The 60,948-nt window shown below is 45.4% G+C and overlaps 3 protein-coding genes and 1 long non-coding RNA gene across 13 annotated transcripts; 1 reads left to right on the top strand and 3 right to left on the bottom strand.

Annotated features, from left to right (window-relative positions):
• Positions 1-625: 625 nt before the first annotated feature.
• On the bottom strand, positions 626-8,141 carry LOC115335334. Of its 5 annotated transcripts, none has more exons than XM_030000822.2 (5): positions 8,011-8,141; positions 4,616-4,715; positions 3,751-3,854; positions 3,462-3,514; positions 626-2,824 (listed from the first exon to the last, which is right to left on the bottom strand). In XM_030000822.2, exons 1-5 carry the CDS (start codon positions 8,051-8,053, stop codon positions 2,489-2,491), a joined length of 636 nt encoding a protein of 211 aa, XP_029856682.1. In that variant the 5' UTR covers positions 8,054-8,141; the 3' UTR covers positions 626-2,488. The 5 variants fall into 5 exon arrangements, 2 of the variants coding, with proteins under 2 accessions (XP_029856682.1, XP_040975789.1); XM_041119855.1 differs by having other exon boundaries at positions 2,817-2,899; XR_005931345.1 differs by lacking the exons at positions 626-2,824; positions 3,462-3,514; positions 4,616-4,715 and adding an exon at positions 5,082-7,360 and having other exon boundaries at positions 3,618-3,854; positions 8,011-8,092.
• Positions 8,142-8,952: 811 nt separating this feature from the next.
• Positions 8,953-17,592, bottom strand: LOC115335333 (triggering receptor expressed on myeloid cells 2-like). The gene is made up of 5 exons (XM_030000821.2): positions 17,512-17,592; positions 14,303-14,576; positions 11,329-11,673; positions 10,898-10,952; positions 8,953-10,493 (listed from the first exon to the last, which is right to left on the bottom strand). Exons 2-5 carry the CDS (start codon positions 14,478-14,480, stop codon positions 10,277-10,279), a joined length of 795 nt encoding a protein of 264 aa, XP_029856681.1. The 5' UTR covers positions 14,481-14,576; positions 17,512-17,592; the 3' UTR covers positions 8,953-10,276.
• Positions 17,300-24,694, bottom strand: LOC115335331 (polymeric immunoglobulin receptor-like). 6 transcript variants are annotated; one of them, XM_030000820.2, is made up of 8 exons: positions 24,493-24,691; positions 23,116-23,466; positions 22,433-22,624; positions 21,407-21,736; positions 20,258-20,333; positions 18,728-18,843; positions 18,259-18,308; positions 17,300-17,791 (listed from the first exon to the last, which is right to left on the bottom strand). In XM_030000820.2, the coding sequence occupies exons 1-8, from the start codon at positions 24,683-24,685 to the stop codon at positions 17,585-17,587; spliced, it is 1,515 nt and encodes a 504-aa protein (XP_029856680.2). In that variant the 5' UTR covers positions 24,686-24,691; the 3' UTR covers positions 17,300-17,584. The 6 variants fall into 6 exon arrangements, with proteins under 6 accessions (XP_029856680.2, XP_029856679.2, XP_040975784.1 ...); XM_030000819.2 differs by having other exon boundaries at positions 22,433-22,750; positions 24,493-24,690; XM_041119850.1 differs by lacking the exon at positions 21,407-21,736 and having other exon boundaries at positions 22,433-22,750; positions 24,493-24,694.
• Positions 21,744-42,123, top strand: LOC115335335. The gene is made up of 3 exons (XR_003921412.2): positions 21,744-21,898; positions 34,469-34,585; positions 42,008-42,123. It is a non-coding gene; the product is annotated as an uncharacterized LOC115335335 (long non-coding RNA).
• Positions 42,124-60,948: the final 18,825 nt, after the last annotated feature.

Below are 60,948 nucleotides of genomic sequence, written 5' to 3'. Positions count from 1 at the left end.
GGGCACTTAGGGCAAGAGCTCTTTGCAGTGAACAGCAGGTAACAGATGAAGGTGCCCAGGCATTAGTCATATGGGTATTAGTTTACTCCCTATTAGAGATGAAAATGGTCCTCTTAGCATTCACTGCTTTTGAAGTGAGACAAAGAAGAAACAAATAACTATTTCAGCATAGGCTGCAGAGAATGTTTAGACTTGAAGTGAGTTTTAACTAGATGTCCTGTAGAAGGACAGAGGAGATGTACAGAGGAACTGGAATGGAAGGTATTGACTAATAGCCTCAGTCTTAGAAAAAACTCCTGTCCTTTTACATCCTGTCAGCTGTGCCCTGTCCATCTGATAAGCCCAGTTCCTAGAATGCTGCAACTTTATTTCCTGCTACCATCGAATGAAAGATAAGCTGGGAGGACATGTGAGACATTAGCCAGATACATGTCTACACCACTATTCAACAGCCAATATAAAACTGGGTCACTAACTAGGTGTCTCTGTCAGGCTTATCTGAAGACACGGCCAGGTTTGCAATGTCCCACATGTCCAGAGGCTGCTGTTACGCAAGTTAGACCGTTCCTGAATGTGGTTCCACAGCTGAGCATAACAGAAGTAGATTGGATGGGCTACTGATAATTCTTTCATAGTAGACAGTTCAGGTTACTAGCAAATCTCCATCATTTGCACACAAGGAAAATACCTGTAAGATGTTACAAATTTAGAAAGATTTGAGAATATTTCTTCTGTCTTTATTTTAAATCAGGCAGTTACATTTTTACATTTTGTGACAGAGGACTGATGCCATCCATAGAGATAAACTGTCCCTAGAAACATGCTCAAATTCATCATATCATATTATAGTAGATCTTCTTCAGCTTTGCAGGCAGAAAGAAATACATACCAGTAAGCCTGTCTATTTAGTTATTTAACTTCTATTACATAAGGATCTGAGGCCCTCAGAACTTTCACTCTGTATGGCATTGCGAGGAATTTAGGCATACAAAGTTTTAGGTGCTTTCAAAGACTCAGACTAAATAAGGAGTTGAATTTGTATATTGAAGCTTATTATGTTAACCATTTGTCTTTCCTGTTGTGTATCGTTTCAGACCTTAATGGTATGGTCCCCACACCAACACTTTTGACATCTCAGAAATGACCCAAAGCACAAGGGTGTCAGTCATTAATTCTTTCCAGAGTTGATCAATGCAGTGATGATAAAAAAAAAAAAAAAAAAAAGAAAAAGAAAAAAGGAAATAACAATATGCAAGAACAGAACATGGGAAGTTGGGACAGGAAGTGAAGAATGCAATCATCCAAGCCTGTTTAGGAAGCCAGAAATTGATTTCTTTAGCTATTATTATGGGTTTTTTCTAGCTTTATTTTCAGATAATTTGCAATAGAGAACCAAAATAATCTCAGATATAATGGCAAAAAGCCTGCTATCATGTAGCCACATCAGACCAATCAACAAAATTTTCTTATTCTCTCCCCGCCCCCTCTCTCCCCCACCCTTCAGGACTGTACAAGCACTCACAGGCAGAGTGGAGTTTATATGACTCATGGACATATTCTCTGCCTTTTCACATTCCTTTCCTCCCATGCCACCCAGTACCTAGGCTGGAGTCTTCATGCAATCTTAATACCAAAAAATTAAAACCATTTTTGTATCATATTCAGCATCCTCAGGCTCCAACTCCCAGAATTAAAATGAAAATCTCAGTCAGATGAATTTTGGGATTTATCCATAATCCCTAACGGATGTTTGCATGTATCACCATGATAACAGGATTCAGTAGTTTGATGAAAATATGTGTAATTTATAATAAAGTCAAGCTAGATTTATACTGGTAGCATGGGTGTGGCATTAATAGACAACAAGCACCAAAGGCAAGGAAATACAGTTATTTCTTTGTAAAAATAAATAAATAAATAACTTTGGGTGTAAATTCTACACCCATGTGTTCAAGCTGAAGACAGTTCATACTCTAATGTAGACAAATATTTTTTCAACAAGACCCTTGTTTACTAAAATATGTCGGGTGCATTACTTGTCTTTCTGAAGTCCATGAAACAACTCCTATGTTTAAAATAAAGCAGATTCTTTACCACTTTGCTGACTTGGATCTTATCAGAGTAGGCATTAATTAACATTTTATATATGAGTATCTAAGTGAGCTGCTGAAGAAAGTCCAAAAGGAAGCATCATGTTACCATATCTCACAGCCCTTTGTTGACTGTGGCACTGTATCAGCTGCTACCAGGGAGAACCAGTTTCCTGTCTTTGGGTTTGTAGTTGCCTGTCATTTAAAAATAGAGCAATTTGGAAAAAGCAAATATACCATAGCTTTCCACTAGATTTGGTTACCAATAGCTGAATTGTAATGCTGTGCTATTAGAAAAGTGTAGTTATTTTTTCAGGGAAGTTTTGTGCATCCATGTGCCTTATCCTTTCAGTTGCTTTCTGCCTCACACCCCATATGTATTCAGCTTCAGCAACTGGTTACAAATGGATTGTTTCTAAGTGCCGTTCAGCAAAATTCTGTGAATAAGCCCAAGGCTTTGTGCTGTTTTGTTTAGGTGGACCTGTTTTTCTCTTTTCAGTTCCAGAATGTGGATTTGTGGCTCTGAAGATAACAGTAGCATATTCCATAGGCCCTGAGGAAACTGAATTGCTTGGTGGTTCTTGAATGCAGAAGAAAACTTCTGGTGAAGGCTGTGTGTTGACATATATAACATCTTCAGGCTTTGGCTGAGGTTGGTGCCTTATGACAGCATATATTGTACGATCATTCGGTTCCCCTTCTGGCATTCTACTTGCTTTGTTTCTTCCATCCTTCTGAGAAACCACGAAGAATGAGAAGTTTAAAAGAAATTCAGAGGTTTTTGCTTCTGCATATTAGTCTTAGTTCATCTACAACCACAAATATTTTCTCCTTGTATCATGAAACTGGGGAGGAGCGGAGGGGATGCATGGGAAAAGGATATGTGCTCAGAGAAGTTTAGAAAACTTCTCTTGCACAACACTCCACTTCCTAAGATTTAAGGGACTGGGTAGAAGGGTGCAGCAATAGTTACCACACTAAATATTTAGGGTGATTACAACTAGCAAAATTTTCCTTTGATGAGAAACTTTGGTGGTGTTACTGAAGATTCAAGGCCAGCTAATTATCAAAATTATATATTTGTTATTACATTTCTTTTTCTGAGTACTATAAACAAAAATATGCAGAGGGGCTATGACTTAACTCAAATAACCAAGTTAGGTTGTGTCTGCTTTGCAACAAGATGTCAGACAATCAACAAATACAGACAGCTAGCTTTAGTCAGCGAGCTTGAGTGGATGCTACGCATCCATTGTAGGATGTGTGGTACTGCGTGCTTTATAATCCCCATGAATGGTGAACACAGAGCCAGTGCCTCTGCATGACAGAGATCAAAGCACCAGGAATGTGGGATTTCTGATGATGTCTTACCTGCAGTGCTGCTTGTCTGAAAGAAGGATGTCTGCCAAAGTCCATCCATTTTCCTGATGTGAAGGACAGAATCTCCTTTGAGTGTAAAACTACACCTTACCTTTTCATTTTAAAAATTATTACCCCCACTATCCCTTCCCTGCGATTTAACTCACATCTTGCATTTCCCTCTCAGCTCAGTCTCATTGCCTCCCTGGACAATCATTGCTATGAACCTTCCTTACATTCAGGGTGGTGGGACAACAAGCTGTAGGGGCAGGAAAACTAGACAAGAGGATTAGAGCTTTACCTGCCCTTTTCCTTCTGATGTAAGTGATGAGGAGGAGTAAAACAGTAGCAATCAGAGCAGTTGTAGGCAGGAAGGAACTCAGCACCATGAGAGCATAGAGAGTCCTGCAGGGAAAAGCATGGTATCTCCATTACTATTTACAGCACCAGAGGTAACTAGGTTAATTTGGGAGTGGATTTTGTGTGTTTGAAAATGGATTATCGTTCCAGGATAAAAATTCAGCATGCAAATATTACCCCTGCTGTCTCAAAACAAGCGTGGTTCCGTGAGGTCAGTACTGATCTCAGCCACAGAGGATCCATCCCAGCTGTATTTTCTTTGGCACTTGGCAAGCCTGGGGAATACTCAGGAGCTTGAATTCTCTTCCTGCAGTCATTTGCAGTGCTACCAGAGTTCAAAGGCATCCCTCATCAGGATGCAGTAGCCCCTCTCATGGTCTGTCTTTGATCAGGATCATTAATAGGGTCACCTTTGGTCAGGCCTGGTAATAACTCTCCTGACATGCTACATTGTTTAGCTGGGATTGGTCTTAGGCTGGTCTCCTTGTACAAAAGGCAGAGTCATGTAGCATTGCATGGCCCATGTAGTTGTCCCTTTTTTAACCAGGTAGAAAGTAAGAACACAGTCAAATCGAGCATCTTCAGTAGAAGTCTCATCTAGTGCTCCTGAAACTGATAGGAACCTTCTACAGCTTTTCATGGGACTTGGGGAGGTTGGACGAAACTCTATAGGGGAGAAGGGAGAAGCCTCCTTGTATGTGTATGTGTGTGTGTGCACATGCTTCAGTTGTTTGTCACACCACTCTTCAAATCCTGCAGTGTATCCAGAATGCTCTACTTAGAGTTTGGGAGTCTTTGTTTTTTACCTGTGATCCTTACAGCTGTCATCTGTGGAGTTGGCAACGTCCCGCTCCTTAGTGGGAAATGAAATGGTGTCCAAATCTGCATCCCAATTCCAATTTTCCCCTTGGAAAAAAAAAAACAAGAGCAGGTGATTTTCCCACATCAGTCCGTCCCTGGTGACTTTTTCTTGTGCTAAAAAATCCTGCTTTGCAGGTTTGTAGAATGGTCCAGAGTTACTGCTTGCTTGTTCGCTATGAAATTGTGAAGTTACACAAGAAAATTAATCCTGTGCTCTCTACCAGTAAAAGAAGGTTAGTTAATGCAGCTGAATCACAGGAATGGGATCAATCAGTTCCTCAGGTAAGAGCTGGAAGTTTTGTTTGGGTTGTTGGATAGTACCTGTTATCAGTGTATCTAAATGAAAATATCAAGTGTAAGCCCAGCCAGAGAGCTAATAGTAAGTAGCTAGTAGGGCAAGAACAGACATACTGTGATTGCAGCTTTCTTCCCTTTGGGTTGTGGTCCTCTGGTGTTTTTTTCATTCTTGCAAAATCTTTGATACTTGATTGCATGATGCCTTGGAAAACCTACTTATTCAATGATTATATCATGTGCAGAGGGACAAATGAGATTTGGTTTCTGCTTTCCTTACAAGTTTGGGTCCTGTGACAGATCAAACAGAAAGGACAGTTCCTGCAGGAGACAAGTTTTGTAGAAGGTATAGGTCAGCCATGCAAATTCATACCGTTTTAGAGAATGATATGAAAACTGAATTGCTTATTTGGGCATTTGAATGCTGTTAGAGAGGAAGCATCTTAGAAAAGCAATGCGCCGTGTGATTCCCGTACACATTTTTCAGTCATGTCAGAAAAATCAAAGAATAGCTTCCACTAAGCAGCTTCTGTTTTTCTGCTTCCCATGCTGGCTAAAAGCAGAAAAGGAAGTCAAATATTAAAACAAATACAGAAGTGTACTAATGAGCAGTGGCAAAGAATGAACTCAGGTAGAAATTCAGGCAAAGATTCAGATTGCTTGGAGTCTGTTTCATCTGCTGGTGTAAATGTAAAATTGCATTAGTCAATGAAGCCAAGCTAGACTCCCCCCACCAGTTGGCTGCAATTTGTTTATACCATTAGTATGTATCAAAAATCTGTTTAAAAAGAAGAAATTCAGGAATTATCTGTGTCTCAGGAAATTTCCAGACTCAGAAGAGAGTTCTTTAACATTGACCTGTAATCTTTCTTGTCAAGTGGTAAGAAATTGCTGACTTTTAGAAGATCATTAATTCTTTGATTAACTCACCCAAAACTTCCAGCATGAGCCTATTTCAGTAGTTTGTTTCTCCCCTGGAAATGGCTCTCAAGATGATATTCTCCTGAGTCATTAAGTTGGAGCTTTTTCAGCCACACTCTAATCATTTTCCATGAGAAGTCATTCATCATTTCAGTCCTTCCTACTTTAACAATACTTTGATCAGAGTTACCTCTGATAATAGGTTGACATCTAATTCAGGACACCATTTTGCACCAAATAAAATGTTGAAGTTTCCTGATGTTGGCTATCACAGAATAGGAGCAATGGAGGGACAGGGAGTTCCCTTTTTTTGCAAACAGCCTTACAAGTGCTAAAGAAAATAGGATGGTGATTCATTAGAGGGAGAAGACAGGAAAAATCAGTCCCCATTGTGGTGTACATCTCACCCAACAAAGGAGCAGAGCTAATATCAGCACAAAGAGAACTTGCAGAAGACAAGGAAATAACCAGCCCCGGTCTGAGGAGGGTGATCACTGGAGATGAAGTTGGGGTGGCAAATGGGAAATTTGGATTACTTCTGCCCTTCCTGAACATGAGCTGTATCAGGTTCCAGGACTGTTATTGCTGTCACATTCCCCAGGTGCAGGGACATGGAGCCACCTCAGCATATTTCTTATGCCTCATACATATGTTCAAGTTTAAGATGGTGTTGCTCCATCTCATGAGTCTTCTACATGCATTATCAAAGCTTTTCTGTGTGAAAGGTTTCTGTGGCTGTAAAACACTTTTAACAGAATGGAAAATTTTGTGCAAAAGCAAGTATTGTGTTTTAGTTTCCATCAACTTACTTGAAATATTTCTGTCCCAAACCCATTTGGTTTTGATTAATACAATCCTACAAAATCATATTCATTGGTTTTGATGGTAATCCATAAAATATTGATTATTTTCTTTTTTTTTTCCTTTGAAACTTTTTTATTTCATACGGCAAAAATAATTTCCTGGCCACTTCTGCCTCTAGATACATACAGGTACATATTGTGGTTCTATGTTGAACTATATTATATAGTTTTAGCCTGTCCTTGATAACCTCTAGTGCGATCTCGATGTCTAGATACGCCATCTTTTGCTGTGAAACAAAAAGGGAAATGACACATCATTCTTGATTTATTTTGGCTGTCTCCCACCTGGCACACTGTTGACCTCATAGCTCACCTTCAAGTGAAACCACCATCTGTATTCTTTGCAGCAGAATATTCTCCAGATCCCACCCCCACCCCCCACCGATATGTGCCAGAATTCCCTCTTCGAAGTGCTGTCATGACCAAAGTCTATCAGGTCAACTGAATGATGCAGTGCACGGTTAAGGTTAATCCTTTCTTTTAAAGGGGAACTCACAGCTCCTTGCACCAAAATTTCTTTTCACGTGAATTCTTGTGCATGTCATATGAGCAGTTAGGACTCTCCCTCTGTATGCAGAAACACTTGTGTGTTTTCTCCTGCCATGCATGATTCTTCCAAAGAAAGAAAAAAATGATGCTACAACTAGGCACAGCTTAGTATGCCATTTTTTCTTACATTATACCACTGGGACTCTCATGCTGGGCCTCTGAGAAGAGTAATTCAACTCTGCAGGTTTGCCTAAATAAACATCTATGCTTAGCCTTAGTGCCACTACCCTTTTCCCTTTTTCCATTTTTATTCCTATTGTTCCTCTCTGTGGACTCAGTATTTATTTGCAGTAAGAAAGCAAACAGCAGCTAGCCTGTCTATGACAATACCTGATCCATAATGTATCAAGAGAGAGCAATAAACCTAGATTTTCCTCCCCATATGCTAGGTGATTTCAGTCAGAACTTTGCAATAATGGGAGAGAAGTCTCAGAAGGGCAAAGATTGCCAGATGTCCCACCATGAAGTTCAGTTTCTGGACAAAATACAGAACTACTGTAAACAAAAATGAGAACCCAAAAGCTTGTATAATTGAAATAAGGAAATTTCAGGCTGAACATTTCCTCCCCTCATTGACTTCTGGGAATCTCATTCTGCGCCTGACTATAGATGGCCTGAATAAAAAGTGCTCAAGCCAGTAACAGTGTGCAATGCATGCAACAGCACAGAGAGCACTCTGTTCCTAGGGGAAATGAAGAGTCTCTGAGTCTTACCTGGTAGTGCCAGCAAGAGCAGCAGGGCTGGAAAACCCCCCATCCTGAAGTAGAAAGTGTTTTAGGGCACAGCGGAAAAAAATGTATCCCAGAGCTGCTTTATCACTGAGAAATTCTCTGTTGCAGAGGAAGCTAACTTGCTCTGTCACTTGCAGTCGTCCGCTGCCTAGAGCAATGATGACAGTCTGGAATTGCGGAGAATATCTTTTAACCGCAATCTTAATATTGCTTCTTGGGTGGGAAGGCTGCACAATGTTTACTGGTTGCTTCTTCACTTTAAATATATTGTTGTCTAGATAGCCGTATTTAGCAATCAGGCTGTGCAGCTGGAAAAGAAATAGGCATTTTTGGTCTCTAGTGCTACCTTGATATATTACAGAGCAGCTTTCAGTTGGATGTGTTCATCCTTACTGCTGCTTTGCACTTACGTGCAAGTTTGATATCCCTATTTCCCAAAGCCTTTGTATAGTGGTGGAGAACCATCACTGTGCCATCACAGAGGCAGTGGATGGTGTGCCTGAGGTCTGTCAATAGGTTGCAGCTGGAACTAGGACCCAGATCTACTGGTTAGAGCTGCAGTTCCCTTGTTTTGTAGCTGATCTAGCTGGACATCACAGTACTGTCCGGGAATACTGAAGCTAGGTTTGTGTTAGTACAGCTGCAGTGGTGTGCGACTGCATATGGGCTAATTTACCCTCTGGAAATAGAGGAAATTAGTTTAGACAGAGCACAACCATGCATAGGCTGATCTGGTTTTGGGATCTGAGCTGCTGTTTCTGCATGGTGCTAAATGGAGCTGGTTGGATGTGCCAACCTGCCCAGCTGGCTCAGAGCATTTATGTACATTATAAACACACCAGCATGTTTGAAGTGTTACCTCTTCTTTGGGTGATGTATTGTGATCTGGTGTACTGCAGCTCTTTATCATGAATCCACACCAAGTCAGATAATCAGTTTGATTTTATTTAGCTTTGCAGGCAGTTCAGGGAAAAGAAGTGTGAATGCCCTTGGTTTGGGGATCTTCCTGGGAGAGCTAAATGCAGCTTCACTTTGGGGAGTGATGAACAATGATCACATGTTGGTAACATCCCCATGAGAGGGTAGAAAAAATACAGGGAGAAATACAGAGAGACAGTTCATTCTTTGTTCACAAGGCATTTGAGAAATGAGGAAGCACGCTCAGAGCTGCATGTAGACTTCACATCCCTTTCTGTTATGTTCTGCAGTTCCTTATGTTTCCACAGTGACTATGCACCAAGGATCCACGCTGTCCGAGGCAGTTTTTGGGAGCTAGTCTCCATCACCTTGGAAAGACAGAATCTCTCACCTGGCAGTGCTCTGGGATGACATGAAGTTGATCGGTCTCAGTGCAGACCTTTGTGGAATGATACTAGGGATGAGTATCTGGAATAACTGCCTGGAGGTGTGGTGCAGCTACTGGCAGTGACTGGAGATGATAGCAGAGCATGGCATTGCCAAAAGCGTGTCAAAAGCTTCAGTCTTTAGTGAGTAGAATCTCAGTTAAAAAAGCTGATTTTTAGACAAACTGTATTAGCTTTCAGTACAAACCATCTAGTTCTGGTTATATTTCATGCTTCAGGGGAAGCGTTTGAGTGTTTTGTAGAGACATGTAGGACACCTTGAAAAAAGCTATTAGTTCTTTAATGCTGATCTTCAATGAATCAGGAGAAGTTTCTTTGAGATTTGAGACAGAACCATGTCTTTCCATTTTTACATTATGTGGATGTGTGTGTGAGTTGCTCAACACATGATCATTGAGATGTGGTACCTGAACTTCTATTTATGTTTGCGGGTGTATCTGTAGTTTTACTTATAACAAAGCATTTGCCAGTAGCTGTATAGAGCAGCAAAGTTTTTTCTGGCCTAGCAATAAGCTGGGGGAAAATGGAGCAGACCTCTCTCACCTTTACCATGGCTGGGGAGGCATCTCTGCAGATAGAGATAAATAAGTCTGTGCTGGATCTCTTGACAGAAAGACTTCATATTCCTCCTTTCCCTCTGGCCTTCGATCCCATCCTCTTCCATTAAGTTCAGGTGTTAATGGCAGCATCTTTTCAGTTCAGTTGTGTTGGAAAAAGTTGGTCAGCGCCAATGACGAGGTGGTAGATGGTGACATTCCCTCTCTAGAGCGATAGGTTCATCAATACCTATGGTTAGTAGGCGATCCTTTTCTTACCGCAGGTGGCAAAACTTTGCCTTCAAAGGCTTGATGTTCATTTCTCTGTGGATTCCTTTTGGTTTGGCTCTAAGCAGTGCTGTCCCAGGAGGGGCTGATTCCATCATGTGCAACGTCACCAGTGGAAGGGAGGACCTGCTGCTCATTCAAGCTTGGATTCTTCTGCTCTGTTGCTCTGTTCTTCCTACTGTTGCCAGCGATTAAGATCAGCACAGCCACCACAAACTTAATAACCAGGAATCCAGCAATGATATAGGAGACAGTGAAATCAGCTTCAGGAGGGATGCTATGAGGAACCATAAATACAACAATGAAAGGGATGGTTCAACCTTTAAAGAAACTCTTGTAGTACACAATGTGAAGATGGTAACATCTCCTGCAACAGGCAGTCCCTGCCTGTGCACAACAGCCTGGGAGGTTAGAGCAACTATAATAGGTTATCTCACATACACATAATTTATGATCTGCAGGAGTTGTTTTGCTTGGCACTGAAGCACTGCATTTTCTGGATTAGGATAAAGCTGCTGTTTAGAAACCACACAGCAGCTCTAGGAATTGTCACAGATTAGGGAGAGGTAGAGAATATGCCTATGGTGGTATTCCTCTCAGCTTCAAACGGGGTTGCCGATGCTGATCTGCCTTAGTCCTAGGAAGACTATAGATCACAGCATGAGTAGTTTTATGGCTTACCTGGAGATGCTCTGCACAGCACTAGGCTCCTCTGGCATTTGGGTCTCCAGGACAGCTGATGATGGAAACAGAACAGTTTAGTCTGCAGATGTTTCTGGGTGATATTCATTGGTGTCACCAACACCAATGTCCCAGCTAGGCATAGATAACCAAGGTGAGACTGGGCAATGGGCTGTGTGCTAGAAGATTAATCTGGGTAGCAATAATGGGATGACATGTGTTAGATGTTCTGTAACAGTGGGGTCATGTTGCTGTAAATCAGAACTAAAAAGAGGCAGTGAAACACGGTACCTCCTTAAGTAAGACAAAAGTAGATGTTTACTAAAGTGAGGCTTTGGCATCTGCAGACACATACGAAATTTAAGTAGGAACTCAAGAGCTGCCTTCCATTCTGTTCGCCACAGTGACATTCTCTGCAGCAGAGGACATACCTGTCAGCACTTCCACTTGCACCTTCCTTAAGCTGTTTGTTTCCCCCAGGTAGTCAGTTTTGCATTGGTACAACCCAGCATCCTGCTTCTTGAGTTGCTTCATGGTCACTGTGAGGACCCCATCACGGACATTGTCACTGATGGAGGTGGTGCCATTCCTGTTCTTTAAGAATGGCAGCCAGAAGCGTCGGGCACTCACCACATGTTGGCACTTGGTCTCATCGATCTGCTTGCACCAGCTCTTTTCTCTCCACCTCTGCTGCCAGGGATTATAGGTGCAGTTGACAGAAATGGTGCCCCCCTCCATTCCGTACACCACAGTGACATTCTCTGCAGCACAGGATGCTAGGAGAGATAGAAGAAGTGGTGAGCCAAGTCTCTTTCATATCTATCCCTTACCACTATGTTTATGCTAAATGTCATTTGCATCTTTTACAACTCTAGTGATGGCTGCTGTCAACTTTAGGGCTGTCACCTGTCTGCTTCCCCCCTAAAAGATACAGTGTGCTCAGATTCAGTCTTGGTTCAGACTTTCTTGAAATATGTCTGTAGTGATCCCGCTGACTGGTGTGTTCTTTGGCTCTTGCCAGGCAGCTATTCTTGCAGGGGGGGACTGAGGAAAGGAGGAGGTATCAGCTTCATTAGTATTTGCAGATTTTCTGAAGCTCAGGAAATTTTGGTCCCTTCCTTCCCTTCTGGCCCTGTGGTGGCTGCTCTGGATTGCAGTCTGGAGCTCAACCACATCACACTTTCTGTAATCATTTGGCTCCTGCTCAGTAAGGGGAAGCAGTTTGTCAGCACGATTAGGGGATTAAATACAAACTTGCATTTTCCTCTGGTCCTGAGGAGCGTGAAGCTGGGCACTCAGGTAGATTGAGTTGGCATCAGACAAGCTGTCTTGATTTTTAAAAGCTCTTTTTACAAGGCAGCTCATAAAAACATAGCTTGTCCCAGTAATGACAAATTGTTTCTGTGTAACTCTCCGTAGGCTAGTCTTGCTGTTAACACCCCTGCTTTGCAAAGTCCAGCCTGCTTACTTGCATACAGCTGCAGCAAGGCAGCTTGCTTCAGGTTTTGGCCTTGAGGTCAGCCCTTCCACGTATGTTCATAGATGCAGATTTGGCTCTGGAGTACCCACTGCTGCGGAAAAGGTCCTTTGCAGTAAATACCCATGAAGTTTATCCCCATTTTAAGGCTCTTTACACAGCCAGAGAGAAGGAACACAACCCTGAAAAATACTAGAATCACAGTGACACTTACAAACCAGTGTCCAGCTAGCTGTTTAGGAGGTTACTTCTTAATCCCACTCCTAATTTCTAAGTCCAGGGTCTTAGCAATTTTTTTCACCCTATCTTTTAATATCCTACTAATTTTAATCATGTTGACCACTGGTCTTTGGCTGCTTGGCTTTTTTTTTTTTTTGCCTTAGTTCCTTATTTCTAATTTCCATTCCTCTTCATGGTAGGCAAAGGCAGAAGGGACAGTCTGAGCTATTAATACTTCCAGAGAGAAGTGCAGTGTGGTGTTTGTGGAAATCTCTGTATTTCTAGTGAAAAAATTCAGAGGCTAGTGCCTTTTATGAAACCATAAGTAATGGTAAAACAGAAGTAAATTAAAAAATAGGCTCTTGTGAGGACTTTGTGGTGGCTGAGCCTTTTAATAACGCTTCATAAAATAATTTCAATCATTCTAAGGGAATTGTAAACTAAAAAAACTGAAGATATTTCAGGCTTGACTAGAAGGCGGCATAAAACCAGATCTGTGTTCTCCAAGTATCCAACACATACAACTCTTCATCCTGATATGTTGCTCCGCTCAGATGTTCCAGTCGAGGCTTACTGCACTGCATGTCCAGTCCAGTCCTGTGCAATCCCTCTAAACATTTTAACTCCCTCTCCTATTTCTCTTGTGGATCCCTCCTTGCCTCCAGTTCTGCCCCTTCGGTTCCTGCAACGGCCCAGGGAGTTTGATTTTTGGTTTTGTTTTAAATGGAGACAGCATTGCAAAAAATCTCTTGATGAGAATCATGGCATTTAAAGATTTGCTGATGCCCCTGTGGAAAACTTTCTGTCATTATCTTTTCCACCAGTTCTGCTGACAGATCATTTACTATTTGCGTTCCTCCTCCCTTGTTGTGTCCTATTGAAAAAAGTATAGTGGACTTTCTTCCAAACTCATTCAGATTTTTGAGATGGGTTTCTACGCTCCCGAAGCCTGAATCTGTTGCTTTTCTGTGCGCTGCTGCAAGTATCTGGGATCTCCAAAATGTGGCTGGAGAGAGAAGGCTGCCAGGTGAGAGTACCAGCTGGGTCCTGTCCCTTGTTTCTCGTTTCAGATGAACATTGCTTTCCAAGCTGAAAATAGTCAAGTGCCCAAGATTTCAGAGATGTCCCCTTCATTGAGTTTTATTTTCCTCCTCTTGAACCCTAGCTGCTGCAACTTACATTAAAAGCCCTACAAATGCAAACAAATAGGATTTTGCAATTTCATGTTTCACTCTGAGCAGGCACACAAGACTTCTGTCAACAGTGTTTCCTGTTCTGATTCAAAAGCATCCCTATGAGAAAAGCTGAGCACTTGGATCACCGCTGGCTCTTTGTTAAATTAAGGGAAAAGAGCAAATTCTGAGGAAGGAGTCTGCCACCCCTGCAGTATAACTGGGGAGGAAGAGTAGAGTGCAGAACACACTGCAGTGCTCCAGGTTCCCTCTGCTTGCATTGCTTTGGACTTTGCAGTGTACAGACAGGCAGTAAGACTCTTAATCCATAGTAAGTGTTTGTATTGATCTTCCAAAGAACCGCATGCTACAATGAAGATGCCTTTGCATCTGGAAAAATCTAGTGTGTTTCAAGACCTGTGCAGTCTTTCCCCATAGCTTTATCAGTAATCTCATATGAGGTGCAGGTAGAGACTAAGTTTTGCACCAGTCCTTTACCCTATCTGTTAACTGAAACCCAAGGCCATGTATGCTTACCTGACAAGAAGACCAAGAATATGAGGTGCATGAGCTTCTCCATGTCAGTCGAGCAGCAAAGGGGACAAGAGAGGAATCTGGAGAAAAGTGAAAAGGGCTCTTGCCCAAGAGCAGCTTGCTTTTCCCCCTCCTTGCTCTGCCGGAAGGAATGAGCACAAGAACTTGGCATCTTTTTCATCCTGCATATTGAGCAATTCACGAGGCATTTCTTTCGTGGGCTGAAAATTCAGGCATCAGCATTGCCCGCTCACAGCCACGATTTAGTCTAGACAGCCTGAAAGAGAGCATCATGTGATGGCCTGAAACTATGGTACTGGGAGTCCCTCTGAGCTCAGCAATGGTGCTTTACTTGCAAGCTTTGCATGGGGTGAATTTCTGGAAAGCCGAAAGGGAAAGGGTGGCTCTCATCGAGACTCTGCAGGTAGCTCAGTCAGCATCACGAGGGTGAAAGGAGGGCAAGGACATGATCTCGTGGGTTATTTACAGGAGAAAGAAAATTTAGAAGAGCCTGCTCATGAAGCATTCCTATTTGACATATAACCGAAGACAGGAAGGCAAGAACACTGTTGGGTGAAGCTGTGAGGTGCTTTAGATGAGCAAAACAGACATCTTTATTTTGTACCTAGCAGAAAGGACGTAAGATCAAGGGGGCATTGATTCAGAGCCCATCAGTGCCATACTGATGCAGTAGTTCAGGGCTGCAGTTAAGGGAGCCTCCTTAGGTGTTAGCAAACTGCTATGCTGTGGAAGGGTTACTGTTTTTTCTTTTTTGAATTTATTTACTTGGAGATCTTCCATGCAAGTACCAATAGACCCTGGCTTCTTAACTTGTGTGCTTATCTCCTTCTTAACAGGCAGATAAACCTGCAGGTCTGTCCATTCATAAATGTGCCTTCTTTTTCTTTCCTCTGATTAGTGTTTAAGAAAATGGTACCTTACAGTATCCAAAAATTCTTTGTGAGGCTTACTGATTGCAGTTTTTGCTCATTCTTGCTCCAGTGAGCACAAATGTGGATTCTCTTTGATCAGAAGCAACTGCCTCCCTGAAAATGTCTCTTTTCCACTCGATTGTTTTCTACTATTACTCTTCCACTGTTTGACCCAGTGTAACTGACTGCATGAATAGCAAATAGGCGAATTTTGGGCTGAATGAACCATTTCCAGAACTATTTTCTTTTTCTTTCTGTCATTTCAAGTTAAACGTGTCAACTCTGAAAATCTCAAAAAGTAGATCAGCTTCCCTGCTGCAGCCATAACAAGAAAAGCCTATTGGATGTGACTGGCTTGTGAATTAGGGAGCGGTTCAGGCCCTTTTAATTTGCCACCTGTCAGCAGAGCTTGGTGCAGCCAAATAAAGTGCAAGGGTTTCTGGTCTTTTGCAGAAATTGAGCTGAGCCCCAGCAAACTCATTTCATATTGCTCACCACATGACTGCTAAATAAAGGCAGCAAATGTGTCATTTGGAGTATTTCCAGCAGAGAGAGGGAAGTAACAGTATCGCTTTCCAAGGCCCTGGTGAGCTCTCCCATGAAACTGCACATGCATTTCTGGTCTCCTGTGACTTTAGAAGAAGCTGCAAAAGATTGCTTTCTATGGTGTAGCCAGAAAAATAGAAAGTGCTGGAAGTACTGGTTTGTATTGGTCTTCCAAACAACCAGCTGCACTGGTGAATAGGCCTGGAAGAGCTGTTTAAAGTATAGCACAATGCTGCAAAAGAACAGAGCTACATCTGAGACTGGCTGGATAGTGATTGCTGCAGAGATGTGAAGATGCCTCATAACAATGAAGGCGAGAGACCAAGTGCATTGCAAAAACATGTTTGATAGTTTATGGTGTGATTATTCAGGATAGCAGGGTTTGATGAAGTCCCAGCCAATCCAGTGTTCCTGTGGCAGCTCTTGGAAATTGCCAGCATGCATCAGAGCTGCACTGGAGATCTATAAATATATTGTGTATCTGACTTACTTGGACATTTACATCTGTAAATAATCCACTCTTAATTACCATTGTGTCCCTTCTGTTACATCATCTGATGTTGACACCAGCCCTCTTATGCCCATACTTCTGCTGTTGTCTGTGTCATACTTCCTGCAATTTCTTTGCACAGCCCACCAGTTTCTTGCTCTGTGCTACTGTCTGTACAGACCTTCCTCATGTCTGTCTCAGGGCTCATGCTTGCAGTTAGCACAGCAAGGCAAATTCTGTTCAAAAACATCCCAGTGCCCTGTCCTCCTGTCTAGTCTAATACCACATGTTGTTCTCTTCTTTCCTTTCTCCAGAAATACTCATTTTTGGTTCTCCCTGCTTGTCTTGATTCCACACTTGGTTTAAGCAGCCAGTTTGTGTGTTCTTGGGGAGCAGAGGGTGTAAGACAGCAGGCCAGCCACAAGTTGTTGAACAAAGTAAGGGCCTTTGATTAGGAGGTGGTGAAAGGGTGGGGCAGTCTGCACAAGGGAAACTCCACTGTGCACACTCTATTTCTTGATCTAAAGCTAAACATTTAGCTTTAGTTTGAAAGCCTCTTACCATCTTACTTCTTACCTAAGTAGACTGATAAATTTAGGTTATAGGGGAATTTGCATTAAGTCTCAAAAAGTGTATGTATTACTTATATGCACCATTGTTGTTTTGTAGCTACAAGACCTTCTGGTGCTCAGATTCATATAGCACAATCCTCAGTGTGCAAAGTTTGCAATGCAGCATATCATCATGTTGCAATACACTCTCAAGCTATTTGCCTTCAGGTAGATGCCGGTTCTGCTTATTCTTATAATCCAGTGCTCATATCCCCCACGCATTACATGGCAAATGAACCTGGTCACAGCAAGGTTAGAGTTTTATCCCTACAGAACTGTAATGAGTTTGCTTGGCCATAGTAGCTGAACCCTTAGGAGTGGGATAGAGTTTCTACCAGGGAACACAGTTGAAATACTAAACCCATCCATATCCAGATGAATATTGCTCTTTTTCAAAAGGTCAGTCTTCCACACCTGCCTCTCCAAAAGAGTCTGCATTTTAATGGAATTGAAGAAAGCAGATGTGCAAGGGATCCTGAGAATTACTCGGCACTTCTGTCTGACCCAAGAGAATCTGCACACTTGCGGCAAAATTCTCTACTGGCCTCTGATAGGAGGGAGGTCTTAAAATGCACAGGCAACATACGCATGGCAGCAAAAACTTATATCTTTCCCCAGTGTCCATCTACACACCTTCTGCTTCCCATTCCCACTTTGTATTCCAGTTCTTTTCCCCCATTTCTGGATTGTTTGGGGATTCTGTGCTTCATCCTTTGTCATTTGTTGGTAACTGCTTGAGTGCAATGGTAGCATACTCCACATTTTCATCTTTGGATTTCCTGTGAGCCTGGCTTGGTTCAACATTACAGTAGAGAGGATCCTCAGGGCTGAGTCGGGATTTAAAGTTCAGGGTAATGTATTTTACATCTTTGCTGTCATCCTTGGGACTTTCCATTCTTTCAGTGCTGTCAAGCTATGAAAAGAAAGGGAAAACACTTGTTAGCATGATTCAGTGACAGGTCACAGCTGTTATCAGAAGAATAAGATTTTCCCAGGAGGAAGGGAGAAGCCATGTAAGAACTTACCTTCAGTCATGACAGAGGTGAAAGAACAGAAAACTTTCTTTCGTAACCTCTCCTTGATACAGGTTATAATCTCATCATCTAACCTCGGTTTCTAGTCTTTGAGTCATTTCTCAGAGATTACTAGATTTTGCTCCACTGTGTTTTTTTCCTACTGGAGTTTCCTTACGCTAATTACCCCCCCCCCGTCTCTCTCCAGCTAGGAACATTCCTCTCTCTGATGACATTAAATACTGTCTCCCCTCCTGCTCACAACCGAAAATGAGCACCAAGGCCCTCATCAGATGGGTCAGCCAGCTCCTCACAGACTATTGGTAAGGGATTCGGTACCATATGGGAAATCTATCATTTTTCTTACCTGTGCTATGTCCTCTGGTTTGTCATAGATGTCCTCTGCTTGTCTATTACCTTTGGAATGAGCCAAAATCAGAGGTTTTAGAAGTAGAGAAGTCCATCAAATGCCTGGGCATTGCCTATGCTTCAGGGAGTTTTGGGGAAGGCTGTGGGATTGGCCAGTGATAGAAGCAATGGGTGTGCCAGTGGGACCCATCTACCCTAAATCTGGTGAAGACATTGCTCTCCCTTCACTTGTCCTCTAACATGTTAGGAGGTGTCCTGTGCAGAGTCTGGAGGAACATGGGTTTGACTTATTGTGAGAGGAGATCACAGCAAGGAGCCTGCCTTAAGGCTTCGCAGGCTTCAACTGCCTTATCTTTTCCAGGGCACTGTAAGTTGGGAATAAGCTCGCCTGGAGTGAAAAAGTGATGGCCAGAGAAAGCCCTGTTTAGTACAGACTAGAACATGAGGCATCACCAGTCTCCACATACCTCTTCTCTTCAGCTGCTTGCGCCGCTTGACGCATAGTGTTATCAAGCTGGTGAGTGCCAGGATGAACAGAATGCTCAGGACCCCAGAGAGGAGGATGAAGGTATTTACATTTGAGCTGAAACCAGGAGGGCAAAGGAGTTACCAGTGTTAGATGGCAGCACAGCATGATGCTGGTGCAGCCCATTACCAAACAGTGACCAAAAAAAGGGACAGGAATAGCTTTTATGCACTAGCTTTTATGCATTTGGTAGGAGGGTCTGGTTCTCCTGTAGCAATGCTATCTTGATTTTTCTATTTGGCTGTGCCTTCTGACCTTTTCCTAAACTACTCTCCAGGCTTTAAAAACAAGCCACTGTTCAAACAATTCCAGGCTCTGTGGAGCAGGTATTGCCTTTTCCTCCTGTGTTTTGCTGCACCTGGCACACTGGAGCTGATGTGTGATTGTACTCTTAGGTGCTGCTGTAGTGTTGATGACAGCAGATGTCCAAAGGGGAAGAAAATCCTTTACATTTAACAGCCTGGTAAATAGAGGGATAAAATAGCAGCCAAGGACTATTTCATTGTTAAATATTTGTGGACAGGAGTGAGCAAAGTCAAGACAGAAAGGCTTAGGGGCAGAATCCGGGGATTTCTGTTGCTCCAAAGAGCACAGCCCAAAGAGATAAGGATAAAAATGTAGATAGGCATCTACATTCCAGGGAACTGTGACTTGATTTTACCAATCTGCTTCTTCCTTTGTAATTACACTCTGGGCAGGAGCTGGAAGAGGAGAGGTGTGCTGGTTTCGGCTGGGATAGAGTTCATTTTCTTCACAGTAGCTTGTATGGGGCTATGTTTTAGATTCGTGCTGAAAACAGTGTTGATAATGCAGAGGTGTTTTCGTTACTGCTGAGCAGTGCTTACACAGAGTCAAGGCCTTTTCTGCTTCTTACACCACCCTGCCAGGGAGTAGGCTGGGGGTGCATAAGAAGTTGGGAGGCACGCAGCTGGGACAGCTGACCCCAGCTGACCAAAGGGATATTCCAGACAATATCATGTCGTGCTCAGCATATAAAGCTGGGGGAAGAAGGAAGGGGAGGACATTCAGAGTGATGGCGTTTGTCTTCCCAAGTAACCATTACGTGTGATGGAGCCCTGCTTTCCTGGAGATGGCTGAATACCTGCTTGCCGATAGGAAGTAGTGAATGAATTCCTTATTTTGCTTTGCTTGTGTACGCGGCTTTTGCTTTAGTTATTAAACTGTCTTTATCTCAACCCATGAGTTTTCTCACTTTTACCCTTCCAATTCTCTCCCCTATCCCACTGGGGGGGAGTAAGCGAGCAGCTGTGTGGGGCTTAGTTGCTGGCTGCAGTTAAACCACGACAAGAGGCCATCTTTGGTAAGGGTGCCTGTCATATCTAATTCCTCTCTAAGCAGGAGTCTTCAGAATGCCCAGAACCTGCTTACCCCAGGAAGACAGGCATATTGTGGACAAGACATTAGTAACTCTTGTCTGTGTTCAAGCTCAGAGACTTCCTTTAGACCTTACCTTGGTGCTGGGGTGTTGCTAGAAGGGGTTGCTTGACTGGTGCTTGCAGTACCTGACAAAGTTGTTCCAGCCAATACTGCAATCACAAACACGAAGAGAAGAATAATCACTACTTGGCTGCTTTGTATTTACCAGCTAAATTTCCCTGCCATTGCTACATGGATATAAATCCACTCCCGCTGTGACACCCAACACAGACAAGCTGCCCAGGCTGTAACCTGTGTCATCAAGACTTGCTGGCAGCAGGCAAAGCAATGTAAGGATCAAAATGTGGGAGTGAGGGGCAAGGAGCTCAGCAGGAGCCCCACTCTGTGTGCATGGCAGAAGGAAGTGCTGTAAGTGCAAGCAGATATGTTTTATGGCAAAGATCTTCCGGTAGCAATGAAGTACTTAATGACTCTGTGCTTAAGCAGACAGAAGCTTGCGAAAACTAAGCAAAGAGCATTGCCTGTGAAAGACTCGGCTGTAAGAATTGCTTCCAGGACTCTGTCTGTGCCCAGGGGAGGTTGTGTGTGCAGGAGCCTGCTTGCTTAGAGACTGCATTCAGTCCTACATGTTAGGATTTTCACCTAGAGAATTATGCCGTCCCCTCTCATCTTCTGGATTGCCGTATCCCTTCAGTGCTGGTCTGCCACATTCCTGAAAGACAGGCTGCAGCATGGTGCTGGTCTGCCACAATCAGGTGCCTAAATGTTATCCCTTACTGTTATCCCTTATCATGCCAAAAGAAAACCTAGGAGTCACAGATCTTTAAAATATGGGTCTAAAGGTTGTCCCCTTGGCAACCAAAAGTGAAGGTCTTAATAGTTTTTGAAAGCCAAGGGATGAGTTGCTATAAAGGGGCAGAACTGCTATCCTGAGAAACACCTCTGTGAAGACGACTGAAGCTGCTCTCAGGTACCTGCTCTCAGGTAAAGGAGAAGCAGCACAGCACATGCGTGTGGTTCAGTTCTGATCCCTGCTGCTATTCCATACCATCGAATACCATAGTGTGAGAAGGTACAATGATGTAGGGTTTGGGAGTGAAACGCATCCAGATGTAATGCGGAAGATGGTGTAAGCTGGGCCGTGCAGAGACTAGAGGGAGAGAGTAGGAAAGTGAGTCTGGAATCTACAACCAACTACGCTTCCCTACAGGTCAGTACTCACCCTCAGAAACAGTGAGCGTAACCTCTACCATTCGGAGAAGCTGACCGTGTTCATAAAGTGCACACCAGTACACGCCAGAGTCCTGCACCTGCAGCTTCTCCATGGTGACAGTGACCATCCCCTGCTGGGTGTCGTCCTGGATCGTGAATCTGCCTTGCTGAATTTTCTTCCGGTACCCTGACGGCTTCAAATCCGTGGTGACTAGTATGGTACATGCTTCCCTAGCTCCCTCTTTGCACCAGGCTTTGCTCACAGCCCCATAGTATGAGGCGCTGTACGGACACTGGACAGAGACATCGTCTGACTCCTTGGGTGTGTATTGTTGGGTCCCTGGAAAACACCCGGCATGTTTGGTGAGATCCCAAAGCAGGCACAAAGGCACCCCTTCCCCATCACTGGAATACATGCTGTGGGCTGAATGCTCCCTGGATCTCCGTCTATCACCAGGCATGAGGAGCAGAAGGGGGCTGGACCCAGATTACTCATGCAGAGGTGATTCACAAATTGGGTGGGTGTCCTGTCCCCTTCCTTTGATTCCCCCAGGGACCGCATGCTGACAGGCACTCAGCCTGTAGGTTCTGGAAGGCAAGGACCGGGGAGGGCTGGCAGCTGTGGGGCCAGAGCAAGAGCAATCCCTGGCAGTGGTGGGAGGTCCCCAGCAGTGCCCAGCATGGGCAACCCAAGTGCTGAGCTGGGGAAGCTGCTCCTGGAGCCAATGGATCGGCCCTGTGGGAAGCAGTTGTGAAGAGTGGCCCCGTTTGTGGGAGCTCATGGGGACCTCCCCTGAGTCTCTGCCAGGAGCAGACAGAGCATGAAAGGCCAGGCCTAAGCTTTGGCTCCACAGGCCCAAGGGGCAGCCACCAGTGTGTCCGCTAGAGACAGGAAGGCAGAGAGACATGGGTGTCAGCTGTGCGGTGGCAGCGCTGGGCTCCTCAGTGGTGTGGTGCAGGACAGGAGGGAGAGCAAGCAGGGAAGGTGGGGCTGAAATCTGCCTAAATCCACACTTGGCTGCCAGTAGGTACTCACTCTTGGACACAGAGAGCCTGATCTCCGTTTTCTGGGTGGGAGAAGAGCCTCTGTAGAGCACACACCAGTACACGCCGGCATCCTGGGCCTGCAGCTTCTTCATGGTGATGGTGACAGTCCTTTTCTGGGCATCATCCTGGATCAAGGTTTTGTCTTCCAGGTCTTTGCTCTTAGTCCATGTTGAAAGGTTATCTGTCATCAACCAGATTTCACACCCAGTCCGACCTCTCCGACACCAGGCTTTTCTATCTGTGCTGTGCACCGAGGCACTGTATTTGCACTGCACAGAGAGACTGTCCAACTCCCACTTGTGCAGCTCTGCAAAATAGCAAATGTGGTCACTGACCCGTAAGCGGTGGGCACACGGGCATCCGCCTCCCAGCCTGAGCTGGGCACCTGGGCCAAACTCTGCCCTGGGGCAACTCCCTCATGGACAGCCCATCAGTCGGGGCAGGGGTGAGGTAGGGCAGGACAAGAGAGCCAAGAGCCTGCAGGGCCAGCCAGGTCTGTGGGACTCCTTCACAACATGCCTATGTGAGCGGGGAAGGCAGCAAGCGAGGCTGGGGGGCCGTGGGAGTTGGGGGAAGCTGCTCAGCTATGTGGGAGAGCGGGGACAGAGCGGGGGAAGGAACGATGTTGCTTTCTGACAAGACTTGGGTTTGTGTGGGGAAAAAGATACTCACCCTTGAAAACATTCAGTGAGATTATCTTGAGTGGAAGATACTTGTAATGGTGGGAACGGTAAGCACAGAAGTATGTGCCCGAGTCCTCTACCTGGAGGTTAGTCATAGTGATGGACACGGTCTCATACATGGGGTTGTCCTCTATTGTAACTTTCCCATTTGTGACCCGGTTTGTGCGTGGGTATTGTGTTGGGTAGATCGTCTCCACTAAGGGCTCACATTGTCCACCTCTCCTGTGGCACCAGGCTTTCTGCTGGTGGTAGTCAGCCTGTGCTGTGTAAGGACACTGGATGGAGAGAGAGCTTCCTTCCGATAGTCCTTCCTCAGCATGAGGTGTTTGGGCTTGGAGAGCTGTAAATATCAGATGTGGTGAGGGAGAGGGGAGCTGATGGAGGGCTGCCCACAGCCTCCCAATGAACACAGGCAAACCATCTCCAGCCTTCCCCCATGGGCACTTGTGGCTGGAGGAACTCCGAAAACCAAGATCTGTTCCCCCTGCTAAATTCACCTGCTTGGAAATGGGAAGGTTGATTTCTGGTGGGCAGTGTTGAGCTTTGAGCTGGGACTGTGATTTAAAATCCAGTATCTTTGATTTAAAACCCACAGACATGTGGGTGCTAGAGGTCTTGGACCTTCAAGCCTAAATGGAGCTATGTGTGGCGCAGTGTTTGGAGCTGCACCAGCAGCCCAGCCCTGTTGTTACTGCTCCTTGCCGCAGGCAAAATGGAGACCACCCTCTCCCCACATAGCACACCTCAGGAGCCGGGTGGCCATCTGTACGGAATGGTGGGATGGGGCAAAGGGAAGGAGCCGGGGCACTGTGTGCGCTGGGGATGAAATGCTTGACCCGTGGCGGGGCCTGAGCTTGCCCCCAGCAGCCTGCAGCTCCTCCCTGCTGCATCCTCAGAGGATGCCCAGTGACTCATGGTTGTGAGGCTGTGCTAGGTGCAGGGCTCCCTTGATTCCCCAACCTACTACATGCTGAAAGCTTTGTGCTTTCTGCTGGGATGGCAGAGGAGGCAGGCGGGTGCTCCTGGACAGCTCTGTCCTGACCCAGGACTGCAATCGGAGGAGCCAAGTGGGGCCAGGCAGTGTGATGGGAAATGCCAACTGGGGGAGGCACTGGGGCTGCTTTGGAGGCCACAGCTCTCTGCTCCCAGGATGGTTTGTCATGGGAGCCTGGAGGAGCCAGATGTGTGATGGTGGGAACTGGGACTGCCCCTTCCCTCCCCACCCCTGAAGTTGCTCAGCTCAGAGTCCTGCTGGTGTTGGATTCCCCCCCACTCTGGAGCTCCCCAGGCAGCAGGAGATGGGGAAGGGTGTCCCACTCCCCCTGGGTGTGTGGGAAGCCTGAGGCATGCCCAACCCTTCTCTTACCTGGGAAGCAGAGCAGCAGCAGGAGGAGGGCTCTCAGCTCCATGGCCGTCCTCAGGCCCAGGGAAGGGGCATTGCTGGGGGATGCCCAATGTGTCCTGTTCAAAAGTGTCTGCCTTGTGAGCCCTCCTGCATCACAGTGACACTGCTGGAGGAAGTGCCTGAGGTCTTGCCTCAGGCGGAAATCCTTCACCATGTTTTGTTACAAGACTGATATTAAGATCATTTTGGAGTGCATTTGGGGAAGTGGCTGAGAGCAGAGCTCGGCCCATCGTGATGGCAAAGGCCCTTTGCTGCTCTCGCCTGGCCATTGTCACACTCTGCCCTCATTCCAGTGGCAGTGGGGCACTCCTTTGCCTGTCCCAAGCTATGGGAGATGGAGCAGGTCCTTTGCCCTGGCCTAGCCCCTCTCTCTGGCGTCCCAAGATGTCCTCTGCCCAGGCCCTTGCTGCAAAGTCAAAGTCAGGGTGGCAGTGAGTCCAGGGCTGTGTCTGCATGGACCCTCCCATGGGCCGAGCCATTTGGGATCCCCAATCTCTGCCACGCCAGCCAGTCCCCTTGTGCCCCGTGCTCTGCCGTGCACAGAGCCCTTGGGGTGCCTACCCCCAGAGTGCCCAGCTGCGGAAACCAAACCAGAACCATTTTGCTTTTGCACATTACACAGTAATGTCTCCACAGGCACAACTGAAGTGGTTTTAAGTACAGGGAAAACAATGCAAATATTGAAATAATCCACTTAAAGCAGCTCCTGACACAATTCACTCTTGGCTCACTGTGAAAATGGACAGCTAAACACAGCTTCCTGGCTCTGCATGTCCTTTTGGTTCCCCCATATGATTCAGGAACTGGAGATGACAGGGTGAGGGAACAGGAGCAGCCCAGTAGGTAAAATGAACTGCGGAGTACAGAGAGCAGAGAACGGGTGGAGCAGGTGGGGCAGCAAGCCTGGGAAGTGAATTCTTCTGCAAGGAAAATAAGGAGGGAGTCTCTCCAATTTAAAAAAAAGAGACACTTACTTATGAAAACAGCCAGCTTAATTTCCTTTATTCAGAAGAGACAAGAGTCATCATAAAGAGCACATCAGTACTCCCCAGTGTCTTGTACTGTAAGCTTCTCCGTGGTGAGGCTGAGAACTCCCCTCTGGGTGTCTTCATTTATGGTGTATCTTCCTTTTGAGTGTTATACTGACTGCTCGTCTTTTCTGTACTGACCAAGACAGCACACTCTTTCCCGATTGTCTTTTTGCACCAGGCTTTCCACACAGCCTTGTAATCTTGTATGTTGTATGGGCACTCAGCAGAGAGACTGCATCTCCCTAGCTACTTGGGTTTCTGGAAAAGGTCAAACTGGTTAGTAAGGTCCAGACAAAATGTCCAGTTACATCAGTTTCCCACAATTAGAATAAGCACAATATTGTAATCCAATTCACAGACATTTTAGCTACAGGAGGGTCAAATTGAACTGGGATGCTAAGTAAAATAATATCCAAAATATTCTGTCCTCTTGAAGCAACTTTAGAATAATACAATCATATCCCCAAACAAAGCAAAGCTTGTTGTAACAGAAACATCAGGAGTCTTTGCTCTGAATTCGTCAGCTGAGTTGGTGATCAGAGAAAAACAGCCAAGACAGAGAAAGATCTGAGGCACCTTATGTAAAAGAAATTACTAAAACAACTTTTTGCCTGGAAAGGAAATGACAGGGGTGATATTACAAAAGGGGTGATATCTATAAAATCAGGAATAGCAGGGATAGAGAGAATGGGAGCAATAATTCAGTGCCTGTTATAAGAAGGAAGTCACTAGTTAGGAGAAAAGGAAATTCTCCATGCATGCATTGAGTGTGGAGTTCACTGCCAGAGGATGTTTATATACCAAAAGTTCTTATGTGTCAGCAGAATGAGTAGATGAATTAAAGAGAAAAAAAGAATTTAGCCATTGCTATTATAACAAAAATATCCTCTCCAGAAAATCACTGGAGGCTGGGAGGGTTTTCTGGAGAGCTGTTTCTATGAGCTTCTCTGTTTTTAGACTCCTTCCTAATTATCTGCTTCAGCCAGTGTTGGAGACCTTTGGTCTGACTTACTATGGCTATTCCTTAGTAACCTGGGAGAAGGTGATACAAAACACTGAAAAGGTAAGCAGAGAAAGTGAGGCAGAAATCTACAAAATATCCACATTTTCCTTAAAAAGAAATACTCACTCTTGGAAACGGACAGCTTAATCTCAATTGGGAAAAATGAGGACATGTATAGTGTGCACACCAGTACACTCCTAAGTCTTCAACTTGCAGCTTCTGTGTTGTGACAGTGATCGTCCCCTTCTGGGTGTCATTAAGTATAGTGCTTCTCTCAGAATGAGCTTTGTTTTGATATGCTGATAGGTGGTGATCGGTGCTGACCAAGATATCACATCTATCTTTATCTTTCCTTCAGCAACAGGCTTTCCTTGTAGCGTTGTAGTTCTGGACTTTATAGGGACATACAGCAGAGAGACTCTTCAGCTCCGTAGCAGAGTGGTTTCAGGCCATAGAACAGAACATAAGAACCACAGTATAAATCCCAGCTAAGAGTCATGATGACACATCTTCCATGAATGACATATCCACTATGGGATAAAGTCTTTGCAGGTGAAATCCAGATCCTGGCTTCAGCTGGGACCTCAGTCCTATGGACCTCACAAACCACCTGCTCTCTCTGCCTCTCCCATAACAACTTATTTCCCCACAGTATCCCAAGCTCTGACAGGAAAAAGCTGCTGGATTTAGGTGTAGTAGCAATTTTAAGATACAAGTGCTCTATCTCTCCTTTCCTGTTACCACCATCACTGCACAGCTGGGAGAAACCAGCAGTGTTCACAGCTGAGCAGCCTCAGCCCATTATCAAATGAGTTAGTATAAAACCTCAGGTAGAGGAAGTTATTGCCTTTTTCAGACTTTGTGGGAGAATCTAGCAAGCTAGGAGTTGCTGAGTAAATTCTTAGACTGCTTACCTCAGGTTGTGGTTTTGGGGGGGCGGGGGGAAGCCTCTTGTAAAAATATTTTAAAGAACATGAAGTTGAAGTAAGCCTTAAAATAACTTGTTCTTTTTTCACAGAAACTGAGAAGAAGGAGACTAATGTAACAAATTTTAATAGCATTTGGTTTGAATTCTTGGTCCAAGGAGTGTGTGATCTAGCAATAAGGTAACAAAAGTTTAGGGAGAAGGGGAGTCTGGGAAACATTCAGACGTTTCCCCCAGGTTTCATGGTTGTCATATGCATAGTTTTTATAGCCATTATTTTTGTGCTGTCTGCCTGTTTATCAGTACAAACCTTGCAGTAAATAAGACAGAACAAGGGTAGGGAAAAGGACTGCAAGAGCACGGGCAGCAGAGCATTTGCAGAAGCCAGTTCTGCAGTGTTTCTCGTGGTGTGGGTCTGTCCATGCCCCATGCAGTGTTACGAGTTGTGCAAGAGGATAAAGTGCCAGGCTGGCAGAGGGAATGCTGTTGTTTCAGTGCCAGCTTATGAACATTGCCCTGTTCAGGAGGCTGTGATGTGCCATATGGGTAGGACAGACTTCTAGCCATATTTTCAAAATTTCCAGAATTTAGCTCTCTCCACTGAAAGAGAAGAGAAGGAATGATGTATCTCAGCATCCCTCTGCATTGCTAATAGGAAAATGGGGTCTTTTCCTTATTCCAAATTCATTTTATACTGTATTGTAAAGGATAACATGAATTTAAGTAAAAAATTTGACCTTTCACAGAAAGTGAATATATTTTGGGGTTAAAAATCACAAATTTGCACTAAAGTATAGTTTTCCTCAACCAAAGATCACTGACTGTCTGTGAAGATCTGGTGTAGAAACTGCTCTTTGTGTTGTAGTGTTGGGGAATTCCTTGGTTTTAGTCTGTCCTGCTTGAGCATGAGTCAGAAACAGTTCCTTAAAAAATGAAGAAATTGTGCTGTGTGGCTCGGTGGCAGCTCCACTGTAGTTCTGCACAAGTTCTTGTGATGGCTGGTGGGTTCAGTGTGTGTACTCAAGAGAAAGGGAGGGATCAGGCAGGAAACTGTGGTTGTCAAAAGATGAGGAGATTCTCCAGCTTTGGTTACAGCTTAGTACTGTGCTCAGGGACAGATCTTTTCATACCTATTCAAGCTTTGTGTCTAGAGATACAGTGAGCACAAATATATATGGAATTATATTCCCTCTATGGAATAGTTAACAGGCCTGAGCTGGCTCTGCGGAGGCTTCAAAAGACTGAGGATATAAAAGGTTTGGTGTGGAAACAGAAGACTCTGTCAGTTGTGTGTGATGGTAAATCTGTGCTAGTCATTTCTGGGGGCTGCTGAAATAGTATTACACTGCTGTCATTTGGATGATCCCAGTTCCAAAATTATTAGCAAGTCTTTTATGTACATTTGCTTCTTTGCTGCCTCCCAAAGACTCTCCTTTTCCTTGACAGAGGCTTTCAGAGGGATCCTTCCCTTCAGAGTTGCTTTTTGTGCTGCATCAAAGGTACATTGCTCTGTGCACTTAGTCTGGTATGCCTCAGTACCTGGGATTCTGCATCTTAATAATCAGCTCCTAAGAGGCGTTTAACAGCCATGAAACAAATGCTTTAAGGCCTTCCTATCTTGATTCACACAGATTTAGCCTGTCCTTAAGTAGCTGTGATTTCTATTAAATATTGCACATGCAGAGAAGGAACTGCTGCCAGGACAGCTGTCCCTTGAGCCAGTGACCACATGGTCCTTTCAGGGAGTGGTGGAGCTGGGCCAGGCAGTGCCAGGGGATGTGTTTGCATGACACACTTATACCTGTTTTTGAAGAGGAAACTGTGCCCAGAGTGACTTGGCTTATGGTCCTGGAGAAGCCAGCATCTCCAAGTAATAGGAACCGGAGCTGGCCCATCTTCTTTCGTAGCAGTGCAGAGAATTTCTCTATCTGAAAAGAAACTGGCTTTGGTGGTAGAAACTTTAAGAAAATTCCTTTCCTAATGCTGGAATGGCCTGCATTGTACAGGACCTTAGGCAAATGCAAGAGAAACACTGTACCTGAGCTCCCCTTGCCTCTTGTACTGCCTCACCCATTCTCTTACCTAAAAAACAGAAGAGCAGAAGCAGGAGGAATCTTGGCTCCATGCCTGTCTTGGAGCCAAGAGAAAGGCCAATGGTGAAGGCAGATCAGAGGATTAGTAGATGTCTGCTCTCTGTACCCTCCTATCCCACACTGGTACTTCTGGAGGAAGTGGCTGAGCTTAGTGGCTTACCACTTGGCTTGGCACAGAAATCCTTCACTGCTGTTTTACAATAAAATTCATGCTTAAATAATTGAATTGTCCATATCAACAGAGCTTGGCCAGTTCAGAAGACACAGATGCATTAGGCAGAGTTCAAGGTGAAGCTGTTTTCTTCTCCCCATTGCATCAACAGAAGCCACACTTTACCATCTTGCTACGCTTTCAGTGTTGCCCCTGAAAGACCCCTTGACACTCCCACTAGCAACATCATTAAAATCAGCCAGCCCTTGGCCTCAGAAAAATGGAGAAACGTTTCAGTTTTTGAGGCACATAAACTTCCATGTGGCTGATTCTGAACCTGAGTGCTTTGCATGCCCGGGTTCAACCATAGTGGAGGTGAGGGAAGGAGGACATGGGCTGGTGCAATGCCACATCCCTGTATCTGTGCACCCGCTGGGCAGGGTTAACGGAGGGGATGCTCTACAGAAGCTTTTCCCCTCCTTTCCCTTGGCCTCCCTGAGAAACTCTGCCTCCTGGAAATCTGGACAAAGCCACCTGTGGAAACCTCCAGTTCCGTCATCAAGCCACATCATAGCCACAGCCAAAGTCTCCCTTTAGCGATGGCTGTCACAGCTCTGGGGTGGACTCACTCATGGATCTTCCACAGCTGGCTCTAACTCAAATAGCTGCTTTGGGAAGCACAAGCAGTGGCAGGTTTTATTTGTCTTGACTCTGTGCTTTCTTGGCCTTACTCTCATTCTAGCTGTTGTAAGGATACTGGAGAATGCCTGTCCTTCCACTCTGCTCCCCAGACACCTTGTGCTTGCCATACTGGGAAACATGCCCCTAGTCACTGGGGCTTGGCAGATTCCCTTCTGCCTCCCCTTGAAATCCCTGTGCCCTTCTCTGCCCTTCAAGGCAGTGACAGTAAAGAAGTATAATGGCAGTAAATTCCTCTGCCTCCCCACTGCCAGCACATGTGCTCACAGTGGTCTCCCCTGGGCCAGTACCTACCTGCCTCGCTCCATCAGAGCAGTGCAGAAAGACTGTACTGACACCCTGGCTGCAAATAATTTCCAATTATATGAATAAGCAGCTTATTAACAATACATTCTGGCTAATCATTTTGTGCTAGATATCTTTGCATTGTCTTGTCCCCAAATCCCTCTCTCATCAGGCACTTGATGCTCAGTAACAAGAAGGGGGAACGCACTCGTTCTCTTATGAACAAATCCCAAGAGTCTGCAATTAGTTCAGTTTCTGCAACTGGTTGCCTGCAAACTGAGCCAAGAAGTGTGCTGCATTGCAATGCCTCATCCTTCCCCATAGCATCTGCATTTGGCATGTCCATTGGAGGTCCTGTCTTTGAGGAGAGCAGCTCTTTGGGGCAGGACAGGTCATGAAGAGATGTCTGTCCAGGACCCATCAAGTTTGTCACTAAGGAGTAGCAAGGAAGGAATGAAGTTGGTCCTTTTGCTGCATCTCTGACAGAGGTTTGTTATGGCTTTTAATGATAGTATCACAGAAAAAAAGATGAATGTTATCTCAGGAGGTCACTTAATCTAGCCCAGTGACACACAATAGGATCAGCTCTTTCAATGCAATTTCTAAAGATCTCTGTTTAACTAGTTTATGTTGCAGCATTCTCCCGGTGACCTATTCCAGTGCTGCACCATCCTTATTTGAAAGCTTCTCTTAACATCTGACTCTCCCTGCTATTTAAACACCTCGTTCCCTTTTGTATCCACTGTGAACTTGAAGAACAGATTATTCCCTTTCTCTTGTTTTGTATGCAGTGATGCCTGCCATGCCTCCCCTCAGTCTTTCCACTCCAGACTAACCATCCCCAAGTCTTTTAATTTTCCTTCCTAGGTTGTGTTTCTGACAGCTTGGATCTTTTTTTTTTTCCCTTCTCTGAACTCTCTCATCAATCCACCTCTTCTCTGCCTATCTACTTGGAGTCCTCAAAGCCCCCTGAAGTTTCTTTTGAGCTTTTCATCCAATCAAGGATGAAACCATACGCCTTTCCATTGCCTTCCATAGAAATTCTTGCTTCCCGTTGATTTACTCCCGTTGCCGCAGAAACCTCTGTGGATTAGACACTTCTTAAAATGTCAGTGGCCTTACAGAGACTTCCCTGCTTTAGGCTTACCTGCCCCATGCGTTGGCCCTTGCTGAGCTCTATAAGAAGACCTGGCAGAGGGGTCCCTGTCGCAGCAGCGTTGGGGCTGCTCCATAGGGTCGCAGAGCCCAGGCAGAAGCCGGGTGCTGCCGCGGAGCTGTGTGCGAAGGGGAGGGCTGGTTTTGGGGTGCGAGACCGCTAGAGGGCAGAGGAAGATCAGGAATGGGGTGCCGGGCTAGGGGACGGGGGCTGCAGGAGGGGGCTTCGCAGGCAGCAGGGGGTCTTCGGTAGCCAAGTCCCGTCTCTGTCCGCAAGCAGCCGGTTAGCTGCCTGGAGGTGGGCACCAAGGTGAAATGCTGGCCTTCATAGTACCTTCGCCATATTCCCCATGTTTTTGCAACAAAAACGAAATGCTCCGCTCAGCTAGCGGACTGCGCAGTGACCGAAGCCCAGGGTGTCACGCTGCTGGCTGCAGGCAGGTGCCTGGGCATGGCAGTTTTTCTGTCGCTCCTCTGTTTCCCCTGGCTCTGGGAGGCAGGTGCCCATGTGAGCCTATCTTGTGCATGCTGCAAAGTTTTTAGAGAAACTGTATTATCGTTGCCTCACCCTGCGGTATGCCTTAAGAGAGATCTTGAACAGAGAGCCAAAGACCCTTCTTCCCAAAACTGTAGGCAGGCTAAAGTCTTAAGACCTTATCCGTCAGATGATGGAGCCTGCCGAGCCCCTCCTGGGGGCATCAGCACCAGTTGCTTCTTCAGCAGAGCAACACAAACCAGTCCTTTACCCTCATCCAGGCCTGATGCTCTGCAGGGATGCGAGGCAGTGGGGAATTGATGCTAAATAATCCTGAGAAAGGGGGATGCTGGGATAAGGGAGAAGGTGGGGGCTTGTCTTAGAATAAGGTGGTAGAAGATGGCTCAGGGAAATGGTAGCTTTAGTGAGCAGTGAGAGCAGGAGCATGGCTGGGGGGAGGCAGGCAGACCTGGGGCCGGAGGCACTGGCTGTGTGTGTGCAGGGGCTGCTGGGCACACAGGACAGGCATTCTGTAAGCAGGACATGGGCCATGGGCTCGGCTCGGCTCTAAAGGAGAAGAGGCCCCACAGCAGCAGCTTAGCGAGAGGCCTGGTGTTTGGTCTGTTCCACATCAATGGGGCGTCCAGCTGTGGCTGAGGATGAAAGCAAGTGAGAGAGAGAGGATTAAAGGCTCCCAGGGTCTCCTCTAACCCGCCTAAGACTCGCCGAGAGGGCAGTGTGCGGCTTCAGGAAGGCTTCTTCATATGGAAAATATTATGTGAGGGAGAGAAAGAGAAGGGGGAAGGGAAGAGGGAGAGAGGGAGACTTCTGTCCAGAGAGCGCTGGGGGAAGACTGATTGCAAAAAGCGTTTTGGAGGCTCAGACTAAGCCCATGCAGAAAGTGCTGAGCTCTGCCATACCCGAGAGTGCGGTGGGGCACAGGTGTGATGAGTTTGGGAGGCCTGCAGACAGGGGAGAGAGCGCGAGGTCCAAATGTGCTAAGAGCACATAGCAGCAGAAAAATAAAGGGATGAAAGAAGAGGGGAAGTGGAGAAGGGGAATGAGGAGGCTGGCAAAAGGGAGGAGAAAGGAGAGAAATGGAGGGGGAGGTGGTGAAAGGCAGAATGAGGGACATAGAGGAAAGCGAGAGGTGGTGAAAGGCTGGCTGTCTGCTCCATTGTGTTATTAACCAGGTCGCCAGGTGGAATCGCCCTGCACGCAGCCCTCCTGGCCTGTTTCCTACCCCCACCAAACTTCTCCCAGGAATGCCTGTGATGGGGAACAAATTGCTAACAGAAGTGAGACATTTTGCACTGAATGCAAGCAAGTTTCCAGTGAAAGGTTTCCTGTCAGCGGGTTGGGACTGGAGGGTGTGGAGCCTTTCTGCCTGCTCTGGCAGAATAATCCTGTGAGTTAACACGAAGCATTGGTTATAGCACAGGATAAAGGACCTGAGGCTGGGCTTTCCTGCCTTCTGTTTTGGCTGCCACCGTTTTGCTGCTTTCATTCACTGTTATTTTCTGCTTCACCCGCGTGTGGCATTCTCGGTCTCATTAGGCCTTCCTCCGCTCCCCCGGCCACCCCCCACTGGTGAGATCTCCCGAGTATTCACAGGCTTCCACTCTACTTTCCTCCTTGATTTATACTGTTGAACTGAATGACCTTCCTTGACCTCATTTTCATGACAGTGTGAGCACACACATCGGCACTTGGCGAATGGCAAAGATAGTCCCTCCCTTGCAGTCCTGCCCTCTGAGCTGCAAGGATGCTAACTATCCCATTCACACGTGGGGTAGGTTTGGTGTGTGCTCGCATGCTGCAGATGGGTGCCTCATTACCTGGATCTGCAGTACTCCCTTGCACACCAGAGTCCAGAGACTTTGAAGATGCTGGCTGAAAAATGCTGATCTATGTATCTTTGTACATATGGACAGTGTTTAGCTGAGCTGGTGTGCATGCACAACCAGTATGCAGGAATATACTCCTGTGTATTTCACTCTATGTATAGATGTGCAGAACCTTTCCCCTCTCCATCACCTATGCTTCGAGGCAGTCCACAGATTTACGTGGTCTGTCCCCGTGAGAAATATACACCAATACTTTCTCTCCTTTCTGTCTAGGTTGCTGTGTTCTTGGTCATCGCTGTAGTAGCTGAAAACTTGCTAGATGGGCTAGACAAGCCACAACACAGAGCTGGGAGATGTGCATTGACTCCCTGATATGGACAGACTTGCAAGGTGAGGGAATTTCTATAACCGCAAACGTCCTGGTGCCCTGTGACTCCTGATGGAGTAAGTGGATTTTAACAGGAGAGAGATCACTTCTCCCTCCTCCCCAGAAAACACGTAGCCGAGTCTCTGCTCCTGGTTCTGAAGAATTTCAGACAAAAGTCTGAAGTTCTTAAGTGTAAGAGGAGCAGCCAACCCAAAGGTACTGCTGGGTTTTGGAACACCAATTCAGCTATGATCCTGTTTGCCATACTTCCAGCTGCACTCACCTAGGCTCCACTCTGACATCCCAAAGCTGAGTGTCTTCCACACTCTTTCTAAATAGTTGGCAAAGCAGCTTTGCCCCCTTCCCTAGCCCAGTGGTACATAAATCCCTTTGTCCCCTAGTCTGGAAATCTGCCTTCCTGTCCCTCCCTTCCCTGCCTTCCTGGGAAGTCCGTGTGGCTATGGTGCTGCCGGCTTGCCTGTCTGAGCTGCTTAGTTAAGAATAATAAACAAACTCCTAAATGGAAGGATATTCTTTAAACCTGCCTTGTGCTGCCTGCCAGGGAATGCAGGCAGCAAAGCCCACCTCCTGTCCCCCTCCAGCCCTAGCTCCAGGCTCTCCTGAAACCTGATCTCCTTTGCTGTGGAGCTGCACCATGGCCTCTGTGTGCACCTTCCCCCCTGACCCTGTCTGGATTCTCCTGTCCTTTTCCTGACACACACCCAACAAGCACGTGCTCCTCGCTCAGACACACACATACTACAGAGGGGCACACAGTGACGTTGCCACATCTGGAAGCAGAGGCAGAGGTGTGCTATGCCCACCGCACGGGTGGGCACGTAGTGGATTTACACACACGTCCATGCCCATCCCTTCACACAGGTATACACAAACATGCTGTGAAAAGTCATGCCAATGCCCACCGTGCCGACAACTAGAGGCTGCTCACCCCTTTGGGAAACCCACCTAGGCAGTGTATGCAGGTCAGAGGCAGAAACGCTCCAAGAAGTTCACAGACACAAGGAAGTAGTGCCCACACAGCCCCAGATATGAAAAGCGGTGTGGCACCAGCTCTGCAAAGAAGTGGCAACCTCATATCACAGCATGACAACAGAGCATACCCAATAGCAGGCTCACTGATAAACCCAGCCAGCACGTGTCCTGATTTCTCTCACACTCACCTCCTTTTGCGGAGGTGTCCATCCATATCTCTCTTGCTATTTTTCTCGCTTTCTTCTCATATTTATGCACTCTCCCTTCACTCTCAGACATCCCAGCTTTCCTATGTATACCTGCTGGTCCATTCTCCCATTCCCTGGAGGTTTACTTCTCATGCAGGGATATGCTACACATACCACCCATACTCATGCTTGAAATGCAGACCTTCCTATACGCATCTGTTTTGCTTTCATACATTCTCTGCTCTTTGCAGCTTGTCTGACACAGGTGTGTCTTTCCCTGTCTCTCCATGTTGCTCATGCAGCTTTTATTTAGGCACACTGGCATCTTCTCCCACCGTGTCCTGCTTGTTTTCCACCTTCTCGCTCTCACAGCTTCCCAGCTTTCCTTCTCTGTGGCCCATTTTCCTCATGCCAGCATTCACAGCTAGCAGGAAGAGGATGTCAGTTAGAGGCTAAGCAGTCCCTGGGACCCTCTGGCCCTGCCACACTTTTCAACCCACTTCTCATTTTTCTTCTCATTTTGTAATTTATTGTTTTCAGCTCCCCCTCTCCTCAGTGCCTGCTAAAGGGAACTCAGCTCCTTGCCTCCTCTTCTGTTTTCATCTTAAGAGAAAGGGAAAAACCCATTTTGCTCTTTCCCCAGCTCCAATTCCCCTTCCACCCCCACACCCTCCCACCCCCCTTCCCAGCCCTGAAACCTTTTCCTGATAGTGTTGCTGTAACTGTTCAATTAAACGAGCAATTACAAAATCAATCAAACCGAAACGTGTGCTGTGCGCTGTGGGGGGACCGACTGCAGAGTGGGGACGTCGCCTGAGCCTGTCCCAGCCTGAAGGCAGCTCAGCTCACAGCTCAGCTGAAATTGTCTCGTTTGATGGTGAGACATTGCTCTGAGGACAGGTACTGTGGTTCTGTAGGGTCGCACTCTGCTGTGTAAAGCCAGCATCATTAGCTTCACGCAACCTGCAAATTTCCCCTATCTGAGAAGATCCTGGTAAAGCTGTTAATGTTAACCATGACCTTTGGTTTGAATTGGCCAGTAAGAGGGTGCCAGTTGGAAAAAGGCATTGAGGGTGCTCAGGTGAGGGTGGTTTCTGTGGCAACAGGGTGGAAGGAAAGTGATGAGGTGAAAATGGTAAACTGAAGCAGGGGTCTTGTTGTGTGATTTCACGGGGTTACACCTGCTGACTTCTTCTCCCCTTTCATGTGTATATTTCTGCTCCTGCTACACACTTAACATGTAAAATCAGTGTGTGCCATGGCTCTTTGCCACTCTCTACTGTTTTCTCACCAGGTGACACGCACACTGTCTTAATCCCCACTATCTGTGTCTCCTTAGAACTACATCCATGATTTTCACTGCAGGAATTCCCTTTTGACACCTGCAGCCCTCTTGGTGCTGTCATAAGGAAGCAGCTAGACCGTCCCTGACACAAAGCCACAAATCTTTCCAAACTCATCACAAACAAGAAAAGATGAGCTGGAGAACAGGTTGGGTTAGGAGGAAAATGAGCAAAGCAGATGAGTTTTGGTTCATATGTGGGCAGAATCATGGCAGCTTTCCAGTAGCATGAGGAAGCCAGCTTTAGCATACAATATTTACCAAGGAGACCCAGATCCTGCTCTTGGTTACACCAGAGAAACCCCATCACTATCTCATCCCTTGAAAGGCTGAGGCAAACTGACAAGAATTTGGGACCAGAGAGCTTAATGGAAAGGATGGGGAAGGCTTTCTTGTCTTCTTATGAGCAACATACATGAAAGGAACACCTTCTAAAAAGCCCTTTGCCCTAGTATAATCCATTTGGGCTGTCAGGAGCATACCTTCATCTTGCTGGTGGGTTCTGGTTCTGCTCTTCAAGGAAGACTTCCCTCCAGATTTAATGGAAGTGGGATTGGAGCTATTTAATGAGGAGCTCTTATCCCAGACTTGACCCTGATTTTGCACAGTCAGAAAAGCAGCATCCCAAAGGCTTATCATTCCTTTAAGAGCAGAAATCTGGCGAGTTTCCTAGGGCAGGAGTCCAGTTTGGCTTTAACTTTTAGTGAGTAATACTTAAAGCCTGGTCACCCTGCAGGTCCTATGGAAACACAGGACTGTGTTGACACACTTCCTAATGCAGCAGGAGGTACGCAAATCAATTTGCAAGGATGCTTTAACAAGGTCCCCCGGTCACACCCCAGTTCACTAGAGTTTTATATATATTAAAATATTGAAGATAAGCACCAATACACAACTGCTGCTTTACCCTTGTTCCAAAGTTCCCTATGTCTGACGGTGATTTCAGTGCTGTTGCAAAGCTCATGTATTTCCCCACCCACCTGGAAATGACAGAGTGAAGAGGGCTGGAAAGGGAGGAAATTTGGCAGGGGGAGCAGGGGGGGGGTAGGTTGATTTTTATGCCAGTTGTCTTGCTGGTGCCATGTTATCTTGGATTGTACTGATACCATTTAGGGTGTATTTATTGGGTGTGCCAAGGATGCGTGGAGCCTATGGCCCTGGTGTTTGTATAAATCTAAATAAATAAGTGTATGTTTCAAAGCAGTTCTGTGGCATCAGCCCAGCTGCATGGCCCTTGTGCTGGCAACACAAGTCCGTCTGTCTATGAGTGCTATTAAGTTAGGGCTATTTTGATCTCCTTCTATGACTTGGGGAACTCCCTGAGGTAGTGTCCGTTGGCTCTCAGTCCTAGAAAGATTTTAGCTTCTGACTTCAAGGGTAAGACAGGTGGGTACCGTCAGCCTTTGGTTGGAAGGACCAGTTGCAGAGCCCAAAGGAGATTCCTATTTTTCTTGGTGGGTTTGGGACCATCTGCAAGAGGACTCATCTATGGGAAAGATCTAAAATGCCAAAGAGGGACAGGGAGGAACATTATTTTGCAACCCTTTTGTCCAAAAGCTACAAATCTCTCACCCATGGCTCTGCCTGTCCCTTGGCTCTCCCTTCATGCCGGGTGCATACAATCACGTGTGTGAAACAGCTTGGCCTGTCCCCCTGCCAGATATACGGCAGGACCATTAGTCAAGCCACATATGGGAAGGAGCAGGTTACAATTTGCTGATTAGGAGGGAAGAAAACCCAACTGGCTCCTTGGAGGACAAGTCCCCCTGCAACAAATAAAGGCTACAAAGAGGCTGGTGGTGCGAGAGCCCTCTCAGTTGCTCCAAGTTGTTGTAGTGTTTGCCGGGGCTTGATGGAGGTGGATGAACAGAACTGAACACACTCCTACTTGGCTTCTGTCAGGTGGGGAAACTGTTGTCTCCAAGGAATTGACTCCTGATTTATGAAGGGCTCACTCCTGACTTGCAGTAAGATGAATAATAGGGAAATTTGGCCTGTGCTCCCTGCTTAGGGGAATGCATTGCATGCTCTAAGAGATAAACACGCAGCTCATGCTTACAGATCCCAGTCTGGCATTTCTGCAGCCCCCAGCATCCCACTGGCTTTGCTAACACACTCTGGGGCCTGATCCCGTCGAGGGCATGCTGGGCGAGGGAAGTACTGCTGTAGTACGACAAATTGGATCTGCTTTGGTGCAACGCCACATGCTCGTGGTACTGCAAAATGCCAAGCGGGTGGCACTGTGTAAAAGCCTTTGGTCATGTCCGGCTGTCTGTTTGCCATCTATATTTGGTAAAAAAATGATTTGGAATTGTTTGTTTGTGGCTCCTTGGAAACCCCCCTTAAGAAATGGCTTCTTTTGTTTGGTTACTTGGGAAAAATATTTTCCCCTCCTTCTTTCACTATTTTGAAACATTAAAAAAAGCAAAGCTTTAAAGAGCCCAAGAATATCCAGGACGGACTGTCAACAGCAGCCTCTGTATCTTTCCTCATGGCTCAGTGCTTGCCTTGGTCTTCATCTCTTCCAGACACTCTGCTCCACCTTCTTGTAAATTCTGACAATGAAAACACTATTTAAATGTCCTCGAAGTTTCTCTTTCCATTGAAAAAGGGGATTTATTCTCTTTTTTTTTTAATCAGAATTAATGTGATTCTAATGTGTTCCTTTTGATCTTCAGGGGATTTTTTACACTGATGATCCCTAATTTTGAAATGATTTTTTTTTTTTTAATTGTTTTAAAAAGCTTTAGTGAAGGGGAAAAAAATCCATCCTACTTCTTTGGCACATCTTTAACCTTTAAGTACCTCTGGAAAAAAATATTTAAAATATATTATACATTTTTAAACAGGGTGCTTTTGACAGGTCAGTTTCAAACCTCTCTCTCTTTTCTTGTGCTGTGTTGGAATAAGACAATTTTGCAGCTTGGATTTTTTTGACAGTTAAATTGCAATGTAGGCAGAGGGTGGAATAGGGATCCTGTCTCTTTAACTCTCTAACTAGACAAAGACTTTTCCCCTTTGAGAGCTGAGCCCGGGATCAGAACTGTCAGATGATCTCGTAGCACTTGGGAGAGTTTGCAAAGTCATAATTATATCTTTTAACCTGTCTTGCTCTTTGCAAAAGAAAGGTCCTATTATATTGAAATGAGATTATTAGCCATCAAATACTTTCTTTCTTGGGATTCTTCTTCTTTAAAAAAAATTCAAATACCTTAACTACTTTGCAATTGAATTTTTATAAGATTTACTTTTCACTAAATAAATGTTCTGTAGCAGCTATTTTTTAAAGTATTTTTAAAAGGGTGTTTTCAATATGCAGATGCAAAAAAAATCAGACTAAATGTCTGAAATGTCACCTGTATAATTAAAGGAAGGTAAAGTTTCAGAGCTCAGTTCAGGTTTTTTCCCTGGCTTAGTTGGTGAGCTTCACTATTCAAAAAACCCTGCTTCTTTTCCTGATTTCATTGCCAAAGATTTTTTTTTCCTGAAACCCAATCATTTTCAACCTTCCATTTTCACTGTATTTTTTTGGTGTGTCTTTTCTTCTTCCCCAAACATGAAAAAAAAAAAAAAAAAGAAAATTAAACCCCAAATAACTGGAGAGGTGGTTTGGGTTTTTTGGTTTTTTTTTTTCTTTTTTAAATCCACACAATTAAAATCGCTGCACCACAGTGTCAATATGTGCTTTAACAAAAGGTGACAACTGCATTAAAGCAATCAGGGTAACACCAAAAAGCTTAGTAAAATACGATATCAAATTCAAGTAAGAGCCTCTTTAAACTAGCTCATCTGAGTACCAGTTGACAAAATAGTTACACCTAGTCCTAATCTGAAACTTGAGATTAGTTCCAGGTTGCACAAACAATAAATAATTAGCATGTGTTTAAATATCTAGCTGAATAAGGATTGAAATGAATATAAACCAGTTGAAATCCACTAACAATCTGGGCCTGATCCAAAGACCTCTGAAGTCACTGGAGGATCCTTCCACCTGCTACAAGAGCTTTGGCTCAAGCACCCCTTTGTTGGAAGTGATTGGTCATTTTAATTGAATGATTAAAGTGCTGTCATTTATAGCTCTATAATTCAGATTGTGTCAGCCTTTCCATTATAAACTCTCTTTCTTTTCAAGGGTGGGTTATGTCTTGGCCATAAAAATTCATTCTGAGATTAAATTCAGCATGTTCCGATCTAACAAAGGATTCGTTCCTTGTGCAGACAAAACTCCCCATTAAACTCACAGGATGCCAGGAGGTCACAACTGGTTTCCATTTTTTTAAAGGATTATGTACATTTAAATTTTTAAAAATGCTGTGTATTGTACACAGGGCCCAATCCTCCAGCACTCTCAATCATGGGAGTCACTTTACCAGTGTGAGTAGTTGAAGAAAATGGCATCTATTGCTGTGAGTAAAGTTACTCATGTGTATGTGTTTGCTAATACCACAGCCTGGTATTTGTTTGGTGCACACCTTCAGAAAGGTCCTCAGTTGCATGCTGTCATAATCTACATGTATTTTCTGTTGACTACATGCTTTGGTTTTTTAATTCCAAAGACTAAGAATAAAGGCCATTATTTAATACACCTTCTCAAAAAGATGTCTTGGTCGTAATGGAAACCAGGAGACTGACAGATCAAAAGAACCTCCCTGATGTTAATATGAGGCCCCAATTCTGAACGAGACCCACCTGGGGCACTGTTGTTCATAGAGAACCTCAGGACAGGAAAGTTAAGAAATTCGTTGAGCTGCACTTTATAGAAACCTAAGCACATGCTGAATGTTAAGCATATGTTTTCTGTATCTCTAGAACTCCCCCATGCTCCTGTTGCTTTGGTATTGAAACACCTCCCTGTCTTACCTGTTTTTAATACTCGCAACTCTATCACAAACCAAAGATGGTTTTTTTTCCCTGGTTTACAGGACAGACCCAGTGCCTTCGAGGAAACTACCTGACACTGTATCAGCAGGCGTTCTCTGTCCATCCAGCTTTCCATTCCCATTTTCATGCTAAAGCTGCAACACCAGCTACCTCTAAGTTAAAGGTAGGAGCAAATGTCTGGTTTTACTTTGGCATTTGTGCCCTTCTATTTCTTTTCCAACCAGATGACTCAAGGGGGAAGAGTGGCAGATATTCATATAGTACCTCAATAAGCTACCTTTAATTGTCCATGTGTGCTAGAGAGTCGTGCAGGTAAAACTAGAGAGCCAATTCAACCTGTGTAAATTGGCAGTGTCCCCTTGACTTACTGGAGCAGCTCCAGTTTACACCACTGAGAATCTGAGTTGGAATTTCAAGGCTTTTCAGTCACCATCATAAATATCTCTTCTTTTTCTTGGCAATGAAATAATCTATAGAGTAGTTCCAAAAAATTAAAAGAAGTTGTTGGCAGATGTGTCTATTAGTTTGAGCTGGAGATTTTTGGCTTTTCTGACATTTCAGCTCAGACACAGGGTAGCATGGAGGCTTCTTAATGTCCACAGTAGCTTTACCTTTGGCTGTGCAGTCAGCTGAGCTGTCCCTAGAGGGAAGGTACTTTGTTTCCCTAGGTTGATTGTAGAGAGGCATAAGATAGGAGGGGTTTAAATGAGAGACCCTGGAAATGTAAAATAAGAGGAATTCAAAAGCTTCCCCTTGTCCCACTGACAAGCGACCCCGCTGAGTCCATAAGAAGTCCACTGAACTCAGTACCTTTGTTCCAGCTTTTGACAGAGATGGTGTGTGGCTTATGGAATGTAAGCAGTAGATGATGTCTCATTTTGCGTATTTGAAACATGGAAAACAGCGCCTTTCTCAACTGCAGATTCCTATGGAAAACGTTCTCAGCCTTCTGGGAGTAAAATTCCTCTGCAGGGCAGGAGGTGTTATGCCTTTGGAAGCCCTGCAAAGTCAGGCCTGCCATAGCAGTGGAAGGAGATTGGGGTTGGCGCCTCTGTGGGTGTGAGTGTAAACATCCATCTGGGTGTGCCAACTAGAACGTGCCCTGGCTTTGTTATTACTAAGGCTCAGCTCCACTTAAACTTTCTCCTGAGTGATTATCGACGTGCTTGCAGTTCCGGGGGACGTGGAAATTGGCTTGTTTATTCTAATTTGGCAACAGTGAGCAGTCAGCCCTTTGAGGCACTGGAGTACTTCCTTGAAGTCAAGAGTTGCTGTTCAGCAACTTTGCAGGGCAGATCTGAAGAAACTGAACCCATATTTTGGACAGAAAAATGAGGTCTCAATTGGTATAGCTCACCTCAACTGTACCCCATGCATTTCTTCCCGCTGATCCTCCCATTGCTATCACCAGCCTGTGCTCAAACTCACCAAAGCCAGCACAAATCAAGGTGAAAGGTTATATAAATTCCGGATCAAAGCTTAAATTGCCTAGATTTTTTAATTTGGTCCTGGGACTCATTCAGGAAAAACGTCAAAGCCTTCTGCTCCATTATTTGTGCTGAGCTAAAAATAACTTTGGGGGCCCCACCTTAACTGAACACGCTCCCTTGAAAACAGAGCAGTATACAAATTCCCATGTGCTGGTTCTCTTAGAGTTCTGGCAGCCAGAAACCAAAGTCATCAGAAGCTAGAAAACTATTACTGTTTGTGGTGTCACCCTTCCTGATAGAAATCAATGGGTCTATTGGAACACAGCAGGCAGCAGCTCCAACACATGGAGGAAGGATTTGCTTTATTTCCAGCTGGACATCACCAAGCCTTCAGTCAGAGCCACCAATGCAGTATCTAACACTGTCGATGTCTTAACCCCAGTGTAAAGAAAAAGTATTCTGCAATAGGGGAGTTGCCCTCTGTATTGTTTTTTTCTTCTAATAATAGTGCAAAATCCAAAGTATAAGTCTGGGCAGCACCTTGAGAGCTCATCTGCCTGCTCTCCAGGCAGTCTTCCACAGGGGTTGTCTGCTCAAGCCAGTCATGGGTCAGTGTTACCGGTTGAATTTACATTACCAGAGGGGATGATGCTCTTGCCCTCCATGTCTTTTGTCTGTGGGCAGACACATCCTTGGGAACTGTAGTGTGTTATGGTCCTGAAAATGTATTTGCAATCTCTTCTCCTTGTCAGGTCTTTGTGATGGCCTGGAGGAGATTGTTGGTGGGCTGCCCAGCTACCCAACCAAATGTATGTGTGCACCTGTAAACACCTTGTCCTTGGTTCCTGCCATGGTGGTGAAATGGGCTGAAATGGCATTTGCTAGCACCAGAGACCAGTGCAGACAGGATTTCTGTTGGTGGGGCCTTTTTGGTCAATAGTAACTTCCCCAGCTTTGCTAAGTGGGGCATTTCTCCTAAAGCAGTTCCACTTCTCCTTCCTGCCAAGACGGTCCTATCACCCTCAGATACTCAGCGCTTTACAGGTTGGATCAATGGGCAATTGTTCCAGAAAAACATTGAACTTCCCCAGTCTGGGTCTCTTTTTTTTTTTTTTTTTTTTTTCCCTTTTTTCAGCCTTTCACAAAACCCCCAGAGATTTGAGCAAAAATAGAAAGAATAAGAAAACAAATTCTATCATGATTTTTGTCAAGGGCAGGGAAATAATTTCTTAGCCTGCTCTACTCCTTCTTCACAGCCCCAGAAAGGTTTTATGAGCTGAAGCAATCAGTCTCTCAGGAGGTGCTTGAGAGGAAAAGGGAGACCACGAAACCAGGGCCATGTTTTCCATCTGGTGTAAAATAGCAGTGTTTCAGCTGGTGGGAGCCGAGTGCTTTCCCCTGGCCATGGCTTGGGCCAGCTGACCCCAGTCTGTGGCAAACCTCTTAGATCAATGTCAGGGAGATGACACCTGGCTCCTCTCTGTGGTGACCATTCCTGGGGACTGAATACATCTTGATTCCATATTTTGATTTTACAGGCCCTGCACAATAATCACCTCTTAATTCACCCTCCCACCCTCCCTCCTCTCTTCTGTCTCTGCTGAGGAACAGCAGACGGGAGATTTCATGTGCCATAAATATTTAGATTGTGCCTGTGTGTTTATAACACTTGCCGAGAGTGTAACTGGAGCAGCTCACACTCAGCAGCAACACCTGATGCTAGGGAAAGTTTTCCATCACCTCATATGGACCAAACAGCCGTGCGCCGCAAGCCGACCATGCACCAGGGACCAGTAGCCGTGTTGTCCCTGCTCCTTTCTCCCTCTGCCACACCGGTGAATAATAACAACAATAACAATACGGACATGCTTTCAGGTCCCTTAGGAGCTGCTGCTCTAAAGGACCCTGGTAAAAAGCTGTGGCTGGGATTGAATGGAAACTTTTTGCAGCATTACCATGGATATACAGCATGGGGGAAGCATGTCCCCCATGTGACCCATCGGTTCTAGGCCACATGTGCTAGGAGATCCATAGTGCTTGTATGTGTCTCGGCCTCTCCAACACAGCCTGAATGTCTTAATTGCATGGCACAGTTGCCTTTAAGAAGGTAGAATATCTAATGCAGGAGCTTTTTAAGAGTAGGTGAGACGTCAGGAAGGACAGTAAAGCTGATCTTTATTTTGGGAGCACAAGAATGGTGCAGCTGAGGTTCTAGGCCCCTTTCCATAGCTGCCAGGATCAGGACAAGCTGGGCTGTGCTGGTTGCCCTGGTTGTATGTGGAGTGGTTAGACTAGCAAACCAGGCTCTCCAGCTCTTCCTTGCTGGAGCAGCAAGTCTGCGCGGGCACGCGGCTGTGTCTCCTCAGCCTCGCTGGCTTACACACAGCGGTCAACCCTGCACTTTCCAGAGCATCAGGTCTCTTAAGTGTTATGGAATGTTTTGTGCTTTAATAAATGTGTTTTTACTAATATTTCTTTAGGGGAAAATATTTTTCTTTTGTTTCTCTGTGTAGCCTCTTTAGGACTTTTTGTGGAAGTGAAGCCAATAGTACTAGCTTTGGCTCTTTTTTTCCCCTGTCCTGTGCTTTTTTCCTCTCTTTTTTTGGAAAGGAAATAAATCTCTGGTTTTAGTCCCTTCCCTTGCTCCTATTCCACTTACCTGCTGGCTTCTCTGTTCTGTGGCTTTAGAAACAGGAGTAATGACTCACTCACAAACTTAGGAAGGGTTTTCCTCCCTGGGCAGGCAATTTGATACTTGTCTACTATGGGCATTGCTCAAACCTTTTTCCTGGAGCCTTTAATACTTGTCATGGTCAGAGGTAAGACATTACAAGAGACGGATTGTAAGTGATGTCCAGTTTGGTAATTGCTGGGTTCTTTAAAGATTGGTCTTTACCACCAATGGCAAATCTTGAATTTGGTGGAGTGAGGACTGGAACTAAGAAGGAAAAAAGAGAAAGAAAGAGAGAGAGAGAGAGAGGGAACCCTTCCTCATCTTGTTTTAGAATCAGTGAATGGAGAGGAAACATAAACTCAATTTTATGTGGATTATAAGGCACCTATAAAGAGAGTCATATGAACTGAGACACTTGGCTCTGTTACCCTAATGATACCTATGGAACAATATGTGAAACCTATTACACTATTCTGGATATATGTGTATATATATATTTATATATATGTACAGAGAATGAGAGAGAGACACACAAAATATGGGGCCTTTATTTTTATTGGCTTCTGCAAAGAATAAATTACACAGCAAGGGCAAGGTTAAATTATTGTAAATGTCTGTATGAAAGGCATCACTTAATTATTAACAGTCCCCTACAAATAAAAGGTACATATGCTAAAATGGCCTGACCTGCTGGATTGTGGGGTTTTGTTTAAAATTGTTGGTGAGGCCCACAGCTGACTTGTTCTCTGTCAGACAGGCTGGAAAAAGAGGCAGGGTAAGATTTCATTGCAGAGTGGCTTATATCGCTCTTTACCAGATGTCAAGTGAATGCCTAGAAAATGGGTAAGGGGAAGGGGGGTGCTTTCTGAAAGCAGTGACAAATCACTGTGAGGAATAGAAGATGTGTAAAACCACCTGGATGGATGGGGAAAGAGGGAAACTTCAAGAAGTGACTGGTGTAACTCACTGTAAAGTATGTCTTACAGTCTCTCTCTCTCTTATGACTTACCCCCAAAGGATAAGTCCACAAAGGATTTGAGTTTCTTAAAGTGAAGCTCTTCACCCTATCCCAGTTAGGAAAAGGTTGGGACCCCTTTAAAGAGCATGTCCTGTGGACCTGCTATGTCTGTTGTCAGGACTGTGAGCTGCACAAGGTAAGCAACAAACCCAGGTGCTCCATGTTTCTATTTGTGGAAAGAGAAGATCAGATATTGGCCCAAGCTGTTTCAACTCTTTGTTTTATTGTTGGAGGCTCACAAGTTGGCTGCTAATGATGGATGTTGCTTCAGTTAAGGTAACCTAACAAGAAATCTGAGGCTGATGCTGCCATGTCACTGCTACTTGCTATAGCTGGTCTGAAGGTTATGCCTCTGGAGAAGGATATTGGGCTCACTGGCTCCAGCTCCCCAACTCTGGCAATTGCTGTGTTAATAGGAGTAGGAAGGTGAGGCTTTCAGGACCCTTGTGCAATATTTGTGTGCTTTAAATAATCTTTGGATACCTATGGTACTGCTTTACTCTTAGTTTTTATTTCAACAGTATCTCTGTGAACAAGTAGCACCATAGGGCAGAGCCATGTTCTCTGAGAGACCTTCCCTCCCATCCACAGCCAAGGTTGACTCCTGTCCAAGAGACTCTGTCAAAGGCAGCTCAAACGTATGAACAGGGCATCTTCCTATTTGCATCCACTTAAATTTGCAGAACTTTTCAATCCTGGCCCCTGGAGGCCTTTGGGTTGCACCTGAGGAGTCTGCAAAAGGTAACTCAAAGAGAAAACCATCCCATGATGGAATTTCCAGAGGGAAACTTGGAGGCTTCAACAAGTTGGGGCGGGGGGGCGAGGGGGAGGCTAAAAATCCACCAGTCTATATGAATGAAAGAACTCAGTGGAAAGCTCTCCCTTTCACTCCCTTAAAAAATTAAAACTGCTTTTGGCAAGGCAGGAGACGTCTCTCTGATTTCACATTCAGCTGCAAGGCCAGACGGAATCCCTTGGAGTGGCTGGGCTAACCTCCTGCATACGGCTGGCCAGGGATTTCCATCTGCTGCTCCTGCATGCTCCAAGCAGTCCCTGGTGGAGCTAGGGCATTGACTCTTAGGGAGAGACATCCAGTCTTGCTTTAAGGATTCCAAACAATTTGAGAATTTTCTGCCTCTTTCCCCCCTTGGTAAGCTCTTCCAAAGCCTAGATGTGCCAACACCACCATTTGCTTATATGGAAAAACAGGATGACTAAGAAAATACTCAGTGTGAGCTTGATCCTGGTGGATTTTAATGCAGTTTGGCACCTGAGGAGAAGGGACAAAGAGGAGGAGCCCAAATCATCACTATCCATTGGTTCCTACACCTGTCTCTAAGTGTGCTGCAGAGCATCCCTACCCTTGTCTTTGGCACTTCGATTTAGTAAAGCCACATCATGTTATTGTACTGTGCTTTTACAGTCGCCTTTTCATCTGCTGTCTTCTGTGTCAGGGAGACACGTTTGCAAAATGTCCATCTCTTCTTCCATATTACTAAAATTCCCATCAGTGGCTGCATCTCTGCTTCCTGCTTTCTCTTCATCCACTTAACTTTGGCTGCACTCTGCAGGAACACGCATGAAGGCTGCTCAGCATGTGCTGGATGGCCTTGCTCTTGTTCCAAGGCTCAGGTTTGTGTAGAAGTTGTTGAAGAAATCGCTCCAGAAAAATTGAATTTTGGTGCACTTCCTCATCACATCAGATTTCTCTTCTGCATGAAGGTTTGAAAATGTGAGCCTTGAGTATCTGGGGAAATTTCAAGTCTAGGTGAAGACTAGTTGGATGGAATTAGTGACAGGTAAATTCTCTGTTCTACATGAATCGTTAGGTCCTATCTCTCTATTTTACCTTTGTGAGAGTCTGATGTTTTCCCATAAAGCTCTTGATGACAGTGGGAGCAAGAAAATGCTTAACCCACTGCTTCTTTTTGTTTTGGTCACATATAAAAGAAGAGCAGAGTGCTTTCACTCTACTTGCAGACAGGAATAGAATTCCTCACTGAGAAAACCTGACTCCACAGGAGGTATGTCTTAGAACAAGGGGAAAAGCGTGTCGTGACCATGCAAGCTAACAGTAGCACAGCCTGCTACAGACCCCATGGGCTGCTGAGAATCTCTATCATTCACATCTTATGAACTGGTTTGGCGCATCTCCAAAGGACATTGGCAGCTGTTCAAGGCCTTGCAAGGTGCTGAACATGCTGAAGTTCCTATTGTCTCCAACATGTGCATGTGTGCAGGGATGGATTATCCGAGTTTGCTTGTGTGAGTGGGACTGGGATTTGGCTGGGCTAGTAGTATGTATCAATGGTTAGGTAGAACTACAGGTGAAGGTTTTGTAAGGTGGCTTTTCACCTTGCACGTGAGTTGCAGCTGTATCTCCAAATGCAACAGCTTCTTGTTGATTACAGTTGCCACTTGTAGCTGCAGCAGTGGATGGTTGTGGGTAAGGCTATGGCACAAGTGTCAGGAGTGTTGATTAGATTGATATATATGAGGACAGGGATGGAGACCTGTTGTTGAAAGTCCCTTGTGCAGAGGTATAACAGCTGGTGAGTGAGAAGTGGTGATGTTTGCTGCTTGGGGTTGTAGCTGCAAGGGGTAAATGGCTGTTGATTTGAACTGTGCATGCTGTCACAGGGTGTGTGATTTTTTTTGTTGGGGTTGTGAATAGGTGGGAAGGGCTGACTGCTGATCAGGAACAGAAGAACTGAAGGAGCTGAGGGCAAGCAGCCACCATGAGCTGGGGGCAGGCTGTGAAGGAGCCCTGGGAGAGGAGGACCTTTTCCAAGGGGTCAGAGTGGGGCAGGAAGAGGGGCAGAGTGTGTGGCAGAGTGCTAGTCCGTGAGCGTGCTCTTAGCACGTGTATTCACGCACGCCGTTCTTTCAATTGGTCCTGAAAGGAGCTGTGACTGGGGATAAAATGTCATGGTAGCAGCCAGTGGCTATAAAATCTGGGGTCTACACGAAAGGGAAAAAGTGACAAGGGGAAAAGCAAGGTCGGCCCCACCTTGCAGGGTCTGCTCTGGAATGTGTTTGCACTCCAGGGTGTGCAGGGCCTGAGAGTGCGTTAGCAGCAGTGTTGAGTTAGTAATATGAACCCTATACAAATACCTCCGGGGCAGACAGGTCCGTTTCAGGCTGTGTTTATTTAATAAAGAGCCAGTGAAGTAACTGCAATTTCATTGTCAATTTACTAATGCGTTACAGTTATGTTTCTTAACCTCATTGTTTGGGCTCAGGAGCTTGCAGTGCCTGGCCAAAACTTTCCTTTTTTCTCCCCCTTATTCCCTCCCTCAAGTGTAAAACACATTTTATTATGACTAGAATGTCTTCTATTTATCAAAAACTGGGATTAAAACGCTCAACTCCCCCCTTCCACGCAAATATCCAACTTGGCAACAGGTCGGTTATTAACCTCCTAAAAGCCTCACTTGCTCATTCGCCTTTTTTCTATTCTTTCTTTTTTTTAAGAGAAGTAAAAACATGTACGTTTGCGCACACACTGACACATATTAACACACACACACACACAAATTTTAAAAGTTCATCTGGGAAGAGTACAATGGAAACTCTGGCTGGAAAGAGATTGAGCTGTGCGTCTTTGTGGTCTGGGAAGTCTGACTATGGCCTCCTACTCTTTTGGATGGAAATCTGGGTTTGAAACACGTTTGCACGTTCTCGATAAAAAAAAAAAAAACACCCCTCCCCAATGCTGACTTGAAAAGAGAAATGAGCTTTTGGATGAAGGTGGAGAGATGTTGTCAGAGTGACTGCTAAGGAGTTGTTTTGGGCTTGAGTCTCAGCAGCTCCTTCCTGCAGTAGGGAGATGAGGTGGAGGGCAGGGGGCTGGCTTTCAGCTGAGTCTTGGTAGATCCCCTGGTCCCACACAGGTTTATTTTCCCAAAGGGTCCCTGCAGGAGAGGGCTTTCCACCTCTCAAAGCCGTGAGAAGAGCCTTGGGTCCATCAAGTCTGACTTCAGGAAAAAGAAATTAAGCCCATTTTGTTTTCTCTCCCTAACAGCTCCTGTTGCAGCTGGTTTCATGGCCAGGCTGCAAATAGGAAGGGAGGTGTTCAGTGGGCACAAATTGGTGTGGCCCCATTGAAGGCTCCATTACACAATCAGATGATCTGGCTAGATAACCACCCTTTTGTGTGCAGGCAGGAGGTTTTTATTTCAATCTGTTGGTTTGTCCCCAAAAGATTTAGGTACGCTGGAAGGAAACAGAGGGTCAGACCCCATGGCAATGGTTGGAGAATTGTGATGAACTGCGGGAAGCTCCCTTGATTCCCTCCCTTTCCCCTCTGGGAATTCCTGAGGGACACGTGCACCTTCAGATGGTTCTTCAGCCTCAGTCAACATGTCCTGGCCCCTAGTCCAGAATTTGTTCATCTCTCCAAGACTTCTGGGCAGTTCTGGCTTGTCAGCAGGCTTTCACCCTGTAGATGCAGGCTGTTATTGATATAGCGAAGTTGGGAGGGGATAGAGGTAGGATGTGAGAGCAGGGGCGGGAAGCTTGACTCTAGACAGGACGCAGGGACTGTCTAGAGTTCCCATCCAGGCAAAGTTTTTGCTCTGCAATACTGATAGCTTCCCTACCCCACCGTTGACAGGGATGGGGTTGTTTTGGGGAGCAGCTGCACCTATGGGTACATCTTGTGTCTGTATGTGTGTTTCTACATATGTGTCAATAGACAGGTGACATTCAATAGGCAAAGCTCAGCCTATCTGCTGTCTGATGATTTGTCTATCCTTTATACAGCCTCAAAGCATCAACTCAAATTTGGGGTTTTCACATTCTGCCCAGAATACTCTAGATTTTGGTCACTTAAACAAAATGCTCTTGACGCTGTGTGTTTCAGACGGCGTATCTGTGTGTTAACTTCTCAGCTGCTGGTTTTAACAGGAGGTTTGTCTCTCCTGCTCCTGCATGCAAGCCAACATTTTAGCATGGGGCTTTCCCCACTTCTCGCTTTGAACATAGCCGAAGGCCAAATACACTGCAGGCAGCTGTAGCACCCTGCCCTGCCCTAACCTCTGCTGTGACCTAGAAGAACCGCACTGTCTGCTCTGTGAAAGGATTTGATTCAGCCCTTCATGCCAGATCAGCAGTCAGGCCCCTCCACAACACAAGCTACCGGTCGTGACAAATTACATGGGTTGGCTTCAGAAGGGAGCTGAGAACTGACCCTGCTCGCCTCACCCCAAGGCTTTGAAGCAGCACTTGAACCACACCTCTGGCTGGAGGGAGGCTCTTTGTCTGCTGAGCTGGACACATGCCTCCAGCCGAAAGCAGCAAATTCAGAGTGGAGAGATTGCTGGGCTTGTTCTGTAATTAGAAGGAAGATTTCTGCTAATCTCCCTCTAAATGAGGGTCTAATTCCTAGAGCAGAAACTTGTCAGCTGCTTGTTAACAGCCTCTCGGACCCACGCTCACGTGGCCTTCATTATTTTTAGGAGTGTTTTCAGTTGTGCCTTTCTGGTTTGGAACAGAAGAGTAAACTTTGCTTAAATGTAGGCTCGTGTCTGTTCGCGCTGGCCGTGTTAATAATACACTGCTTAAATCAGATGGTTCAAGAAAGAAATACAGCAGCAGTGGTAGTGGGGGACATTTAATATTGAATTTGCTTGCTTTTTTTTTTTTTTTAAATGTGGAAACTTTTAGACACAATCCCGGCCCTGTGTTTAAGTCATTAAAACATCTTTAAGCATTTTCTGGTTTTAGTTTTCTTAGCAGCAGTCCTTTTCCTGGAATGTATTTTATTTTTCTTTTAAGTTGATGAAAAAAAAAAAACGCCCCTTGCATTTCCAGGCGATTTTTTAGGGGGAGTGAGGAGAGGGAGGGCTAGGGGAGGCGGAGGAGGTTGTGAGATGAGGAAAGTGAGAGAACAGGGCCCTTTCTGTGTTTTATTTCTAATCCGCAGGAATCCATTTTAGCCTTTTATGGCTGTTGCACTTGCTGACAGGATTTACATTCTCCGTATGTTATCTGAAACATCACAATCTGTGGCTGTGGGATTGTTTCATGCCTGGGTTAAAAACACGCCAGTGCTTCTGGGAGGCTATGGGGAGGTAGACAGGGAGCGAGGTAAGAGCAGGGAGGAAAAGAGAAGGCTTTTTTAAAAGGGAAAAAAAAGGCGGGGGGGGGGGGGGAGAAAGAGCTAAGCACTTTGCAGGAGCTGCTGTCGGCAGAGTTCATGCCCCAGACAAACTGATGTTTAAGTGAACCAGGGAGGGTATTACGATCCCTTTGATTCCAGCAGTGTTGGAGCACAGTTCTGGTCTAGAAAAGCAGCTACAGAAAAAACCCACCCTCTTCTGACTCTCTGAAGCCCCTCCGTGCCGTGTGTCTTTCAAGCCACATCATTTGCTTGTCCTGATGCACAGATGAGGCTTTGCGCCCATCACAGCTCGCTGTGAGTGACCTGCTGTCCATACAGAACCGTACAGGCTCCATACAGGTACCTGCGTTGGGAGGGAGAGGTTCTACATTGTGCTGTACCAGTAACAGCAGTGCTCTGATGCTGTGGTGATGCATGGATAGATGGATGACTGGATACATAGATTTTCTTCTGGCCTATGTATCAAGAGGTCCTTGAAAAAATCTTGATTTTTAAGTGCCTCTTTGGAAGAAACCAAAGATACTGCTGTTAAAATTCTACCTTTGCAAGGTGTTTGTCGAGAAAAAGAGTAAACGGTGAGAATGTGATAGCTGTTTTCCAACAGCTACAAATGTTGTTGTGCCGATCTGGGGTATCAGTCAAAGGACCCTGCGTTTTCAGAGAGTGCTGAGCCTCTGTCATCTCAAACACACATCCCTCAATCTGTCTTAGCCTGGATACCCCAAAAATCACTTATCTCTTTTTAGAGTCTTGGCTGTTCTCCTTTGGCTGTGCTGGTCCTGCAGTTCATTCTGATATTCCCCACTAAGTTAGTAGATGTGTCTCTGAATACACAAGAAGGTGCCATTCTATGTAGTTGGTTTTCTGATCATGACCAAACTCTAAGCTCTTAAGGTAGGGACTTCAGTTTTTTAATAACTCACGGGAGAACCCAGCGAAAATGTAAGTTTTATGGAGTCTAGAGAATATTTTTAAAGGATTTAGATGTCTGGAAAAAGTGTCTTAGGAGGTTTAACTGCTTTTCAGTGGAAAAAAAATATTAACAAATATTCTTATTTCTTTGTTAGTCCCTTCCGGAGCAGAACAGCAGCCACGTGTTCTGGGAGGGTCTGTGATCTGGAGGCTGTGGGCCAAATCCCAAATCAGCGCAAGGCAGCACAGCCCCATGTAGGGTGGATTGGAGCTTGGTCCCATGTGTTTTATAGGGTGAAAGCACCATAATCACGAGAGTTTTGAGAAATTATTCTTTTTGGGGTGGCGTAAAAATCCCTGGGCTGTAAAAAGCTCTGTGTTTGAGAATCAGCAACATTATCTGGGATCCTCATCTAAACAAAGGGGGATTTGGGCTTGCTAGTCCCTCACTCGTAGCTCCCTCTGCGCTCCATGCCATTTTATCCATTTAGTTAGGGTGAAGTCCTGCTCTCCAGGAGGCACTGGAGATGAATCATAGCTGGCCATCAGCTGGGGCTTTCTGCCGAAGTGGGAGGTGATTCCAGGTTGGTCTGTGGTATCTGAGCTCCGAAAAGGCAGATATTTCCAGTGCAGATAATGGGGCAGCACACTCCACACACGTTGCTGAGAGTGTTTGGTGTATGTTCCATCCAAGAAGCAGCACATCCCTGTTTGCATGTGTCTGCAGGGCCACATGCTCTTTCTGCCCCACGCAGGGAGCGTGCTCAGGCCATGGCAGATGTGCTGGGCACTGCTTGGCCCATGCTTGCGTGCGTGTGTGTGTTGCCAGTGTCATACACACAGATCCCTTCCTGATCACAAGTTTGATCTGGAACTCGGCTCCTATCTCCTGAATAGCCAGCACACCCTGCCCTTGCAAATCCTGTCCTCCACAGGCAGCCAGCGTGGAGGGGTTAGCGGCGTGGTTACCACATCTCTCAGCAAAGCCCCTGTCTCACAGGCCATCACACCCCACAGTAAATCAGCCGGCAGGCAGCGTGACCCACCGCACCCTCCGCAGACCATGGCAGAGCCTCTGCCCCTCATTGCCCTCCGGTCTCCCCTTCGCTGGAGGGAGTCAGGTTACCCTCCCTATCCCTGTGAGTGAAAGAACCCACCTGTGTCTGTGGGGCCTGTTTTGGATTCCTGGGAAACTTTAACCTCTATTAATACCACTAAATTATTTCTTCATATGGCAAAGTACTTATGTAAACCGATCTCCTCCCGCCTTCCCCTCCTGACTTGGAGGAGGCAGGCACTCTCACTCAGATGGATCTACCTGCTCTCAGGGGGCTTTCAAACCCTCCACATTCCTCTGCGGCACTGCTTTTTGTTGCAGAAGGACGTGCATGTGCTGGAAGTGAGCACGTGATGGGAAAAGGGGGAGAGAAAGAAGAGGGAAGGGAGGAGTGAGATCACCAAAATAATTGGCTTGGAGGCCTCTGGAGCAGCAGCAGGTTGCGGCGTACATTTGTCTGTCTCTCCATCAAGTTTTACTGAGTTGATGTCTGACTCAGACCTCCCCAGAGCTGGAGTAAATTAGGAGTAGGCTCACTGGGGTCAAGTGGGCTTAGTTGTCATTTACACCGACACCTCTTTTTATATCCACACTAGCTTCCAACATTGCCAGACTGGTGTGAAGGGACCTTCATGTAAATGAGAACCAGGCCCATGAGGTTATTTTTACCAGTGGCAGCACCAGATATTCCCAGCCGCAAGCATTCAGAAATTGTGAAATCATGGGACTATCCCGAAATTCCTCAGATTTGATCATTTTTCTTTCATTCATTTTTTGGGGCTTACAGCTTCTGTCCTTGGCTGCAAAGGCTAAAAATGTGCTTTTTAAATATGAACAAACGAGTGAAAGATGAAATGTGTCATAAAATCACGGGACTCCAGCAGATGGGGCTCAAAGAAAAGAATGCCAAAATAGCTGCAAACTGACAGTGCTGCTTGGTGTCATTCAGGGCAGAATCAAACCTTTCCCATGTGGCAGGACGTTTCACTGGGTGATTTTGCCTTCCTCCTGGCTGTCACCTGGATGATAGTTCATTGTTTTCAGACTTGTACAACTAAGTTGAAGCTCTCAGGGCTTTGCTAAAGCAAGCAGTCCTGAGACTCAGAAATGGGTCCCAGCTCCAGCTACTAGGTATCCAAAGTTGGCTCTTAACCTGGTGGAAAGCCCACAGTCACAAATAATCTAGTACTCTTGCAAAAGACGTTGGCTTTTCAAATCCAATAGCAGAACAAGTTGGAAAAAGAGGAGTGAAAAGTTTGTCAATGTTTTACCCCTGTGGTCCCCCAACACATATTTTGTTTGGGTGTTTTGGTTTTTTCTGTAGGCAGAGCTGAGATTTCAAGTTCCACCCAAGTTTGGAAATTCAAAATCCATTTTCCACTTCTGCAATCACCCTTTCTGCATAGCTGAAGAAAAGGGACTTGGAAAACTTTTTACTTTAGATTACCACCAGGTTCGAAGTCAGCCTTTGGTCAGTTCACACAGTTCATCTTAGAAGAGGTAAATCTCTGTGCCCCCATAATTCAGCTGCATAGGATTTTCTGTCCATACTCTCATTGAATTAACCTCATGTAAGGCAACTAACACAGTGCGTGTTAAAGTAATATTAGAAAATGAGGCTTCTCTCAACCTCCACAGTGTGTGGTAACATGCAGTAAAGCATAATTAGTTCAAAAATACGGGATTTTAAGTAGGAAAGTCAGCTGTGTTGCCTGGATTTGACCTGCTGTTTGGCACCAGCCAGAATAGAGGGTTTATTGCCAGTGTCCACAGGCTTTAGGACTATGGGGTAAATCTGATCTCTGCACCATATTTTAGTAATGCAAAAAACTGGGTGAACGCTCTTATTTTAGTTTATATGCCCCATTTCAATTGACTGAAAAAATTGACTCAAACCAGAACCACTCTTTCACACTATTTTTTTTTCCAACTCTTAACTAAATCATTTTCTGTTCCCATGTTGTTACCTCCTACCGACAACTCTTCGGTCAGTGGAAAGATGATGAAAATGGTCCATGCATTGTCCAGTTATCAAGCTCTAACCAATGCATCTCATCCTCCGCTGGCTCGCCAATCTGACCCAGCAAACAAAGGGCAGTAAATTTTTGAGAGTGGGCTGGAGAAAAGTGAGGAACCACCATCGTTACATATGGGAAACAAAGACCAATATGTCTATCCAAGAGTGACCAAGTCATCATAAGTTTGATACAAACTCAGATCAAAAGTGCTGGAATTTGAAAGCCTCTGACCTCAGCACAGGCAAAATGCTGGTCTCTCGGGGCAGTGGCTTTATCAAACAGGGCTTCTTACTTGCCTGCCTTGTCCATTTTTGCTGGTGAGCATTTCTGGGTTGGCGCTCTCCTCTATCTCTCAAGCACCAAGCACAGTGGGTACCAGATTTCAACTGAAGCTGCGAGATGACACCATGAAAACAGGCTGGATCCGAGTGTCCATACTGTCCTTCCAGCCCAGAAGCTGTTCAGATCTGCCTGTGACTGCTCCAGGCGAGGGATGATTATGGTTCCCCACTGGAACCAGCTACCCCAGGAACTAGTGACTCGCGTGACTCTTGGCGTCTGGATTGAGACTGCTGTTCTGGAAGGGGTATTTTAGTCAACGCAGGGTATTGGGTTAAGTCTGGACAAATCAAGATACAGGAATTACTGAGTAAAATGTCCTGGCCTGTCTTCTGCAGGAGGTCATCTAGATGATCTGTTTGTCCCTTCTGGCCTTTAAATCTACTAATCTATTTTCCCTTCCAGGAAATATAACTATATTCTGAGAACAACAGCCCCTTAGGAAAAAAAAAAGAAAAACAAAGAAAGCATGCCTCTGAAAAACAACAGCAAAGAAAAAACCCCTTCAACTATAAAATAAACTAAGGTACAAGGTGCAATTAACAATGCACAAACAGCAGAGCCTGGAATGTAAATTGTATTTAAATAGGGCTGTGAAGAATGTTTCAGTCCCCTAAATGGCTTCTCTCTCCTGCTGCCTTGAACCTCCAATCAAGCCCTGCCTGGGAGTAATTTGGTGCTGGAAATTGTTGCCACACGAACAGCTGAAGGCTGGCAGGGTCACCGGCCCCCCGTGTCACACCCTGTCATTTTAGATTAAGATATGCAAAGGCAACACAGCTGCGAACTTTCCCTTTGCTGCTGTGGCTGTGTCCATCCCCTCGGCTGTAATGAGAGGAAGGCGTAATTGGAGTCAACTGCTTGATTATGATAATTGCTACTGTCTGGGGGAAGAAACAGTTGAGTCCTGGAGCTTGATCCATGCTGCACCTTTTGGGTGATTGCTGTCTGTTTGCCAGCAGATGGGCCTGGCAGAAAGCATCCTTTTTGGCCCCACTTTGGCCTCTTGACCTCTGCTTGACCACTTGTTGACTCCACGATTTCAGGCAGGGTCACGGGGTTTTCTAGTTGTTCTCTGCTTCCCACCAGAGGATTGGTCCTGAAGGATTTATCCCCTAAGAGGGAAAAGGCCTTTTTAAAATTTATCCCCAGCTCTTCACAGCAACACAAGTGGGAGATGAGGTGCCATATATTTCCCACTGGGATATTTATCGCTTTCATTGTATGTCTCAGCAACAATCTGTGGGAAATGCCTCCAGGAAGCTTGGCTGGTCAATCTGTCATACCCTGCCTATTTTCATTTGCTGAGAGAGCAAAGATGGTCCTGGAGGTCAAGGCACTGGAATGGGAACAAGGAGACAGGCACTCAAATTTCAGAGCTTCCAGCAAACCTTAATGCGATCTTGTCCAAGTTACTTCATCTGTCTCTTTGCATTGGTGCCCCTTTGAGAAACAGAGATGGCCCCTTCTCTGCATTTGTTTATTAATGCTTTTAAACGGTCTCAAGATCCTGAGATATCGAAGGGAGGATCTCGAAGTTAGGGTGTGAACCTGAGGGAAACGCTGCTGTACTCCCAAATCCACTACAGGCTTGGGCAAGTCTCTTAGGCTGGGAGCCTTGGAGCAATTTGCAGTTTCAGTGGGAGTTAAACTCTTAAATATCCCTGGGAAGCTTGGCTATAAGCTCCATGTGCAGCAATTTCCCCTCTGTACAAGGGAGCCAGTAACCCTGCCCAGCAGTGGTGTGAGCACAGAGGCATGTAAAGGCCCTGGAATGGAGATCACATATATAATTAAGGTGGCAAGAGGCATATTGTTAATTCATGGCTATTATTTATTAATATCAACCTTAAGTGCAAAGCTCAACTCTAGCTGTGAAGCAATAAGCCCAGCCAGAGCAACAATAGTAAATAACCAACAAAGTAATTGGATAATTGTTTCCTTGGTATCTTAAAAGTTTAAGAATATTTTTTTTTTAAATGTTCATGTTCCAAAGTATGGAGGGGAGGGCCCTGTTTGCGTAAAGGGAGAGATGTAAAAATCATTCAGAACAGAAAAGACCAGAGCTGTTGGTGATGCTGTGGGTTTTCAGTTCTCCTTCTAAGCATGGAGTTATGCCCTGTTAACAATCAGCTGTGAGGGGCTGGGGCACACATCATCCCGTGCTGGCAGTATAAAGGGAAGCCTGTTGCAGCTTTTCTTCTTTCTGAGGAATAGTGGGCAGAGGGAGGTGTGGGCAGTTGGCTCTCTCTAATTCTGGCAAGTTTAGAACATAAGCTTATTTGGATGAGTATGAATTTTTCTTTTTTATTAATGAGGTGTCTCTGCAGAGTCCCTGTGGACTCTGTGTTAGCAAGCAGCTCTTTCTGAGTGCGGTGCACAGCCCATGTATTTTAGGGTCAGGCAGAGGAGGATCCTTTTGCAGTTTGATAAGAGAGGAGGAAGTTTAATCTGCTTTCCAGGGTAGATTAAGAATCTCTGTGGGCTGTAGCTATGCAACAGTGTTAGCCTGATAGAGCAGAGATCTCTGAGAGAAGGTGTAACTGTTACAGAACAGCTACCTGGATTTCTTTAACAAAATAGTGTGCTAAAATGTCATTAAGCAATTGAGTGCTCTGAATAACCCTGTGACTATATTTGCAAGGCAGCCAGCTTTTCTTAGACTGTAGGTCAGGAAGAGACTAATGCAACCACCTGGCCTCCCATATACCTAAGGCCAGAGATTAAAATCCAAACAATTCTCCCACCAGACCATACTGTGGGGCTGAGTCGGAGCATTGGCCCAGAAATATGCCCACCTGAAGATCTGGGACCTGTAGCTTAGACTACCTTTCTGCATAGCAATTATTTCCACAAAAAATCATTAAGCCACTTTGCAAGCAGGTGTGTTAACTTAAACCTGCAGGAGAACAGCATTTGCTGTGAGCTCCACCTAGTCTTCTCTGTGTAGGTAGTGGAGGCAGTAACTCTTTCTGGCCTGAATGAACACAGGTGATTGCTTCTAGTGTGTCTGAAGACTTGTGCGCATCCTAGGAAATTTCTTGCCAGGTCTAACATACAAGATCAAAGTCAAGTCAGGCTTGAGTTAGAGCTAGCACCCTTTCCACCAGAAAAGATTCATGTGTTTTTACTCATTCACCACTATGACCTTTTTTTGGCATTGCTTTGAAACATGTGAATGGTCAGTTCAAATCTGGGCTCCGTCTGTCTATGGTGTAATCTCCAGTAGTGGCCAGCCCCAGCTGCTTCAGAGGAGGGTGCTCACGCACTTGTAGCACTTAGTACAATGATTCGGGACCCTGTGACTGAGGTCTGTGACACTATTGATAACTTATGGGATAACCAGTCCTTTGGGAGAGTTTCTTCCTAATCTCCATCAGCTAGAGATTGCTTTATCCTTTGCAGCAAGG

Source organism: Aquila chrysaetos, chromosome 24, assembly GCF_900496995.4.
Source record: "Aquila chrysaetos chrysaetos chromosome 24, bAquChr1.4, whole genome shotgun sequence".
NCBI lineage: Eukaryota > Metazoa > Chordata > Aves > Accipitriformes > Accipitridae > Aquila > Aquila chrysaetos.
Note: the sequence above shows the minus strand (reverse complement) of the source record. Positions and strands in the feature narration are given on the sequence as shown.

What these genes read in the sequence shown, in the direction of transcription:
- LOC115335334 (XM_030000822.2), bottom strand. Translation starts at nt 8,053, where the DNA reads ATGGGGGGTTTTCCAGCCCTGCTGCTCTTGCTGGCACTACCAG. An exon ending in GACAGCTGTAAGGATCACAG is followed by an intron (nt 3,855 to 4,615) that starts GTAAAAAACAAA and finishes TTTTCCCTGCAG; the next exon opens with GACTCTCTATGCTCTCATGG. An exon ending in CATCAGAAGGAAAAGGGCAG is followed by an intron (nt 3,515 to 3,750) that starts GTAAAGCTCTAA and finishes CCTTCACATCAG; the next exon opens with GAAAATGGATGGACTTTGGC.
- LOC115335333 (XM_030000821.2), bottom strand. Translation starts at nt 14,480, where the DNA reads ATGAAAAAGATGCCAAGTTCTTGTGCTCATTCCTTCCGGCAGAGCAAG. An exon ending in ATTCTTGGTCTTCTTGTCAG is followed by an intron (nt 11,674 to 14,302) that starts GTAAGCATACAT and finishes TATCTCTCCTAG; the next exon opens with CATCCTGTGCTGCAGAGAAT. An exon ending in GCTGTGCAGAGCATCTCCAG is followed by an intron (nt 10,494 to 10,897) that starts GTAAGCCATAAA and finishes GGTTCCTCATAG; the next exon opens with CATCCCTCCTGAAGCTGATT.
- LOC115335331 (XM_030000819.2), bottom strand. Translation starts at nt 24,685, where the DNA reads ATGGTGAAGGATTTCCGCCTGAGGCAAGACCTCAGGCACTTCCTCCAG. An exon ending in AGCAACACCCCAGCACCAAG is followed by an intron (nt 18,844 to 20,257) that starts GTAAGGTCTAAA and finishes TCCTGGTTTCAG; the next exon opens with CTCAAATGTAAATACCTTCA. An exon ending in CAAGCAGCTGAAGAGAAGAG is followed by an intron (nt 18,309 to 18,727) that starts GTATGTGGAGAC and finishes CTCATTCCAAAG; the next exon opens with GTAATAGACAAGCAGAGGAC.